Source organism: Peromyscus maniculatus, chromosome 12 (genome assembly GCF_049852395.1).
Source record: "Peromyscus maniculatus bairdii isolate BWxNUB_F1_BW_parent chromosome 12, HU_Pman_BW_mat_3.1, whole genome shotgun sequence".
In the NCBI taxonomy this organism is placed as follows: Eukaryota; Metazoa; Chordata; class Mammalia; order Rodentia; family Cricetidae; genus Peromyscus; species Peromyscus maniculatus.
Genome location: NC_134863.1, coordinates 3,126,167 through 3,198,255, shown reverse-complemented (window position 1 = coordinate 3,198,255; position 72,089 = coordinate 3,126,167). Strand labels below are relative to the sequence as shown.

The 72,089-nt window shown below is 41.4% G+C and overlaps 2 protein-coding genes and 1 pseudogene across 2 annotated transcripts; all 3 read right to left on the bottom strand.

The window, feature by feature from the left end:
- Positions 1-5,895: 5,895 nt before the first annotated feature.
- LOC102915827 (olfactory receptor 7A40) lies at positions 5,896-6,837 on the bottom strand. Its single transcript, XM_006993028.2, has one exon. It carries the CDS (start codon positions 6,835-6,837, stop codon positions 5,908-5,910), a length of 930 nt encoding a protein of 309 aa, XP_006993090.1. The 3' UTR covers positions 5,896-5,907.
- Positions 6,838-30,524: 23,687 nt separating this feature from the next.
- On the bottom strand, positions 30,525-51,575 carry LOC121821806 (calnexin pseudogene; annotated as a pseudogene).
- Positions 51,576-53,484: 1,909 nt separating this feature from the next.
- LOC102915517 (mitotic-spindle organizing protein 2-like) lies at positions 53,485-68,706 on the bottom strand. Its single transcript, XM_006993027.4, has 3 exons — positions 68,011-68,706; positions 67,706-67,845; positions 53,485-53,777 (listed from the first exon to the last, which is right to left on the bottom strand). The coding sequence occupies exons 1-3, from the start codon at positions 68,175-68,177 to the stop codon at positions 53,620-53,622; spliced, it is 465 nt and encodes a 154-aa protein (XP_006993089.1). The 5' UTR covers positions 68,178-68,706; the 3' UTR covers positions 53,485-53,619.
- Between the last annotated feature and the right edge of the window lie 3,383 nt (positions 68,707-72,089).

Sequence of the window (72,089 nt, the reverse complement as noted above, 5' to 3'; positions counted from 1 at the left end):
ATGGCAAAGGACCCGGTTAATAAGACAAAATGACAACCTACAGAATGAGAAAAGATTTTTACCAACCCCACATCTGACAGAGGGCTGATATCCAGAATATATAAAGAACTCAAGAAATTAGACATCAAAATACCCAACAGCCCAATTAAGAAATGGGCTACAGAGCTAAACAGAGAATTCTCAACAGAAGAATCTCAAATGGCTGAAAGACATCTAAGAAATTGATCAGCATTCTTAATCATCAGGGAAATGCAAATCAAAACGACTCTGAGATACCATCTTACACCTGTCAGAATGGCTAAGATCAAAAACACTGAAGACACCTTATGCTGGAGAGGATGTGGAACAAGGAGAACACTTCTACACTGTTGGTGTGAATGCAAACTTGCACAGACACTTTGCAAATCAATATGGTGTTTTCTTAGAAAATTGGAAATCAACCTCCCTCAAGACCCAGCTATACCACTCTTGGGCATACACCCAAGGAATGCTCAATCATACCACAAGAGCACATGCTCAACTATGTACACATCAGCACTATTTGTAATTGCCAGAACCTGGAAACAGCCTAGATGCCCTTCAACTGAAGAATGGATAAATAAAATGTGGTACATATACACAATGGAGTACTACTCAGCAGAGAAAAACAATGACATCATGAGGTTTGCAGTCAATGGATGGAACTAGAAAAAATCATCCTGAGTTTGGTAACCCAGACTCAGAAAGATAAACATGGAGGATACTAGATATAAAGCAAACAATAGGAGGATACTAGATATAAAGCAAACAATGACCAGACTTCAGCTTACAACTCCAGGGAGGCTACCAAGTAAAGAAGACCCTGAGAAAGACACAGGGATAGCCCAATGACAGAGAAATGGATGAGATCTACCTGAGCAAACTGCCAGTGTGTGTGTGTGTGTGGGGGGGGTAATGGAGGGTAAGGGTCGGGGGAAAGAGAACTAAAGGGAGCAGGAGGTCCCAGCTGGATCAGGAGCAGAGTGGGAGAATGGGAGGGAGATACCATGATAAATGAAGACCCCAGGGGAATAGGAAGAACCAGAGTGCTAGAGAGGTCCCCAAAAATCCACAAAGATACCTCCACTGTAGACTACTGGCAGTGGTCGAGAGAGTGCCTGAGCTGACCTGCTCTGGTGATTGGATGGCCAAACACCCTGGCTGTCATGATAGAACTCTCATCCAGTGTCTGATGGAAGCAGATGCAGAGATCCACAGTTGAGCCCCAGGTAGAGCTCCGGGAGTCCAGTCAGTGAGAGAGAGAAGGGATTATATGAGCAAGAAATATTGAGACAATGATTGAAAAAAGCACAGGGACAAATAGCAAAACTAGTGGAAACACATGAACTATGAACCAATGGCTGAGGAGCTCCCATGGAACTTGATCGGGCCCTCTGGATAAGTGGGACAGTTGATTAGCTTGAACTGTTTGGGAGGCCCCCAGGCAGTGGAGCTGGGACCTGTCCTTGGTGCATGGGCTGGTTTTTTGGAGCCTGGGGCCTATGCTGAGACACTTTGCTCATCCTTGGTGCAGGGAGGAGGGGACTGGACCTGCCTGGGCTGAGTCTACTAGGCTGGGCTGACTCCCCAGGGGAGACCTTGCCTTGGAGGAGATGGGAATGGGTGGTGGGTTGGGGGGGAGGGCTGAGAGGTGGGAGGAGGGAGGGCGGGGGAATCTGTGCCTGATATGTGAAATTAAGCTAATTATAAAATAAAAATATATATTAAAAATAAAATAAAAAATAAAAAAGACTTGAAGACAGAAGAGGGTGAAAGTTAAGCTGGGAGAGAATGAACCTGTGAGGGGACCCATGCCTACACAATAGTGAAACTACGGTTTTATGCTTAGAGACCTTGCTTCTCACAGATTCTCATTATCCCGAGAATTCCTGCAAATAAAATCCATCCTTCCCCTCCTACTTCTCTCCATCACATGTTGACTCTCCTGGGTCATTAGGGTAGGATTAGTGACAAAGTGCATTGTATACAGGTATGAAAATGTCATAATAAAATCATCCTTTTTATGTAATTGATATGCATTAATACAGATGGAGTAAAAATGAGATTAGTGACTAAATTTCAATGGCTTTGCTAGTTAATATGTGAGAAGTGTCTGGGGCCCCAGTGCTTAGCATGCCATAAAAACTTGATGCGCATTGGCACTGGAGACCATTTCCTAAATAAAACACCGACAGCACAGACCCTGAGCACAACCATTAATAAATGGGACCTCTCAAAACTGAGAAGCTTTTGCAGGGCAAAAGACACAGTCAATAAGACAAAAAGACAGCCAACAGATTGGGAAAAGATCTTCACCAACCCCACATCTGACAGAGGATTGATCTCCACAATATATAAAGAACTCAAGAAACTAGACATCAAAGCACTGAACAGTCCAATTAAAAAATGGGCTAAAGAGCTAAACAGAGAATTCACAAAACAAGAACTACAAATGGCTGAAAGACATTTAAAGAAATGCTCAACATCCTTAATCATCAGAGAAATGCAAATCAAAACGACTCTGAGATACCACCTTACACCTGTTAGAATGGCTAAGATCAAAAACACCAATGACAACCAATGTTGGAGAGGATGTGGAGCAAAGGGAACACTCCTCCACTGTTGGTGGGAATGTAAACTTGTACAACCACTATGGAAATCAGTATGGCGGTTTCTCAGAAAATTAGGAATCAAACTACCTCAAGACCCAGCCATCCCACTCTTGGGCATATACCCAAAGAATGCTGATTCATACCATAAAGATACATGCTCAGCTATGTTCATAGCAGCACTATTTGTAATAGCCAGAACCTGGAAACAACCTAGATGCCCATCAACGGAAGAATGGATTAAAAAAATGTGGTACATATACACAATGGAGTACTACTCAGCAGAGAAAAACAATGAAAGCATGAAATTTGCAGGCAAATGGATGGAACTAGAAAAAATCATCCTGAGTGAGGTAACCCAAACCCAGAAAGACAGTTATGGTATGTACTCACTCATTGGTGGATTCTAGATATAAAATGAACAATCAGACCACAACCCATAGAACCATAGAGGCTATATATATAGCATGGAGGTCCCTAGGACGACTGTGGCATATAATAAATCCCAGTTTTACTCAATTATTGAAAAAAAATAACCAAATGAATGGAAACACATGAACTATGAACCAAAGACTGAGGGGCTCCCAGCTGGATCAGGCCCTCTGAATAGGTGAGACAGTTGATTGGCTTGATCAGTTTGGGAGGCATCTAGGCAGTGGGACCAAGTCCTGTGGTCATTCCATGAGTTGGCTGTTTGAAACCAGGAACTTATGCAGGGACACTTGGCTCAGTCTGGGAGGAAGGGACTGGACCTCCCTGGACTGAGTCTACCAAGTCGATCACAGTCCTCGGGGGAGGACTTGTCCTGGAGGAGGTGGGAATGGAGGGTGGGCTGGGGGTAAGGGGAGGGCGTGGGAGGGGGGAGAATAGGGGAACCCATGGCTGATATGTAGAACTGAATGGTATTGTAAAATAAAAAATATATATCACAAAAAAAAAAAAACTTGATGCTTTTCCAAAGAACACCGAGCTAGAATTGAGTAGAAAGGGAATGTTTGGATCTTCACGTGACTTTCTGCAGTGCAGATTCTTTAGCATTCCACTAAACACAGAGTTTGAATATCACTATATTATCCAAGAATTAATTCAGTCACTGCAGGGGAAGGGGAAGGGAATAATTCCTCAAAATTTAGCCCAAAACATCCCAGTAAGAAGTTCTGAATTTAAAATGAGCCATGGCTAAAGATGTCCTCAATCCATGTACATTTACTCATCCTTGGTCTTTCAAATATGTGTTAACAGTAATGATGTGATTCAAGGGACCTCTGTGTGGATCTACTGTTCTCTGTTGTAATGTGGGCTGTACCGGCAGGCTATCTGCTATAGGATAAAACTATGACCCAACCTAGACCACCCTCAGCCAGCCTAGTTCCAGGAAAACCCTCAATTCTGAATGATTTCAAACCCAGCTGACTATAGTCAAGTCAAAACCAGAAAAGACAAGAAGACTTCCCAACAGGCGTATCTGTGTAATACAATAGAAACACATTATTGTGAGCCGTTTATTTGGAGATGACTCAATACAATAATGACAAATCAAACAGCGATGAAAACTTCAGAATAACTTGTTGTATTTGACACTTGTTCTGATATTTGAAGGCTGTATTAATAATTATAAAATTATTCACATTTATTTCAAGTAACTATTTTTTTGTTTTTGTTTGTTTGTTTTTGTTTTTTGAGACAGGATTTCTGTGTGTAGCTCTGGCTGTCCTAGAACTCACTCTGTAAACCAGGCTGGCCTCAAACTCACCGAGATCTGCCTGTCTGCCTCCCAAGTGCTGGGATTAAAGGCATGTGCCCCTACAACTGACTTTCAGTTAATTATTTTTCAGTTGACCGTTGTTTGATTTCTATTCTAGCTATACTGGAGAAGTGAAAAGGACGGATTGTCTATGCATGGATGTCTTTTGTCCCACCTCATTCTTAGAGGTGAATATACTTAAGACTACAGTTCTTATACAAGCCATTCTTTGCCTGTGTACATTGAAGAGATTTCAGAACATAAGAGACAATATGAAAATAATATTTAAGTATGTTTTTACTCACAGCACATTAATGTTAATGAGGAGATATTTAAAATGTAATATTATTGGTTTAGGACAAGGAAAGAAATTTGTGGGAAGTTCTGGATTGTTTTTAAAGATTTGCATGTTTTTATTTTATGTGTAGGGGTGCCTTCCTGCTTCTATGTATATGCACCATGTGAGCATACTGCCCATGTAGACCAGAACAGGGTGTCACAGCTCCAAAAACTGGAGTTATAGTTGGTTATTAGCCACTGTTTGTGGGCTGGGAATTAAACCAGACCCTCTGGAAGAATGGCCAGTGCTCTTAATCACTGAAGCCCAGCATTTGAAATTTTGAAGAAGAAAAACAAATGAGGCTGTTTCACATGTATCTGATATTTCAGGCCATTTAGTAAATGCTTTATGTTTGGACACTGAGGTTTAACATTTGAACAAACAGACATACATCATAAATTGGACATTTCATGGAAAGTATGTTACTGGGATTTTAATGTATGTTTAAATATTTACATATAAAAGATCTTATCTGAATGGAAACCACATTAAGACAATGTTTGCAAATCTATTTTCCTGTACAAAAGGTTTTAGGAACAATGACACTACCTGACAATAAGAGTAAAGGGTGCCAGCAGAGGGACGTTTACTCATCAGCAGGCTGGGAAGTACATCAACATGTCCTTAGAACAGGTTTCGTGGCAGACGAACGGTACCAGTATACACCAACGTATATTTTATATTAATATTTCACTAACATTCTGTACCAAGGAGCAGAATAAGCTTTTGAACATGAAATTGAATACAGAGATAGTGTCCTGATCAGGATTATGAACTTGCACAAATATGAAAGTACTAACGTTGAAGTCTACTGTTAGAAGTTAAAGCAGCAATATAGAAAGGTGAACAGAACGTTGGTAAAATTCAGTCACAGAATTTCTTCTATATTAAAACCTCATTAAGTGCAGTTTATCCCATAGTACCAGCACAAAGTCACAGCTATGTAAAATAAATGAGAATCTACAGATTGCCTCTGACATGATACTTGGAAGAATACTGGAAAACTGGAAAACATCATATATCAGAGAAGAAAAGGCTTACTAACAATGCTACAGAGAATCAGTAAAGCCACTGAAAGACTTCAAAACCCTAGGAGATAAATGGAAAGAGGAAATTCTCTTGAATCATTTGATTAAAAAGTTGCAGTGCCTGGATTTGCTGCCCAGACCACAGGCACTTCTTGATGGATGTCTCTCTCATGGCTTCTTTCTGAAGAGTCTTCTGAGAGCTCCCATCAGGTCCTTATTCCTTAGACTGTAGATGAATGGGTTCAACATGGGGGTGACCACACTGTACATCACAGATGCTCGTGCAGTTGAGTGTGAGTTTTGGGTAACAGAAGAACTAAGGTACACACCCAAGAGTGTAGAATAGAATAATGAGACAACTGAGAGATGAGATGCACAGGTGGAGAATGCTTTGTACTTCCCCTGTGATGATGAGATTGCACGTATGGAGGAAACTATCTTAGAATAAGAGTAAAGGATGCCAGCAAGAGGACCACCACCCAGCAGTACAGCTGCAAAGTACATCACCATGTCATTAGGAAAGGTGTCATTACAGGCAAGTAGTACCAGTTGATTAAGCTCACAAACAAAGTGAGGAATTTTCAAGTCAGTACAGAAGGACAGCCGCAATGCCATTGAACTCTGTAGCAAGGAATTCAATGCTGTTGTGACCCAGGACCCAAGAACCAGCAACCCACAGAGGTGGCGGTTCATGATGACCGTATAGTGCAGAGGGTGACAGATTGCCACATATCGGTCATAGGCCATCACAGCTAGAAGAAAGTTGTCCAAAACTCCAAATAGTATGAAAAAGTACACTTGGGCAATACAGCCTTCATATGTTATCTCCTTGTTCTGTGTCTGTATATTCACTAGCATCTTTGGGATGCTAGCAGAGGTAAAACAGATGTCAGCAAAGGACAGGTTGGAAAGGAAGAAGTACATGGGTGTGTGAAGATGGGAATCTGTAATTGTGGCAATGATAATGAGCAGGTTCCCAAGCAAAGTGACCAGGTACATGAACAAAAACAGTCCAAAAAGAAAGGGTTGCCATCGAGGATCCTCTGAAATTCCCAGGAGAATAAATTTTGAAATTTGTGTGTCATTTTTCATCTCCATATAGCTAATGTAACAAAAAAGGAAAAAGTAACCTGACACAATTACATTACTATATACAACAATATGTAACATTGGCCAGACAGAAAAGCTATATTTTATATTATACTGTCAAGACATTAATCCCTATTTTGTGTATGAGTGCATCATTTTTTAGAGAATTCTCTTGTATGACTCACTTGGGACTACTACTTGAAGCTTTACCCAAGAAGAGTCGAAGACAAATGTTTTTAATGAATTCTTTGTTATAGTTGGGAAATACAATATTGGTCATGTTCCATATATACTCCTGAGATTATATTTCATCATGATCATTTTCTACCCAGTGATTAAATACATATAATGCATTAGTTCCATAATCAAAGATAGACACATAGTTTATTTTTTTTTAAAAAGTCTCCAGGGATAATATTGTCTAATTAGCTCAAGTGGTCCCTGAGAGCCTGAAAGGAACAAAAACTTCCTTGATTCTGACTGCACTTCAAACCCAGTCAATCCCTTGAGGGGTCACAAAAACAATACAACATCAAAGCAAACTACTCAGAAGACAAAATATTTTATCAATTTGGTGTTCACATACTTATAGGTTGAGCTTCCGTTTGGTGAAAAAATAAAAGGAGAATAGAAGAACACATACAAAATCTAAGATTCATTATCCTGCACCATTGAAGATTAATTTGAATTTTAACTTACACATAATAATTGAATATATTATAGTATGTAATAAATTCAGATTGTATGTACATGTATATATGACCTAATAACCAAGTCTAGATAATTCACATATTTACCACCAGGAATCCCGGTGGTTCAAGCATTCAAAAGATTCCCCTCTAGATACTGTGAAGTTTATGGCACATTAGCTGCAGTCACCTCAGTGTGCAAAGCAGGGATCCATCTTCTTCATGTCTTGTTGTGACTCCCTGTCCTGCTACTCAAGCCTCCCTATCCCTCAATTTCCACTCCTTAGCCTTGGAAAGTACTAATCCACTCAATTTCTGTAATAGAAATGTGTTAGGTTCCACAGTGAAACATTAATGTGTCTAGTTCTGTGGCATGTGCCCGATACAGAAAGGCAAATACCAATAATTTATCATGTGGACAATGGCAGATTGGACCTCCATTTTCCCATTGAGTATATTTTCTGTCTTACTCTGGGCTTTCAGAATTTATCTCTTTGGATGAATAGCACTGGGTCACTATAATTGTGCCTGATATCTTCAAACTCTACAAACAGATGTTATATTATATTATAAAGTCCTGTACCCACCAGGACAGTTATACCTTCTACACTAAATAAAGTGCTGGATGTGCCTGATCCCTGAGGGCATATGAACATGTATTACAGCATATTTTATATTGAAATTGTAGTTGAAGATCCAAATGAGAAGTATTGTTTTATTCTCATTTCTATTTTCACAGTTGGGCAAATATATTTGCATTATTTGGAATAAGGTTTTTAAAAGGAGATATTATGTAACAAAAATGGTGGCAGAGGAATGAGGTCAGATTTAACTAATTCACCCTAAAACGTGGATTAAACAAATTAAGTAGAACATCAACTAATGTTTCCAAGAGGAATTTATAAGTGAATTGGAAGTGACCTACAAACAAATGAATACCATAATGTTTCTGAAACATTGTGGTACAAAGTAGATGCTCAGTAACTATTTATTAAATTAATTGGGAATTGAGTCTCAGTGTATTTAGAATTGTAACACATACTAATGTGTTATTTAAATCAGCTATATAGTCTATCTTTTTAATTTTTAAAAATTATAATTATATAACTTTTTCCCTTCTTTTTACTCCTTCTTACCCTCCCCCATGTCCTCCCCTCCTCATTCCTTCCAAGATTCATGGCCTCTTTCTTTGTTATTATTACACACACACACACACACACACACACACACACACACACACACGTAATAGATATCCATATATACTTGAATATATAAATACAGCCTGATGAGGCTATTTAGTGTTGCTTGTATGTATATGATTTCAGTAGGGACTGCTTGTTATAAAAACTTAAATATTTAAATAAAAACTTGAAAATATGGCTATCAATCTAGAGTAAGATGATACCAGTGCTCTAGCTAGCATATTACAAAATGTCAAAGTAAAAAAATGGTGTGAAATCAAGCCATACATTTTGAAAGAACATTTTTTTAAAACCCTATATATATAGATATCATGAACAAAATTATCTGCAATGCTGCAAAAACTCAGTAGTAAGAAGAGATATATATTTAACAAAACAGAAAAAGCCTAAAGTAAAAACTATGTGTAAAGACTCATAGCATAGGTTAAGTATAAGATAATCAAGCTATTGTCTCACCTCAGAAATAGGGAACAGCTTCACTTCACTGCATGTTCCTCCACAGTTAATGGAATGTCTCACTATACTAACAAATTAATTACAAAGACCCTTAGATAGAGCTTCCACTTGGACAAAACTCACTTCTCTTTAGATGACTGTATCAATGCATTAATCAGAGAAGTATGTAGGTGGCTGCTGACAATTGTAGCCTCCTGGCCAGGTGACCTTACATACGTGTTTTTGTTTTTGATCTCTCAGGCTCCTTTCTGTCACACCTGCTGAGCCTTCAGACTCACCTGGATAGGGCTTCTGGATGAAAAGACCCAGATTAGAAATCTAATTTTCTCCCTAGATGGTTGAAAATAAGGACTGAAGATAGTTTTAAGACAGTAGGAATGGGTCATGCATCAGCTTCTAAGGTTGGTGAACATGCTAAAGAAAACAGATAAGTCCTGTGCATAGCAAGGTTGCAATGCAGAGGCAAAGGCAGGGAGGTATTTAAAGCTCCACAGACCTGCATATTGTGTACGTTATTCCCTCCTGTCATCTCCAGCCCTGATTACACAATTTTCCTATGGGACTTGGATCTTCATAGAAAAGAGCTTTTCTTGTGGTGTCTGTTCCCAAGACACCTGATTAAATGTCAGGTGAATCAGACTTGATTTATTCATCTCTATATACTTGTCTACCTTCCAAAAATATAACCTACTAAGACCATTACATCACTCTGGCCTAATGCTTGCTTCACATTTGTTTTGTATCTTTTCTAATGAGTAGGTCCTGTAATGAATATGCCTCATGAGTCCTCCAAAGCCTTACTTCATTTGAGTATACAACTATAAATATCTTGAGGAATGCTATTGTTCCTGTCTAAAACAAGGGGGTGACTTGTGGGTTTTTTTTTTTTTTGACCAAATCATGATCAATCCTTGGCTTCATTATCCCTTTGCAAAATAATTATAATATTATAATAGCGTAAAGAGGAAACACTCAGAACTTTTCATTATAGTCACAAATCCAAAACAGGTGAAGAGTGTGGCATGGAAATTAGTAGGATAGAAAGTATTATCTTGCAAATCAATGAAGACATTCATGATATTCAGAAACACAAGAAATTTGTCACCCTTAAATCACTACTACTGAAAATAAAGAAACCTTACACAACTATGAGGACTAACATCAGATTCATGGAACTAAATGAAACCACATTATGTCAAAGGCCTACTGATTCAATTTACCATTTCAAAGAACCAGATTTTAGATTTGTTGATTCTTTGCATTATCTTTGTGTTTCCTTATTTTTTCCTATTATTTTTGCATTTTCTTCATACCTACTATATTTTGATTGGGTTTGTCTTTCTTTTTCCAAATTCTTATGTTGCATCAGTAAGTTATTTATTTGTGCCCTTATCATTTTTTAATAAGGATTCATAATGTTATGCTTCCTTCTCAGGTCTTTATTTGTGCCCCAGAGGTTTTTTTGTGATGTCTTCATTTTAGTTTCATTACAGGAATTTTTATGACTCATTCATCATTGTTATTGAGTCTCCATGAGTTGGTTTAATTATTAGATATCCCTTTGTTATTGATGTAAGTTTATTGTAATGCAGTCAGAAAAGACACACAGAATCACTTCAATTTTTCTGTATTTGTTAGCATTTAGAATCATATTTAACTACAATAGAATTACAACACTTTCCCTTTTCCCATTTCTCCACCAGCTTCTCCCAGGGACCTTCCCTTCAATATCTGCCATACCTCTCATTCTCAATTTGATAGCCTATTTTTCCTGATACTGTCGTTGTTCTAGTTTTGTTTATATAGCCATTTCTAGAAAGACTATTTCACAGCAGACTTCCTGGTATTCTGGCTATTAGAACCTTTCCACACACTCTTCCATGATGTTCCCTCAGCCAGAGATGTAGGAACTATCCATTGGGACTGGAATTTCCACAATCCATTGATGTCTACATTGTGTGGAGTTGTGGTTCTCTGTGATAGTCTCCATTTGCTGTAAACAGAAGCTACTTTGGTGAGGGGTGATAGATACACTTATCTAGGGGTCAAAGGATAAGATTTAGAATTGTGCTGGTCTAGCAAAATGGCACTAGTAGATTATTTTCTAAGATCGATGACCTCGCTTGCTCTGGAAGCATGGCTAGGTATCTAGTACCAGGCACAATTTGCCTCCTGCTGAGTGGTCCTTACATTTAAGGACCACTTAGACAGTTGGTTGCCACCAACATGTGAGTGTCACTAATTGCATTTTATGAATATTTAGCCATGTTGTTCATTGTTGTCATTCATAGGATTCAGAGCTGGTTAGGATTATCAGTTGACTTCCTGACACAGAGACACATACTAGTTTCACTCATTTTAAATATAGTGTAGGAAACACTAGCCAGAGCAATTAGACGCCCCCCCCCCAAAAAAGGAAATTAGAAGCATACAGATAGGAGTCAAATAAGAAGTCAAATTATCCCAATTTGCAGATGATATAATATTATACATAAGAGACAACAGAAATTCTACCAGAAAAAAAATAGAGAAAATCAACAATTTCAACAAAATAGCAGCATAAAATATCAACTTGCAAAAATAAATAGATTTTCTATACACCACCAATAAATACTGAGAAAGAGATCATAGACACACTCTTATTTAGAATAGCATCAAAGACAATGCAATATTTTGAAATAGACCTAACAAATGATGTGAAAGACTTCCATAACGATAACTTCAAATCTATAAAGAAAGAGATTGAGAAAGACACTAAAAAGGGGAAAGACATCCAATGTTTATTGTGGAAGCCCAAATTACTCAGTTTCAGAGAATCTGAGCTTGCTTTACCTAGCAGAGCTGCATAAGGAGATGATTTGACCATGGGTATGGTTACCAGCTATTTGGAAGGGTCTACACTTGGCTGTGCAGTGTGCTTTGATCTTTTAAGGTCTTTTGCCCTGCCTCTTGGCATTGTTATAAAAAAAAAACCCTTTTAAATAAACCAAAAAGGCCTTTGGATAATAATCCAGGCCCTCCTGAAGCTATCCTGTGTTTCTGTATTTCTTTTCATTGACTAGGTCTCTCTTTCTACCTAATATTTCTTATTCTTCTCTCCTCTTCCTAAGAACCCTAGAAAAGGTGGGAAAGGTGGGAGCTGGACTCTCAAGGCCTCCCACAGATGGTGCCAGAACATGGGACTTAGATACAAAGGATAAGAGATGGGGGGTACTGCACAAAGCAGGGGCAGGGCATGCCCGGTCATGAATTAATAAATTAAGTTGAGATGGTGGTATTCTATTCTCAAGGAGTAAAATTTGAAATATAAAGCAGAGTAGTTCAAGTTAAGTTGCAGCAAGTAGTTAATGTTAGGCTGCACAACAAGTCTCTCTCTCTCTCTCTCTCTCTCTCTCTCTCTCTCTCTCTGTCTCTCTTTCTCTATTAAAGTAAGTCATAAATTTAATTTGAGAAATGTAGGCTTATGTATATTATGGTAGAATGGACTTTAGGTCTAAGAATATGGTGAAGGTTTAATATAAAATAATTTAGGGTAGCATAGTCCTCCCATCCCCTGAGCATGGACAGGAGGATCTGGGACACAGAAAGTGGCATCCAGGACTGAGCAGACATTGCAAACCAGGCAGTCCAAGAACAAAAAGCCACTTCAGAGACTGCCAGCTTCAGAAGCCCCCACTGAAAACAGCAGCAGCTGAATATCAGTGGCTGAGACCTGTGGGAGAGGTGAACTGCCCCCACTTGGAGTGAAGCAGAGACTTCAGATACCAATGGCCGGAGCAGGTCTGTTGCCTGAAGCCAGAGTTCCTGGAAGCCAGAGCCCAGCAGAGGCACTGTGGGAGAGGCTGACAGCATGCCACTGTGAGCAGTAGAAGCGCTGTGGAGAGACTGATGCCCCAGACAGAGAAGTGGCATCAGCAGCACAAGCAGAAGCAGCCAGATGAGCAGTTGAGACACCCTGGAGCCCAGGGAACTGCTGAGGTGAGGCAGAGCAGAGCTCCAGGATGAATGGTAGAGGCATGCTGGAACCGAGGAGAGCCCAAGCTCCCAGCAGCAGGCTTGTGGCAGGTCAGGGAACAGGCACTGAGTCTGAGTGTGTTCCAGAGACACTGGAGGTCCTAAGGCAGTGTTTGTTTGTGCAAATGAGGCAGTGCACAGGGGACACAAAGACGACCAGCAGAGCAGGTAGTGGAGCCAGGGATGCAGTGGCTGTGCCTGGCTGTGCCTGGCTGTGCCTGGCTGTGCCTGGGTTTCCTCCTGGAGCCAGCGTTGCTGTTAGAAAGCAGGGGCTCCTAGTTGCAGGAGGAACCTTGAGCTCCTGAGGTGAGAGGCAGTTGAGCGCCCTTGGCCCCAGGAAGAGACCATAAAGAAAAACCAGACTGGGACAAAGGCTTTGCTGCTATTTGGTATCCAATGACTAGGACCGTGGAAGTCAGCAGCCAGTGCCATGAAGTTTCTGTTTGCTGGCTATAAGAAGGTCTCTTTTGAAGAGGATTCTGCACCAGCCACCTTTTGAGTTGCTAAATGTGGAGCTAATAGATCTTTCCCTGAACAAAATTGCCTAAGGGAAGACTATGGATTGCAAAGTGCAGCTGAAGCTGAGAGTGAAAGTTCAGACTCTGGTTTGAACTGAATTATTAAATTCAGGGGAACTGCAAAAAGTTTTGGTTATGGGACTCCTCATATTTGGAGCTGTTTGCTTCAGAGTCATTATGACTGACAGCTATACAAAGACTTTAGGGCAGCTGATGAGCCAGGCCCTAATTTTGAGCACTCAGAGGAACTTTAAGACTTGTATCAGAACTGTCTTTTTGAACTTTTCAGGCTTAAGAAATGAGATGGACAGGAGTGGTTCAATGGTAATGGAATTGTTTTGTGTGTGCATATTTGTTTTGTTGACTGTGGTGACTCACAAACTTTGTGTAGAAATAGAGAAGTTTGGGATTTTTCTTTTTTTTCTTTTCTTTTCTTTCTTTCTTTTTTTTTCTTTTCTTTTTTTTTTTTTTTTTTTTTTTTTTTTTTTTTTTTTTTTTTTTTTTGGTTTTTTCGAGACAGGGTTTCTCTGTGTAGCTTTGCGCCTTTTCCTGGTACTCACTTGGTAGCCCAGGCTGGCCTCGAACTCACAGAGATCCGCCAGGCTCTGCCTCCCGAGTGCTGGGATTAAAGGAGTGCGCCACTACCGCCTGGCTGGGATTTTTCTAACCAGGCTCAAGATGTAGCTTAGAAAATTATAAAGAAAAAAGGAAGTTAGTACTCCTCAGTCTCTTTAATTAAAAAAAGTTTTCTTGTCCCTTGAGTGAATTAATGTTAACTTGTGTTGATGTGTTCTATGTTTTGATAGTTCTAATAAGAGATTGCTTTTGGATGTTTGCTAAAGTTTATGAAATGTAGAGTTTGCTTTTGGATATAAGTTTGTAAGAATTGTAATTGTGTATAGTAATATTTATGTTAGAATTATGATGTTAACCTTTTAATGTTAATGGTGATGTCAAGGAGTTCTTAGGTGTGATGTGGTTGCTCCAGCAGTTAACTGATTTATTTGATGAGGTTGCATCAGGAGTTTATTGATTAAAAAAAGGGCTTGGTGCAGCTAAGACTACTATGGACATCTTAGAACCATTCAAAAAGGTCATTTATCTTGGTCATCCTCTACTCCTTTACTAGGAGGTATGGCAGCCGTAGGGAACAGGAATATTACTATGATTATTCTAGCTACTTGAAAGCACTTAGCAGAAAGCTGATTCAGAGCTGCATGGAGTTAAGCTCTCTACCCTCATTTGAGATTTATATTATTAAGAAGGGGGAATTTGTGGAGGTCCATATTACTCAGGGTCAAAGAATGTGAGCTTGCTTTACCCAGCAGGGCCTGCGTTCAATTCCCAGGAACCACATGGTGGCTCACAGCTTCTTGTAATGAAATCTGGTGCCCTCTTCTGGCCTACAGGGAAACATGCAGGTGGAATACTGTATACATAATAAATAAATACATCTTTAAAAAATAAAATTAAAAAATTTAAAAAAGGTATCATCCATATAATGGTAAATTATAGATTGAGAAAACTGTACATGAATTATTTCCAATGGCTGTTATATAAAATATTGGCACAGACTGGGACTGTTTAGCATCCCTTGTGGGAAAATTTTCCATTGATATCTTTAACAGGCTGAGAATTATTATAAGCAGGCACTGTAAAAGCAAATTTTTCTTTATTCTTTTCTTGTAGAGGTATAGTGAAGAAACAGTCTTTTAAATCAATAACTATAATAGGCCATCCTTTAGGTAACAGAGAGGGCAAGGGAATTCCACACTTTAAAGAGTGAATTGACTGAATTACTTTAATTATGGATCTCAAATCTATCAGAATTCTCCTTTTTACAATTTCTTTTTAATAAAAAATACAGGAGAATTCCAAGAGCTAGTTGATTCTTCAATATGTTGAGTATTTAGCTGCTCTTGTACCAGCTGTTCTAAGGCCTGTAATTTTTCTCATGTCAAAGGCCATTGTTCTACCCAGACAGGTTTGTCTTTTTAAAGGTAGGGCTGTTGGTACTTCTGAAAGATCAACAGCTGTTGTGCCCTGTTCTTGTATAATCTGAATGGTTGGTGAGTGTTATTTATAGTACCTTTTAATACTTTTGCCAGAAACATATGTTGCTTTATGATTTGTTTCTGAGAATGGAAGAAGGTTAATCTGGGTATTCCATTTCTGTAACAAGTCATGACCCCATAAATTCATTGTTATTTTAGCTACATGTGGCTTCAATTTTCCTCTCTGCCCTTCTGGCCCTATGCATTCAACCCATCTTGCGATTTGTTTTTAATTGAGATAAGGTTCCAATCTCTAATAACTGAAGATCTACCACCTGAAGAGGCCAATTTAGATATCATGACTCTGGTGGAATTACCTGCCACTGATGTGGGATGGTCTGTATGTCAAATTGCTCTGAGTACCCTTTGGGTTACATCCTGCTGGTAATGGCGTTTGATTGTTGAAGGAACAAGTAGGGCATTTCTTTACTATTTCTTTGGCTTGTTGGCAGGTTATGGAAAAATCCTTTTTTAAACTTTACTGTTGACATGATGTTTTTTATGAAATTCTGACACCTCCAGTACATTTCCTATCAATAATTCATCAATCTCATCATTGCCTTGTGCTAGAGGGCCTGGCAGACCATTATGGGATCGAATGCGAGTTATATATAAAGGATGACTCCTTTTCCTGATTGTATCTTGTAACTGAATAAATAGTGAAGTTAATTCTGAACTATCAGGGATAAATTCTGCAGTCTCATGAGGAAGGTAGAGGCTTATATAGAGGAAAAGACAAACAAAAAAATGGGAAGAATGCTATAAAAAACTAGAGGAAAGGACAAATAAAGTAGAAGAAAACAATAAAACCCTGGAAGAAAACACAGGCAATAGATAATGCCACAGCAGTAAACCCCAAAGAAGAGAAGTACACACACACTACCACCAAAAAAATAACAGGAATGAACAATCACTGGTCATTAATATCCCATAATATCAATGGACTTAATTCACCTATAAAAAGACACAGGCTTACAGAAGGATACGAAAGCAGGACCCATCTTTCTGCTACATACAAGAAACAAACTTCAAATTCAAAGATAGGACACTACCTAAGAATAAAAGGCTGGGCAAGACTTTCCAATCAAACGGTCTAAAGAAACAAGTGGGTGTAGGCATCCTGATATCCAGCAAAATAGACTTTAAACTAAAATCAATCAAAAGAGATCAAGAAGGGCATTCAATACTCATCAAAGGAAAGATCCACCAAGATGAAGTTTCAATTCTGAACATTTATGCCCCAAACACAAGGGCACCAACATATGTAAAAGGAACATTACTAAAGCTTAAACCACATATAAAACCCCACATATTAATAGTGGGAGATCTCAACACCCCACTTTCACCACTGGACAGATCTCCCAAATAGAAATTTAACAGAGAAATAAAGGACTTAACTGATGTTATGACTCAAATGTACTTAATCGATATCTACAGAACATTGCATCCTAACAAAAATAATATACCGTCTTCGCAGCACCCCATGGAACCTTCTCTAAAATCGACCACATACTTGGCCACAAAGCAAATATCAACAGATACAAAACAATTGGAGTAACCTTTAAACCACCATGGTTTAAAGGTAGATTTCAACAACAACAAAAACTACAGAAAATTTACAATCTCATGGAAACTGAATAATGCTCAACTGAATCACCAATAGGTTAAGGAAGAACTAAGAAAGCAATTAAAGACTTCCTAGAGATCAACGAAAATGAAGACACCACATACCCAAAGGTATGGGACACTATGAAAGCAGTGCTAAGAGGGAAATTCATAGCACTAAATGTCCACATAAAGAAGCTGGAGAAATCTCACACTTACAGCATACCTGAAAGCTCTAGAACAAGAAGAAGCAATGTCTCCCAGGAAGAATAGATGCCAGGAAATTATCAAATTGAGAGCTGAAATCAATAAGATAGAAACAAAGAGAACAATACAAAAAATTAATGAAACAAAGAGTTGGTTCTTTGAGAAAATCAACAAGATAGACAAGTCCTTATCCAAACTAATCAAAAGGCAAAGAGAGAGCATCTAAATTAACAAAATCAGAAATGAAAAGGGGGAACATAACAACAGATATTGAGGAAATCCAGAGAATCATCAGGTCATACTTCAAAAACCTCTACTCCACAAAAATTGAAAGTCTAAAAAAAATGGATAATTTTCTGGATAGGTTCCACATACCTAAGTTAAATCAAGACCATATAAACTATTTAAACAGTTCAATAACCCCTAAGGAAATAGAAACAGTCATTGAAAGTCTCCCAACCAAAAAAAGCCCAAGACCAGATGGTTTCAGCGCAGAATTCTACCAGATCTTCAAAGAAGAGTTAATACCAATACTCTTTAAATTGTTCCACACAATAGAAACAGAAGGAACATTACCAAATTCCTTCTATGAGGCTACAATTACCCTGATTCCTAAACCAAACAAGGATACAACAAAGAAAGAGAACTACAGACTGATCTCCCTCATGAAGACTAAGGCAAAAATACTCAATAAAATACTGGCAAACAGACTCCAAGAACACATCAAAACAATTATCCACCATGATCAACTAGGCTTCATCCCAGGGATGCAAGGGTAGTTCAACATATGAAAGTCTGTCAATGTAATACATCATATAAACAAACTGAGAGGAAAAAAACACATGATCATCTTACTAGATGCAGAAAAGGCATTTGACAAAATCCAACACCTATTCATGAGAAAGGTCTTGGAGAGATCAGGAATATAGGGAACATACCTAAACATACTAAAGGCAATTTACAGCAAGCCAACAGCCAACATCAAATTATATGGAGAGAAACTCAAAGCAATTCCACTAAAATCAGGAACAAAGCAAGGCTGTCTGCTCTCCCCATACTTATTCCATATAGTACTTGTATAGTACTTGAGGTTTTAGCCAGAGCGATAAGAAAACATAAGGAGATTAAGGGGATACAATTTGGAAAGGAAGAAGTCAAGCTTTCCCTATTTGCAGATGACATGATAGTATACTTGAGTGACCCCAAAGATTCCACCAAGGAACTGATAAAGCTTATAAACACCTTCAGCAACATAGCAGGATACAAGATCAACTAAAAAAAATCAATAGCCCTCCTATATACAATTGACAAAAAGGTTGAGAAAGAAATCAGAAATATATCACCCTTTACAATAGCCACAAATGATATAAAATACCTTTGGGTAACACTAACCAAGCAAGTGAAGGACCTGTATGACAGGAACTTTAAGTCCCTGAAAAAAAGAAATTGAAGAAGATGTCAGAAAATGGAAAGATCTCCCATGCTCATGAATAGGCAGGATTAACACATAGCAAAAATGGCAGTCTTACCAAAAGAAATTTACAAATTCAATGCAATCCCCACCAAAATACCAACACAATTCTTCACAGACCTGGAAGGAATAATACTCAACTTCATATGGAAAAACAAAAACCCCAGGATAGCCAAAAGAATCCTGTACAATAAAACAACCTCTGGAGGCATCAGGATCCCTGACCTAGAGCTCTACTATAGAGCTACAGTAATAAAAACAGCTTGGTACTGCCATAAAAACCGACATGTGGACCAATGGAATCGAATTGAAGACCCTGACATTAATCCACACACCTATGAACATATGATTTTCAACAAAGAAGCCAAAACTGTACAATGGAAAAAAGAAAGCATCAACAAATGGTGCTGGCATAACTGGATATCAACATGTAGAAGGCTACAAATAGATCCATATCTGTCACAGTGCACAAAACAAGTCCAAGTGGATCAAGGACCTCAACATAAATCCAGCTACTCTGAACCTGCTAGAAGAGAAAGTAGGAAGTAGTCTTGAATGCATTGGCACCGAGATCACTTCCTATATATAACACCAGTAGCTCAGACACTGAGAGAAACAATCAATCAATGAGACCTCTTGAAACTGAGAAGCTTTTATGGAGCAAAGAATACGGTCAACAAGGCAAAGCAACAGCCTACAGAATGGGAAAAGGTCTTCACCAATCCCACATCTGACAGAGGGCTGATATCCAGAATATATAAGGAACTCAAGAAATTAAACATCAAAATGCCCAACAGTCCAATTAAGAAATGGGCTATAGAATTAAACAGAGAATTCTCAACAGAGGAAACTCAAATGGCTGAAAGACATCTAAGGAATGGCTCAACATCCCTAATCATCAGGGAAATGCAAATCAAAACAACTCTGAGATACCACCTTATGCCTGTCAGAGTGGCTAAGATAACAAACACGGAAGACACTTTATGCTGGAGAGGATGTGGAACTAGAGACACTCTCCTCCACTGCTGGTGGGAATGCAAACTTGTACAACCACTTTGGAAATCAATATGGCACTTTCTTAGGAAATTGGGAATCAATCTCCCCCAAGACCCAGCTATACCACTCTTGGGTATATACCCAAGGAATGCTCAATCATACCACAAGGGCACTTGCTCAGCTATGTTCATGTCAGCATTGTTTGTAATAGCCAGAACCTGTAAACAACCTAGATGCCCTTCAACTAAAGAATGGATAAATAAAATGTGGTACATATACACAATGGAATACTACTCAGCAGAGAAAAACAATGACATCATGAGGTTTGCAAGCAAATGGATGGATCTAGAAAAAAAATCATCCTGAGTGAGGTAACCCAGACTCAAAAAGACAAACATGGTATGTAGTCACTCATAGGAGGATACTAGATGTGGAACAAGGATGACTGGACTGCTACTCACATCACCAGGGAGGCTACCTAGAAAACGGAACCCCAAGAAAGACACAAGGGTTGCCCAATGACAGAGAAATGGATGAGATCTACATGAACAGCCTGGATGTGAGTGGGGGTAATGACGGGTGAGGGTCGAAGGAAAGAGAGCTTGGGGGAGTGGGAGATCCCAGCTGGATCAAGAAGAGAGAGGGAGAACAAGAAATAAGAAACTATGGTAAACGAAGACCACATGATAATAGGAAGAAACAAAGTGCTAGAGAGGTCCACAGAAATCCACAAGATACCTCCATAATAGACTACTGGCAATGGTTGAGAGACAGCCTGAACTGACCTACTTTGGTCAGACACTCTAATTGTTGTGCTAAAAACCCCATACAATGACTGAGGGAATCAGATGCAGAGATCCATGGCCAGGACCCAGGTGGAGCTCCGGGAGCCCAATTGGTGAGAAAGAGGAGGGTTTGAATGAGCGAGAATTGTTGAGACCAAGGTAGGATAAAGCACAGGGACAAATAGCTAAACTAATGGAAACACATGAACTATGAACCAATAGCTGAGCAGCCCCCAACTGGATCAGGCCCTCTGAATAAGTGAGACAGTTGATTGGCTTGATCTGTTTGGGAGGCATCCAGGCAGTGGGACCGCATTCTGTCCTCAGTGCATGAGCTGGCTGTTTGAAACCTGGGGCTTATGCAGGGATGCTTGGCTCAGCCTGGGAAGAGGGGACTGGACCTGCCTGGTCTGAGTCTACCAGGTTGATCTCAATTCTCGGGGGAGTCTTTGCCCTGGTGGAGATGGGAATGGGGTGTGAGCTGGAGAGACAGGGAGGGGGCGGGAGGGGGGAGAACAAGGGAATCCGTGCCTGATATGTAGAAGTAGAATTAAATTATATTGTAAAATAAAACAAAATGTAGATGTAACCAACCATCTTATTAAATAAGAAACACAGAACCAATGTAAAAGAGAAAGCCAAGAGGTCAGAGCTCAGAGCTAAAACCTTACCCTTCTTCCTGCGGTGGTCCTACCTCTCCGAAAGAGACCTACTTCCTGTGTGTTTGTCTTTATATAGTCTTTCTGTTCTGCCTTCTCATTGGTTGTAAACCCAAACACATGACTGCCTCGTCACTGCCTGTATGTACAGCCCTTAAGGTCTTAAAGGCGTGTGTCTCCAATGCTGGCTGTATTTCTGAACACACAGAGACTTACCTATCTCTGCCTACCAAGTGCTGGGATTATAAGTATAGGCCACCACTGCCCTGCTTTCCTGTGGCTTGATAATAGCTCTGACCCCCAGGCAACTTTATTTATTAACATACAATTAAAATCACATTTCAGTACAAATAAAATACCACCATATTTCCCCTTTTCTATTTTAATAAAAAGAAAAAAGTAAAAGGTTATAACTAACAAAGAAAAACTATTTACAAAGTACAATAAGTATATACAATATATACAAGTAATAAATACCTAAACAATGTCTAGTCCATTTGTATTTGACAAATTCAGAGAAAATAATTTCATTATCTATCATATTTTGGTAAGTCCAAAATGTATCTAATGCACTTTCTACCCTAATTAATCTTCAACTATAACTAACTAAACTTCAACTCCTTCAGAGACCCAAGAAGGAAATAATATTAGCTAACAAAAATAAAAACAGGAAGTGCATGCAAGCAACTTGCAAAAAATTTGAGAGTTGACAGAAACAGCCAGCTGCTTGGACAGTCACCTGAGGTTTCTCCACAGTGCTGGGACATCATCTTCAGCCTATAGGCTTAGCTATCTGACAGACTCATTTATGAAGTAGAATGTACACAAGGTCAACAGTTCAACCTCACGTTGGGTGAGAGCAGTCCATGTACCAGAAACACCTGAATTCCACTAGTGCCATGTCATGATTCAGGATTTTAAATTCTGGAAATTGTTGACAGTTTTTGAATTCAGCTGTCCATTCTTCTTGGCTGTGTATATATGGCTTCATCTCAGCATCCTGTTCTTCTCCACATCCCTCTATCAAATGCCAGTCTACTATTGAGAGGCATGAGCTTAGTTACTCTTCAAGAATAACTGTTTCAGCTGCTGTTCCATTGCACATCAGAATCCATCGGCCCACTGCCTGTTCAGCTGCCCTCAAAGAAAATGGCACTGTACCTTTTCCGGACTGTGAAGGCCACTTTAGGGATGGGGCCATATTGACCTGGCCTCAGAAGATGACTCTTGATAAAGCCATAACCACACTTGTTTTGGCAAGAATCAGTAGTCCTTTGTTTCGTGTTCTGTCTGTCCATTTTGTCCTGTTGATTCGAGGATACTTTTTTGTCCAGTGGTTAACCTTTGCCACAATGAAAGTTAACTCCATATGCAGTTTCTTCAATGCCCATATTTTCTCTGAAGTAGATTGGTACTGCCAGGAGCCAACATGTCTCAAAAAAGAAAAATTTTCTAAGTTATTAAAACATTTTAAATGCCATATTCTGTAGATCTCTGAAGGGTTTGAAGATGACCTGTCTAAAACATCTCTGCTCAATTTTTAAAACATATCTAATATGACTACAAGTTCTATTGTAATGTCTAACTACTAACTTTCATTTCTTTATATCCTAATAGTTGGTAATAACAACATTCAAGGATCAGAAAATTGCATTACATTGTTAAATGAACAGTATAAGTACAATTAGAAATATACACATAGCATTTTCTAACAATATCAATTTCATATTTGTATACGATATAAAACAATTCAATCCAATGTAAAGTATTTAAAACTAGTAATTGTCTTTTCTTTTCTTTCTTTCTTTTCTTTTTTTTAAAGCAAGAACCTTAAATCTAATCTCCTTTGCTTAGCCTTTTTCCTAACCCTTGACAACAACTTGTAACAAACCCCCTTGAACAATGAAAATTATCTCAGACCCAAAACCCATTAAAAAGACCAAAAACCACCTGCCCCACACCACCTCTTTGGGAATGTGGGCATCGTATTCTTAAAATCGCAGGGTATGGGCGAAGTTATCTTTATCCTGAAAGAGAAATTTTAGGTTAATTGTCAAATTATAGGAAAGGTAACTATATCCTTCATTATCCAGTCTGTGTATAATGCCAAAGTTCAGGGTTTATGTCAAGTCCTTATTCAAGTAGTCTTTGAGACTGGATCATCTCAGCTAGTCATCTCAAAATTGCTCTGAGCGCCTTGTAGTTCAAAGCTGATCTGTAGATGATGTTTGTGAGCTTAATGATATTATTGTCCATGTGGAATTGTTGTTGTTATGGGGCCCCATATTCTTCCTGGAGAGACTTCAGTTGATGTTAGGCCTGGCCGTGATTTCCTGCAGAAAATTGATAAGAGACTCGAACACAAAGACATATATATGCAGCTAATTGAAGCTTTTTCCCCTAGAATTAGTTAGTACTCTATATGACCATTCATATCTTAACAAAGTTTAAAATGTATATGTATATCTATATCTATATATCAATATATATTAATCTTGTAAATTTTGATATAAAATTCATATTTTAAGAAAAGTTTAAAGAATCAGAATAGAATCAAAGAGTTGAGATTAGTAATAGAATAGTCCCTTAATTAATTTGGCTTTTGTCCTGTCCCATAGCAGAAGATGGCTCTTTTATTCTGGCATGATACAGGGAGTTTGCATTTTTTTTTAACAACATGCTTGAGTTTAAAGAAGGAGAGAGCCATTCTCCAACTCCAAAGTCAGCTTTAAATTTTAATTGAACTGGGACTATTAGAAGATCAATAGTGTTAAATCTTTAGAGAAAAGCAGAAACAAACATTTAGGAAGACATAAAATTTTTAGATAATATATACCCATACTGAGTTTCACTCTATTTCCTGGGATAGATGATTTGTCCCTTTTCTTCAGTTGTCTCATTTGTCCAGTGTTCTTCAGATTCCTTAATCTTCGTTCTCCTAAAAGACAAAAACAAAAATCTTTCCCCAAGACTAATTTTGGGGATGTTCCTTTTTGGCAAGTTATTATCTGATTAAATGAAAAGGCATGTGTTACTGGTATAAGTTAATTTAAATTGGATGTTCATGCTGGTTGATGAACTATTACGTCCTCTAATTAAGAGGTTTCTCTTGTTCAAATTGAACCTTTATCAATTTTGATGGTACCCACAGCTTATCTTCTCCTGTAGAAACAAAAGCAAAACCTCGTCCCTGACATAACACATACCCTGGTTTCCATTCTGAGGTCAGTACAACCTTAAAGTATATAGGCTGATTTAATTCTGTAGTTTTTTCTATTATCCAATGTCTCTCTGTAGCTGTTGTTCCTTTCTCATTGGCATTCAGAAAATTCAAAGTTAATAGAGCATTATGCAGTCTATTTTTTGGGGTTTTTGTTACCCTTTCTGTTTATTTAGCATATCCTTTAGAGTTCTGTTTGATCTTTCTATAACTGCTTGATCTTTCTATAACTGTTTGATCTTTCTATAACCTGTAGGATTATGTGGTATACCTGTAATATGCTTTATATTATAATAAGCAAAAAACTGTTTCATTTTAACAGAGACATATGATGGAGCATTGTCAGTTTTGATTTGTGCAGGTATACCCATGATGGCCATAACTTCTAGCAAATGAGTGATTACAGAATCAGCTTTTCCAGAACTCAAAACAGTTGCCCATTGAAATCCTGAATAAGTATCAATGGTATGGTGTATATATTTCAATTTTTTAAATTCTACAAAGTGAAACATGTCCATCTGCCAGATTTCATTCCTCTGAGTACCCTTTGGGTTACATCCTGCTGGTAATGGCATTTGATTGCAGAAGGAACAAGTAGGACATTTCTTTCCTATTTCTTTGGCTTGTTGTCAGGTTATGGAAAAATCCTTTTTTTAAACCTTTACTATTGACATGATGTTTTTTATGAAATTCTGAAGCCTCCAGCACATTTCCTATCAATAATTTATCAATCTCATCATTGCCTTGTGCTAGAGGGCCTGGCAGATCATTATGGGATCGAATGTGAGTTATATATAAAGGATGACTCCCTTTCCTGATTGTATCTTGTAATTGAATAAATAGTGAAGTTAATTCTGAACCATCAGGGATAAATTCTGCAGTCTCAATATCTAATACTGCTCTTTCAGCATACTGAGAGTCAGTTACTATGTTGAGAGGTTCTGAAAAATCCATTAATACCAACAGAATAGCATACAATTCTGATTTTTCAACTGAATTATAAGGACTTTGAACCACTTTACTTAAATTTTCTGGTTTGTAACCTGCCTTTCCATGTTTGTTGGCATCTGTATAAAATGTACAAACTCCAGATATGGGTTTTTGCCGTACAATTCAAGGCAAGATCCAATCAGCTTTCTTTATAAGATCAATTCTATCGCTTTTGGGATATTTGCTGTTAATTTCTCCCAAAAAATTACTGCAAGCTCTTTGCCAAGGTTCACTTTCTGTCCATAATTTTTCAATGTCCTCCTTAGTTAAAGGTACAACAATTTCTGCTGGGTCTATTCCTGCTAATTGACGAAGTCTCAATTTTCCTTTCCAAATCAGGTCAGAGACTTTTTCCACATAAGTTTTCAATTTTTTATTTGGTTTATTTGGTAAAAAATATCCATTTCAATATAATATCTTCCCTCTGCATTAATATTTCTGTAGGAAAATGCCTAGAAGGTAAAATAACCAAAATGCAATCCAGCTTTGGATCAATACGATCCACGTGCCCTTCATGTACATTCTTTTCTACCAAGGCCAATTCTTTCTCAGCTTCAGGTGATAAATCTCTTGGACTATTTAAGTCCTTGTCACCTTCTAAGGTTTTTGAACAAATTATTCAGTTCATCATTTTTTACCCCAACAATAGTTCGTAGATGAGAAATATCTCCAAATAATCTTTGAAAGTCATTAAGAGTCTGTAGTCTATCTCTCCTAATTTGCACCTTTTGGGGTCTAATTTTTTGTAGCTCTATTTTATATCCTAAATAATTAATAGAATCTTTTCTTTGTATCTTTTCAGGAGCAATCTGTAATCCCCAGCAAGGCAAAATTTTCTTTACTTCTTCAACATTCTTTCTAAAGTATCTGCATTTGAGTCAGCTAGTAAAATATCATCCATATAATGATAAATTATAGATTTAGGATTTTTTTTTTTTGGTTTTTCGAGACAGGGTTTCTCTGTGTAGCTTTGCGCCTTTCCTGGGACTCACTTGGTAGCCCAGGCTGGCCTCGAACTCACAGAGATCCTCCTGGCTCTGCCTCCCGAGTGCTGGGATTAAAGGCGTGTGCCACCACCGCCAGGCTGTAGATTTAGGATTTTTTTATGTATCCCTTCCAATGGCTGTTGTACAAAATATTGGCACAGAGTTGGCCTATTCAACATTCCCTGTGGGAGGACCCTCTATTGAAATCTTTTAACCGGTTGAGAATTATTATAAGTAAGCACTGTGAAAGCAAATCTTTCTCTGTCTTTTTCTTGTAAGGGTATTGAAAAGAAACAGTCTTTTAAATCAATAACTATCAGAGGCCATCCTTTTGGTAACAGAGTAGGCAAAGGCATGCCAGATTGTAGAGAGCCCATTGGCTGAATTACTTTGTTAATTGCTCTAAGGTTTGTTACCATTCTCCATTTACTAGATTTCTTTTTAATAACAAATACAGGAGAATTCCGAGGGCTGGTTGATTCTTCAATATGCTGAGCATTCTTCTACCAGCTCTTCTAAAGCCTGGAGTTTCTCTGTTGTTAAGAGCCATTGCTCAACCCATACAGGCTCATCTGTTAACCATTTTAAAGGTAGAGCTGTTGGTGTCTTTGGAAGATCATCAGTTGTTGTGCCCTATTCTTGTATAATATGGATGGCTGGTGACCACTCATTAGAACAATATCTTCTAATATTTCTCTCAGAAACATGTGCTAGTTTATGATTTGTTTCTGAGATTGGAGGGATGTTAATCTGAGTATTCCATTGTTGCAACAAGTCTCGACCCCACAGGTTCATAGCTATGTTAGCCACATATAGTTTTAATTTTCCTCTCTGTCCTTCTGGACCTATACATTCAAGCCATCTTGCACTGTTTCACCTGAGATAATGTCCCAATTCCTAACAGTTGAATGTTTACTGCCTGAAGAGACCAAGTTGGATGCCAAAATTTTGGTGCAATTATGGTAACATCCACACCTGCGTCTACCAGACCAGACAACAAATCATTTATTTTTATCGTTAATTTTGGTCTTTGTTCATTAATAGAAGTTTGCCAAAAGTTTTTCTTTATGTTTTCTCCTGGATTTTCTATTCTCTCTGTTTCATCATCTTGACCAACATGATTTATTCCAATAGGCATTTGGTTATTTAATTGCTCTGAGTAGGGGTTTCCTCTACAACTTCAGGAAAGGTTTGAACTGGATTTGCTGTGGGGGACTGCATGAGGCCCCTCTGGGATTTTCCCAAAGACCAAGGCAAAGGATTACCTTGCTTGTCCCTTGTTGATCTACATTCGCTGGTCCAGTGTTTTCCCTTACCACACTTTCTGCATACTCCAGAAAGAAGGGTCATTCTGTTGCCATTGTTCCTTGAAGAAACATTGTTTCTAGGAATGACCTGTTTACAGTCCCTTTTCAAATGTCCTTGCTTTCCACATCCAAAACATCTAACATTCCTCAAACCTTTTGAAATTGCTTCTCATCATGCTCATGAGCCTCAACATTAACCGTGTTCCTAGTCCAATCTTCCAAAGGTGCAGATCTTGCCTTTAATGGCCTGATTATTCTTTTGCATGCTGCATTCACATTCTCAAAGGCCAAAGATTCAATTATTATCTTACTAGCTTCTGAATCCGGGACCATTCTATTTACTGCTGAAGCCAGTCTTTGTAAAAAAATCTGTGAAAGATTCTTTTGGGCCTTGCATAACCTTTGTAAATGACTCAGGTTTTTTTCCTGGTTCCTCAACTCTGTCCCATGCATTCAAGGCTGCCATTTGACATAAAATTAGGGTCTGGACATCATATAAACATTGTGTTTGTACTGAAGTATATTGGCCTTCTCCAATAAGCTGATCCTGGCAGACTTGTATTCCTTTATCCCTCCATTGTTTTTCTATGTTTTTAGCCTCATCCTTGAACTAAGTCAGTCACTGAAGCCTTTGACTGGGTTCAAGAACAGCTTGTGCAAGGTCCCGCCAGTCCTGTGGTACAATCCTATTATATGTTGACCAAGAGTTTAACATTTGCTTTACATATGGGGAATGCATGCCATAAGATACTATTGCCTCCTTAAACCTTTGTAAATCTAACATTTCAATTGGAGCCCAAATATTTTGTGTAGTCATTTGATTAGGCAACTGCTGTATGGTTACAGGATAAATTAAGAGTGACTGTGTGAAAACAGGCTTTCTTTCTGTAACCTTATGATCCAAGCTTGAAACAACTTCACTGTTAATTTCTTCTGTCTGAATTTTTACAGGTTTAACAAGTTTTTCTAAAGCTGTCATCCTGGCACTTAAATTGACTATCTTTTTAAATAGTAAAATAGTAAAATAAGCATAGTAATAAACTGCATAATTCGATCAATATTAATCTTCTCATATAGTTGTTCCATTGTCAGACTGCCTAAAATTTCTAACAAAACCGAATTTTCTTCCAATGTACACATAAAACCCATTTTTTTTTAATGAGGAAAAAATTCTCTTTTAAATAGTTTCCTTTAAAATATCTGATATGTTGTGACTTACCAAATCTGCGTAGAACAGTAGAAAGCCAAGGGAATTTCAAAACAGCCACCTAGTGTCCGAGGTGTGAATCTAGAGTGAGAGTGAGAGAGAGAGAGAGAGAGAGAGAGAGAGAGAACACAAGAAAGCATAGCCAGCTAAAGCTTAATCCAGCCACATGTTCCCTCTTGAGCCGAGTCAAGGCTTAGCTTTGGCTTCCTTAAGCTCTGACCATGTGCATTGGCTTTACAGGCAGGGGCCCTGTTTGGCAGGGCAGGCCTGAGTTGTTTGCAGCACCAGCTTTAAGCAAGTAGCTCACAGTTAGTCCGGCCTGAGGCCAAGTTAACCTGGGCCCGGGCTAGGGAGCCAGTTGCCCTTGCGGGAACCCGGACCTGCCGCCAAGCCAAGCAGTTTTTAATGGATTGTTGTCACGTTAGGCACCAAATGTAGATGTAACCTACCGTCTTATTAAATAAGAAACACAGAACCAATGTAAAAGAGAAAGCCAAGAGGTCAGAGCTCAGAGCTAAAACCTTACCCTTCCTCCTGCGGTGGTCCTACCTCTCCGAAAGAGACCTACTTCCTGTGTGTTTGTCTTTATATAGTCTTTCTGTTCTGCCTTCTCATTGGTTGTAAACCCAAACACATGACTGCCTCGTCACTGCCTGTATGTACAGCCCTCAAGGTCTTAAAGGCGTGTGTCTCCAATGCTGGCTGTATTTCTGAACACACAGAGACTTACTTATCTCTGCCTACCAAGTGCTGGGATTATAAGTATAGGCCACCACTGCCCTGCTTTCCTGTGGCTTGATAATAGCTCTGACCCCCAGGCAACTTTATTTATTAACATACAATTAAAATCACATTTCAGTACAAATAAAATACCACCATAATAAAATAATAATTAAAACCACAAAAAAAAGAAGTTTGCCAAAAGTTTTTCTTTATGTTTTCTCCTGGATTTTCTATTCTCTCTGTTTCATCATTCTGACCAGCATGAATTATTCCAATAGGCATTTGGTTATTTAATTGCTCTGAGTAGGGGTTTCCTCTACAACTTCAGGAAAGGTTTGAACTGGATTTGCTGTGGGGGACTGCATGAGGCCCCTCTGGGATTTTCCCAAAGACCAAGGCAAAGGATTACCTTGCTTGTCCCTTGTTGATCTACATTCGCTGGTCCAGTGTTTTCCCTTACCACACCTTCTGCATACTCCAGAAGGAAGGGTCATTCTGTTGCCATTGTTCCTTGAAGAAACATTGTTTCTAGGAATGACCTGTTTACAGTCCCTTTTCAAATGTCCTTGCTTTCCACATCCAAAACATCTAACATTCCTCAAACCTTTTAAAATTGCTTCTCCTACCCACATATCATCATGCTCATGAGCCTCAACATTAACCGTGTCTCTAATCCAATCTTCCAAAGGCGCAGATCTTGCCTCAGCGTGTTTTTCTTCATATACACCTTGGGGTTTTTGTGGCAAAAGATGAAGTGCAGTTTGTAGTGCTCTCCACATTTATCTAGACCAAACATAATAGTATATGGGGTCTTGTCGTGGAACTGATCCAAGTTGAGTTCTGAGGTCTTGGAAAGCAGCTTCACGTAGGCTCCACCACATTCTATTCCATTCTGAAAATTAACCTCATACTGAACAATGAGAGGCTTGGTGTCAAATGTGAAAGGCTTGTTCAGTTTAGCAGAGATGTCAAGATTCTTGGCCCGAGACATCAGTATGTTTTTTTATCACCTGGAAGCTTTGTGTCCTTCATTTCATCTACCTCCCACTTTCCATCATATTTGGCAATTTCATCATCAGTGTCATCTTTTTTGGCTTTAGATAAAATCCACACTGACAGAGATCCTCTGTCAAAGGAGTTGGCAAAATAAACTTCCCCTGTTGGAACTGGAGCAATGAAGATGATCTTTGCAGATGAGGGAGTGCTGGTATCTGATTTCGATTTTGAATCTTCTACCTCTCCAATAACATCATCAAGATCATCTTCAATATCAATTATGTCATCATCATGTCCTTCATGAGCCTGAACAGCTGCAGTACCAAGGACCAGTAGCCAACACAGTAACCACTTCCCTTCCGTGATCTACCTTGAGCCTCCTGGGAACCACTGGTGGCTCCTGCACCTTCTCCCACCAGCACACCCAGCCCCACGCTGCATTGGAGACAGCGGTGGAGGTGGCCTGACCACCATGTGCCACAGAACAGAGACTATGGATTTGTTCCAGATTAAGATATATCAGGTTTGACCAGCCAAGACACCCTGAAAAGTCTCTGATGATACCAAGGCCCAGATGATCCAACATCCAGAACTGTTTCAAGACAACTGGCTCATACGATACACCCTCATGGACTACTCCATAATCCTTAAATTTTCTTTGTGTCTCCATAAGATACAGTGTCCCCTCCAGCAAGAAGTAGTAAGAGAAGCTACGCCCAAATTCCCAAATATACCAAGCTGGCTTTGGAGATGTGTAAAAGTTAAAACCTTCCTCTTTAAAAAAAAAAAAAAAGAAAAAAGAAAAGGGGAAGTGCTGTGGCATGGTCTGTATGTAAAATTGCTCTGATTGGTCAATAAATAAAACACTGATTGTCCAGTGGACAGGCAGGACGTATAGGTGAGACTAACAGAGAGGATAATAGAGACAACAGGAAGGCGGAGGGAGTCACTGCCAGCCGCCGCATGACAAGCAGCATGTGAAGATGCCAGTAAGCCACGAGCCATGTGGCAAGGTATAAATTTATAGAAATGGGTTAATTTAAGATGTAAGGACTAGATAGCTAGAAGCCTGAGCCATTAGGCCAAACAGTTTAAACAATATAAGCGTCTGTGTGTTTATTATAAGTGGGCTGTCAGACTGCCAGGGCTTGGTGGGACTCGGAGAGAGAACTCCAGCTGCATGCCACTGTCTGTGTGTTTATTATAAGTGGGCTGTCGGACTGCTGGGGCTTGGTGGGACTCAGAGAGAAAACCCCAGCTGCATGCCACTGTGTTCAGAAGACCTTCAATTACAACATCGTTTATTTGTACCCCTAGCCTTGGTCTTTGGTCATTTATTGAAGTTTGCTAAAATATCAATTTTATGGTTTCTCCTAGAACTTGTGTTACATCTTCTAAAGCTATTGTATTGTCCAGAGCAGTATGGTTTTTTGCTATACGTACTAGGTCCTTTCATTGCTCTGGGGAGGAGTTCCCCCAATGGTGACAGAGAATGACTGAATCATGTTCAACATTGGAGCCTGTTTGAGACCCTCCAAGGCATTTCCCAATGGTATAGGGTTGCCTCCCTTGTCCCTTGTTGATCTGCATTCATTGGTCCAGTGTCAGCTTTTGCCACATCTTCTGCCTAATCCAGAAGGTTGGGGCCTCCTGTTTGAGTTACCCCTAGAAGGAACATGGTTTCTAGGAATTTCCTACCTGAAATTTCTTCTGAGATGACCTTGTATACCACAACGAAAACATTTGACATTTTGATTTTTTCCTTATGCCTTTGGAAATTACCTCTCCTACCCAAGCATCATCATAGTTAAAAGACTAAATATTTACTGTGTTTTAGAGCCAATCTTCTATGTGTGTTGATCTGACCTTTAATAGCCCAATTATCCTTTTGCATTGTAAATTAGCATAGTAAATTTTCAAAAGCCAAAGACTGAATCAGTAATCATCTAGACTCTGGTTCTATGGTACCATTCTGTTTATAGCTGAAGTCAAATCTTTGCAAAAATTCAATGAAGGATTCTTTTGGACCCTTTATAACTTTAGTATATGGCTCAGTCCTCTTTCTGGATTATTGAATCTTGTCCCAAGCATTTAAGGCTGCTGTACAGCATAGGGATAAGGTATATTCATCATATGTAGCCTATTTATATCAGCATAGCTGCCCTCACCAAGTATTTGATCTTAGGAAATCTCAAAACCTCTAGCCTTACCTTGTTCAAAGGCCTTAACTTCTTCTGTCAACCAGCTGCTCCATTCAAGCTGAGGACCATGTTCCAGTACCACTGTGACTAATTGTTTCCAGTCCATTGAAGTCATTTTGTTTTGAGGGCACCAGATAAAGCAAGACAAAATTCTAGGGCCAAATCAGGTTTATTGATGTGTGAAATCAATAAGGTACACTCACAACACAGAACAAAAGTGAGACACCACCACTGATTCAGCTGCTGCTGTCCTACCATACTGCCTGAGGGTGGTGGGAACCAAACTGCAAGCCACACTTCTGCTACTTGCTGCCTGCTCCAACCAGCCCAAGAGAGGGTATCCCTTCCCCCACAGTTTCTAAGGGGTCACATATCTTCAGAGAGGACCACACCCATTAGGCCAAATTGCTCCATTTAATTCATCTTTGGATTAGAATTCTGCCAAATTCCCACAACAGCACATACTGGTCACTTTGCATGTATTTATCTTTTTATCTTTATAGACTTTTAAAATACACACACAAAGTTCAGAAACATAGCTGTACACATTTGTAATTTATAGATACATTAATTAATTGCATGTACAAAAATCACTTTAAAATAGTTGTGAGTTAGTCTTTAAAGATTTTAATGAGCATATACTAAAATAAACATTCATTTTGTTAACATCCCATTCTCTAAGTAGTTAAAAGCCTGACCAAAAATATATTCACCAGAATATATAAGCAAATATCTAAATAAAAGTAAAATACTGGTAATTACTTAATGTGCTTACACTCCAAATTTGTCACTAAAATACACAATCCTGAAACATTTAGAATGGATGTATTGTCTATCAGCAGTTTTCTAACCACAAAATAAGCTCACCTCAAAAATCTTAAAAATATAAAGATATTATAAATGTAGAAGTCATATTTAGATCCAGAATAAACTCTCTCTTAGTTCCCTTCCAAGTGAGAGCTGTGAGCTTGCATCACCACAAAGAAGTTTTCCAAGCCTCTAGTGGATAAAATAGTGACTAGCTTGTGAGCCTCTCCAGCATACAGACAACCATTGTTGGACCACCCAGCTCATGTTATGTTAGACAATCTAACACATTCCCTTGGTAATATATGTTCACTGTTAGATTCTGTTCCTCTGGATAAGCTTGACTAATAAACACTAAAGTAATGGGAGTAGTTCTAGAGAAAGAGAGTTACAGGAGTAAAATCTTTTGTGGGCTTAGTCCAATTTGTGATAATTTTAAAGAGAATGACCCCCATATTCTCATATATTTGAATACTTGTTCCCTACTTGGAGGAACTGTTTGGGAAGGATTGGGAGGTAAGGCTTTCTTGAAGAAGATGTGTCAATGGGGCAAGCTTTGAGGTTTCAGAAGACTCTGCCATTCATTCATTCATTTGTTCATTCATTTTCTCTTTCTGCCTCCTACTTAATGGATCAAGATGTAAGCTCTCTGGCACCTTAGCTTTGTTTCACCATCACACCATCATGGACTCTCTCTCTCTCTCTCTCTCTCTCTCTCTCTCTCTCTCTCTCTCTCTCTCTCTCTCTCTCTGAAGCTGTAAGCTGAATTTAAATATTTTCTTTTATTAAAAAAGTAGCAAAGGAATTAAAGCCTCAAAATTTGTCAAGGAATCTTTTTCATACTATTAGTAAAAGAAACAGTTTGATCACAAGCCTTTTTTATTTTTAGAATGTGTCAATATAATTGGTTCACATTCTTATTGTCATTGTGGATCCAAACAACAATGATTTGGGTCCTGTGATGGCTATTTTTTGTTGTCAACTTGACTACATCTAGAGGTAACTAAAATCTAAATGCCTGGGCACACCTTTGAGGAATATTTTTCTTAACTGAATCACTTGAGGTCAGAAGACACTTTCAATCCAGACCTTTGAGGTGGGAAGATACACCTTTAATCTTGGCCACACATTTTGCTGGAAGCCTATATAAAGGACTCCAAAGAAGGTAACTTGTTCTCTCTTTGCCAGTTTGTTCTTGCTCTCTGGAAAGTTTATTCCTTTACTGGCATTAGAACCTACTTCTTCAGGACTTTGGCATATACTGAAGACCTGCTGAGACATCCAGCCTCATGAATAGCTACTGAATTATTGGACCTTCTGTTGGTGTACAACATTGTTGAACTGCCTGGGACACAGCCTATAAGTTATTTTAATGAGTCACACACACACACACACACACACACACACACACACACACACACACACTCATTCTATAAGTTCTGTTACAGTGAGAACAATGACTAATACAGATTTTGGTACCAGAAATGGTTCTAGAGCAACAAAAGTATAAGTATGAATAAAATATAAGAATATTTTAAGATTTTGAATAGGTTTTCCAATGTGTTGACACCTACAGTTACCACTCTCCTGTTACTGAAGCCTCTCCTGGGAGCTCAGAGAGTACTGAAAGCCACAGTGTGAACTATTTTATAAACTCAGTGAGACAAATACATTTGATTATCCTGATTCACCAATTGTAAGAGGCAACATATTTGGTAACTCTATATGAAAAACTTTTGACAGTTTGTGAAAAATAAGGAAAATGATGATGCTGGCTGGTTGTTCCTAGTATCTCTGGATAAGTTGGTCAAGGAAAAGAATGAACTCTGTGATAAAATTAACCAACTTCTGGCACCTCAGACAACAATGAAAAACAACAATGAACTCAGTAATAAAATTGACCAGCTCAAGATATGCATAAATAGTCTAAAGGTTTCTAAGAGTGCCCTGGAATAGAATCTTTTCTCTAGCAGCCTCAGAACTCAAGTTGCAGAAAATCATACCAAAGCCCTCATTATAAGGTTGTCTGAATTACATCCAAAATTAAAGTCCTAGCCTCAGAGGGTGTTAGTGGGTAAAGTAAGGACATTGATGGTAAAAAAAAAAAAAAAAAAAAAAAAAAAGTGGGGTATGGTGGTATTTTATTTGTACTGAAATGTGATTTTAATTGTATGTTAATAAATAAAGTTGCCCGGGGGTCAGAGCTATTAGAGCCATAGCAAGAGCATGGCGGTGGTGGTGCACGCCTTTAATCCCAGCACTTGGTAGAAGAGCTAGGTAGATCTCTGTGTGTTCAGGGATACAGCCAGCATTGGAGACACATGCCTTTAAGACCTGGAGGGCTGTACATACAGGCAGTGATGAGGCAGTCACGTGTTTGGGTTTACAACCAATGAGAAGACAGAACAGAAAGACTATGTAAAGACATACACACAGGAAGTAGGTCTCTTTCGGAGAGCTAGGACCACCACAGGAGGAAGGGTAAGATTTTAGCTCTGAGCTCTGACCTCTTGGCTTTCTCTTTTACATTGGTTCTGTGTTTCTTATTTAATAAGATGGTTGGTTACATCTACAGTGGGGGGATATAATTTAAGTGGAGTGTTGCATGAACCCTAATTGGTCTTATAATAAAAACCTGGAGCCAGATATCTGGATAAAGGCTGAAAGATCAGAGAAACAGAGCAACAAGCCACTACAGAAACTTCTCCTGAATCCTCAGGCTGAAAAGGGAATATCCTGTCTATACAAATCCTCAGACTGAATGCCTCTGAGTCCTCTGCTGAAAAGGAAGGAAAGGCAGGGCTGAATTCCTGTATCCTCTCTGCCCAGCCATATCATTTCCTGTCTCAATCTTCCTAGTGCTGGGATTAAAGGTGAGTGATCCCAAGTGCTGGAATTAAAAATGTGTGACATCACTGCCTGGCTCTGTTTCTTTTTTAGACTGGATTGATCTCACGTATCCCAGGGTGGCCTTGAACTCACAGAAATCCAGATGGTTCTTAGCCTCTGCCTCCCAAGTGCTAGGATTAAAGGGGTGTGCCACTACTGCCTGATTTCTATGGCTACTCTGTGGCTGGCTCTGTCCTCTGATCTTCAGGCAAGCTTTATTTTTAGATTACAAACAATATATCATTGCAGTGGGCATCTGTGAGATGATCCTATTGAAGCTGAGAAATTGAACACTTAGGGTTCAGTCTCAAGGTTTTAATCTCACCCAAGGAAGTAGTCTCTCCACTCTCAGCAGATGTATTCACACTCTCAGCCCCTGAAATATTGCCTTTTGCACCTTTAACTGAGGAAATAAATCCTTCAGTGTCTGCTACTTCAGCAGTGATTTTCTATGAAGGAGATGCCAGGCAAGACAATATTGATGTCTCTCAGGGCCCACCTACAGTTTCCTCTAGACCATAACCAGACTAAAAGCTAAACAGGCTCTTAGAGGGGAGATAGAAAGTTCAATGTAAAAGGAGATGCACTACACTACTAAAGAGTTTAATGAGATTGATAATTCATTCAAATAGGAGTCTGGGGAATATGTGTGGGAATAAATTTTAAGGGTATGGATAATGGTGGAAAGAACATAAAGCTGGATCAAGATGAGTCTACTGGCATGGGCACACTGTGTAGAGATTTTAAGTTTAACATGGAAACTCATACAGTTTTTAAAAATGTCAAAAGACTGTTTGAATGACTGGCTGAAACATTTGTCAAATGGAGTGTGAGATTCCTGATATCCCTTGTCTTGGTGTTGATGAAGGGATTTGGGGGCTCAGGGAAGTTGCAATGCTAGAGTGTAGAGTGGATATGCTGTGTAAAGCCTATCCTCCACAATGGCCCAGAAGACATGCCTATAGTCGGAAGGTTTTCTGTGTCCCTGCCTGCCAGTGGCCGGGACTAATCTCTCCCACTCATGCCCCCCCCCAAGTAAACACACAGAGGCTTATATTAATTATAACTGCATGGTCATGGCTCAAGCCTTTTGCTAGATAGCTCTTATATCTTAAATTAGCCCATAATTATTAATCTATGTGTTGCCACATGTTCTGTGGCTTTACCTGCATCCCATTACATGTTGCTCCTTGGGCAGCTCACTGGCATCTCTCTCTGCCTTCTTCCTGTCTCTCTCTTTGAATTTCCCACCTGCCTCTAAGCTGCCTTGCTATAGGCCAAATGGCTTTATTTATCAACTAATCAGAGCAACACATATTTGCAACGTACAGAAAGACATTCCTCATCACTTTCCCTTTTTTGTGTAAACAAAAGGAAGGTTTTAACTTTAACCTATTAAAATTACATATAACAAAATCAAGCAAGAATTACAGTTACAATATCTAGTCTATTTGTATTTTGAAAAATTAAAGAAAATATTCTATCCATCCTATATTTGTGAGTCTAAAGTTTCATATCTAATTTATCTTTTATCATAACCAAAGAAAATTATAATTGTAACTATCTAGTCTTCAACTAGATCAAAGACACCAGAAGGATATAATATTAGCTAAATAAACAGGAAATGCATTGTAAGCAACTTCCAAAATTCTGGAAATGACAGAGACTGCCTGCCTGGACAGTAATCCAAAGTTCCTCTGTGATGTTGGGGCATCCATCTTTAGCCCATAGGTCTAGTCTCTCAGTCATTTTTTCTCTGTGTCCTGTAGAATGTCTGGCAGTCTCCTCTGTGAAGCAGGAACCTGAAGGACCATCTTGCTTTGTAAAGTTCAGTGTCCAGTCCATACAACATTTTGTCAAGCCATCCAGGCAAGAACAGTTTCTTGCCCAAATGGCTATTTTTGCCAAGAAGAAGATAAACTCCATATGGAGTGTCCTCAATACCCATCCTTCTCTCTGAAGTAAATCGGTCCTGCCAGGAGCAGGTGTGTCTCACTGTCCAGGAAGTCTAAGTTTTTAAAACATTTTAAATGCCATATTCTGTAGGTCTTTGAAGTGTTTGGAGATTACCTACCTAATTTAATTATATCTATGTATATCTAGAAAACTCAACATGACTATAAGTTTGACTATCATAGAAGACTAATTATTATCTGTATTTCTTAATTATCTATTAAAATTTAGATGAGTTACATAAACATAATACCTTAAACAAGAATAGAAATATATATACAGTATAACATAATTAACTTTTAATTTGTATCATTAAACTAAAATCTATACCAATGTAAAACATTTTAAACAAGTTGCTCTTTAAAATAGGTTCAAAAATCTATCCTTTTATCCTATCATATCTACATCATATATTTCCATATCATATCCCCCTTTCTCCTTTTAGAAAGATACTGACTATGACTGAAAACAATTTGTAACCAACAACCTAAGCAAAGACAAACATCCATAATCCATTTTTTGGGAATGTGGGCATAGTGTTCTAATCTACTTCCTGCTGATAAAATAAAAGGTGCTATATTCTTGCTGATTCATACCACAAAGATACATGCTCAACTATGTTCATAGCAGCACTATTTGTAATAGCCAGAACCTGAAAACAACCTAGATGCTTGTCAACTGAAGAATGGATTAAGAAACTGTGGTACATATACACAATGGAGTACTACTCAGCAGAGAAAAACAATGAAAGCATGAAATTTGCAGGCAAATGGATGGAACTAGAAAAAATCATCCTGAGTGAGGTAACCCAAACCCAGAAAGACAGTCATGGTATGTACTCACTCATAAGTGGATTCTAGATATAAAATAAAGAACAATCAGACTACAACAATCAGAACCATGGAGGCTATATATATAGCATGGGGGACCCTAGGACGACTGTGGCTTATAATAAGTTTTGGTTTTACTCAATTTTTAAAAAGGTGCTATATTCTTGTGGGGATCCTGAGAAAATTAAGAATTATGGTCAAGTCTTGACTGATATAGTCTGTGAGGCTTCATTGTCTGAGCCAGTTGCCTTGAAACCATTCTGGATGTTGGATGATCTGGGCCATGGTGTCATCAGAGACCTTTCAGGGGGTCTTGGCTGGTCAAACCTTATTAGTCTGGAAGTAATCCACATGTTTTCATCTTCTGTAGAAAAAGCAGAACCTATTTTCCAAAGCAATGTATTCTTAGAAATAGATTTTGAAATCAAGATATCTTCAAAATATATTTATTGATTTAACTCAGCAGCTCTTACAATCAAATGTCTTTCTGCAGTTAAAAATCCCAAAGACAATACAATCCAGATTCTCTGTGTAATATCCATCTTTATGTGGCTTATTTTTTTATATTATCTTTACTGTCTCTTTAAAGACTTTATTTTTAAAAACATTTCTTTATATAACTGTCTATATTCACTTTCTTCTCTCTTTTAAGCCTACATACATTTTTACACTTGCTGTAAACCATTTAAAGTCTCATTCCATCTGAATCTGTATTGTGAATCTACTGTTTTAAACTGCAGTGGTCAGTACTGAAGCAGCAGCCTTGGTTGCTGACTCCACCTATCTCAGCTTTTCAGCATGGTGGAAATAATTCACCACCATCTCTGGGAGCCATGCTATCCACTGACTCAGGGAGGCAGTGGGTCTATGCTTCTATCAAAGCAGCATGTAGCCCAGAAACCTCTTTTTTTGTCTGTATTAGCAAAGGCTAAATCTACCACACAGCAAACTGTTCAGCTTGCAGATGCCTCTGTGTACCACTGCAGGAATCCACCATGCTGCAGGTGAAGCCTGTACACCACAAACCCACCATAGAATAGCTCAAGCCCGCAGGCTGCAGCTGGCCTGAGAGAGACAACTAGGAAGCTGTTTTTAGCTCCATTTTAGAATCTTTTTTTTTTAAAGCTTTCTTAGGTTTTAGGTGGAAACTCTTGCCCCACATTTTGGTGCCATTTGTAGTTGGAAGATTTCCTGTATCCCTGCCTGCCAGTGGTCAGGACAAATCTCTCCCACTCATGTCCCCCAAGTAAACACACAGAGGCTTATATTAATTATAACTGCATGGCCATGGCTCAAGCCTTTTGCTAGATAGCTCTTATATCTTAAATTAGTCCTTAATTGTTAATCTATGTGTTGCCGCATGTTCTATGGCTTTACCTGCATCCCATTACATGTTGCTCCTTGGGCATCTCACTGGTGTTTCCCACCTGCCTCTAAGCTGCCTTGCCATAGGCCAAATGGCTTTATTTATCAACCAATCAGAGCAACACATATTCTCAGCATACAGAAAGACATTCCCTCATGACATGCCCTTCACTAATCCTATAAGATGCTGTGATGGACAGTTTTATATCAACTTGACACAAGCTAATGTCATCTGAAAGGAAGGAACCTCAACTAAGAAAATGCTTCCATAAGATCAGGTTGTAGTCAAGCTTGTAGAGCATTTTTTAAAAATCAGTGATTGATGAATGAGGGCCCAGCCCATTGGGGGTGGTACCATCCCTGGGCTGGTGATCCTGGGTTCTATAAGAAAGCAGGCTGAGCAAGCCATGGGGAGCAAGACAGTAAGCAGCGCTCTCCATGGCCTCTGCTTCAGCGCCTGCCTCCAGTACCTGCCCCATTTGAGCTTCTTTCTTGGCTTCCTTTGATGATAAACAGTGATATGGAAGTGTAAGCCAAATAAACCCCTTTGTCCTCAACTTGACTTTTTGGTCATGGAGTTTCATTGCAGCAATAGTGACCTTAACTAAGACAGATACATAATGATGAGTGGGGCACCAACACATTTAAAAAGCTTTATTGTCACCCCTTTCCTTTCCCAGACCTTGGGGTTGGCAATGCTGCTCCTCAGTTGGATAAATTAAATATGATTGTTTTAGTTGGGCCCTTAAGTAGCAGGGGACAAGAGAAAGCACTGAATCACTAAGGGCTAGATCACTAGTTATCATAAAGTAGTCATCATAATGGGTAGCATAGACAAAGCAATATCCAGAATGGCCTGACCCATAATGGTCAGCACAGGGAAAGTAAATTTTATGATTTGCATGACTTGGATAGAACTTTGGTACTAGCTAATCAACCATGGTGGTTTCTAAGTGTTAAACAGATAAGAAACCCACTGCATCTTTGTTTGACTTGAATAAATTCTCAAACAAATGAAAGAAAGACTCCATTGGATCATGGCAAAAGGAATCTCAGTCCAGTAACTAATTTCCAGACTTTTAACCAGTGTGGTGAAATATTGTGTCTGCTAATAAAGCTTGCCTGAGGATCAGAGGACAGAGCCATCCACTAGATTAGACATAGAGGCCAGACAATGGTGGCATACACCCTTAAGTTCAAAGCCATACTGGAAACAGAGCCAGGCAGTGGTGGCACACACCTTCAATCCCAGTACTGGGAAGCACACATGCCTTTAACCCCAGAAAGTGATGGCAGGGTAGAGAAAGGTATATAAGGCATGAGCAAACAGGAAATAAAGCAGTTCAGCTGAGACCCTTTTGTGTGAGGACTCAGAGGATTTCAGTCAGAGGATATGTGGAGTTTGTGAGGTATGGGTGGTGGCTGTGGCTTGCTCTGCTTCTCTGATCTTTCAGCTTTTACCCCAATATCTGATACTGTTTTTTTTTATTACAAGACCATCTAAGATATGAAAAACATCTGGCATCCAACTTGTGGGGCACAAATTCACAAAAAAAAAGTCACTTGCCTGTGGCCTTGCAGGCCCTGGCTCAGGCCTGATCTGCTCAGACCCAGAGTCTCCAACCCACATGGGCCAGAGTCCCTAACCCACTGGCTAAGATTTTGTTGCAGCCTCTCTGCAGCAAACTCCACAGGTTTTGGAGGGGGCTCTAAAAACCATATGAGTTAGCCTCTTTCTTGCATTCTTTTGTTCAGATGGCTGTCTCTTTGGCTTCTTCTCTCCTGGTGAGTTGTAGGCTATCCCTAGATCCACATCTTGGGCTGCTACCACACTAGGTCGCTGCCTTGAAATCCACTCTGGCTTCTACTGTTCTCTGCAGAAGCAGTCAGCCTAACATCTGAATTGTCATTGTTGGTAGATTTGGTGAGACAAATGGGATTTCTAAAAAGGGAGAAATTAGTTAAAAAAGAATGTTTCCCCACATTAAAAAAATTGGGAAACATTTTTACAGTGGAGGGAATTTGGTCTCTGTTTAATAATACAATTAACTGTCTGAAAATGAAACAATTAAATGAGAGGATAATTAATGTTGATGGGATAGATGTAATGTCAATTATAAATATTATTTGTTTGATTGTTTTGGTTTTATTATTAAAAATTTTGTTTAAATTAGTGCCAAGATAAAAGTCTTAGAAAAACTTGTTAAAACAGATCATAGAGATATTCTGACCCAGACAGAAGAATTTAAAGGTGAACCTGTCTCAGCATTGCATTTTACATTTACAGAAAAACAGCCTAAGGCTTTCAAACAGCTAACCTTAATCTATCCAGTAACCTTACAGGAACTGCCAAATGCTCAAGGCTGTGTAAGAGCTGACTGGATTCCTGTGCAAATGTTAAATTTGAGGAGATTCAAAGAAGCTATAGTCTCATAGGATATGAATTCTCCATTTGTGAAACAGATGTTAAACTCATACTCAACTTGTAATAGAATTATCCCTCAAGACTGGAGAGATTTGGTTACAGCAGTCTTAGAGGATGGTCCCCAATTACAATAGAGGACCTGATGGAAAGCTGAGGTCCATCACTGAACAATGAATAAGGGCTAGATACATTGAAATTTGCCAAGATCAACTTCTTGGAGAAGGTGATTATGCTGATATACAAAGGCAATCTTTATATGATGACCACACCCTTGCTTTATGCCACATGGCATTCTTGAATGCTTGGGAATTGAAGAAATAGGAAAGAAAATTGAGTCATTTACTTAAGTTATACAGGGTCCAAAAGAAAGCTTCACTGATTGATTACGACTGACTTCAGCAGTAAATAGAATGATACCAAATTCAGAAGCTAGACAAATAATAATTGAATCTCTGGCTTTTGAAAATGTTAATGCACAAGGCAAAAGGATAATTAGTCCATTAAATGTAAGATAGCATCCTTGGAGGAATGGACCTGAGATACAATAAATTTTGAATCTCATGACCATGATGATACTTGGATAGGAGAGGTGATTTCCAGAAGTTTGGAGAAAAATAGTAATGTCATATGGTTCAATTGCAATAAACAAGGTCATCTGAAAAGGAACTGTAAACAGGGTGTTCCTAGAAACAATGTTTTTTCAAGGAATAATAGCAACAGAATGTCCCTCCCTTCTGGATTATGCAGAAGATGTGGTAAATGCATACATTGAACTTATGATAGGTCATCTTCAAACACATCAGAGATCTATAGAATATGGCATTTAAGATGTTTTAATAACATAGGTTATTTTTTATGACAATGAAACATGTCTGCTCCTGGCAGCACCAATCTACTTCAGAGAAGATGATGGGCATTGAAGAAACTCCTTATGGATTTTACTTTTTTTACAGCAAATGTTAGTCACTGAGCAAGAAAATGCCCTTGCCTCAACTGCTGACAGTATGCTCTCCAAAGTGGACAAGGAGGACACAGAAAAAAGGACTGCTGATCCTTGCCAAGATGAGGTAGGAAGGCTCTTCAGAAAACCCTGCTTCACAGAAAAGTGTCTCAGACATGCTAGGCCTGTAGGCTGAAGATGGATGCCCTAACATTGCAGAGGAACCTTGGGTGACTGTCCAGGTAGCCAGTTGTTTCTGTCATTTCTCACATTTTTTACAAGTCACTTGTTTGCACTTCTTTCTTACTCAGTTAATATCATTTCCTTCTTGGGTCTCTGAGGGAGTTGAAGATTATTAAATAGTTATAGTTGTAATTTTTCTTGTTAACAAATTCAGAAAAGAAATTCACTAAAGAGGTGTAAAATGTATAAGTTTGAAAGACATCAAAAGATAGTTTTCAGTTGGTAATACAAGTTAGGATAGAAAGTAAATTAGGTACAACACTTTGGATTTACCAAAATAGGATAAAAAATAGAGTACTTTCTCTGAATCTGCTAAATATTAATGGACTGGACATTGTTAATGTAATTCTTGACTGTATATATTGTATATACTTATTGTACATAGTTTTTCTTATATCAGTTATAACCTTCTTTTATTATTTTAGACAAAAAGGGGAAATGTGGTGATATATTGTGTACCCTAAAAAATTTGCCTGAAGATCAGAGAATAGAACAAGCTACTAGATTAAACATAGAGGCCAGGCAGTGGTGGCATACACCTTTAATCCTAGCACTCCAGAGGTTGAGATCATTCTGGATCTCTGTGAGTTCAAAGCTACCCCTGACTGCATGAAATTGACTCAGTCTAGGAGAGAAAACAGAGCCAGGCAGTGGTGGCACACACTTTTAATCCCAGAAAGCCATGGCTGGGCAGAGAACAAGGTATATAAGGCATGAGGAGACAGAAACTAAAGTTTTTTTTCTTTCTTTCTTTTCTTTTTTTTTCTTTTTTCTTTTTTTCACAAGTGTCCCTTTTAGCTAGAGGCTTTTTCAGCTGGAGCCTTTTGGGTGAGAACTCAGAGACATTCAGAGGATTCATGGAGTTGGCGAGGTGAGCTGTGGCTTGTTCCTTTGTTTCTCTGATCCTTCAGGATTTACCCCGATATCTGGCCCTAGGTTTTTATTATAAGACCATTTAGGAATTTGTGTTACAGGAACAGGAGAAGAGGATCTTGTGAGTTGGAATGTGGCCTGTGAGCAGAGTATGAAGGCCAGCATTACTCTTGATAAGCCATGGGGGCCCCTGTCCAAATGCCCAACCCTGGGAAAAGGACCATCCCAGGGGATCAGAAACTTCATTATAGAATATATATCTAATTTATCAAGTATCTTATTCATCAAACATATGCTTCCACTTATCTAAATTCTCTAGAAGCTTGGCATTGAACACTTGACAAAGACATGAGTACTTAGATGTAAATCTCTAAATCAGCTTTTGTTAATCTGAATAGGCCTTTATAACCTTAAATTTTTATCACCATATAGGGTATCTAAATCAAAGTTGAATCACAGATACAGTATGTTGTAACAAATCTAACCTTATATTTTTCTCATCATACAAAAGTCCATATCAATCCAAAATATTTGAGATTTTTGCTTTCTTAGTTTAAAAGGAGATACAATGGACAGATTGCTCATTAGGACTAAGAAATGTCATAGTTAGATGCACATATTTGCAGAATTGAATTCAAGTTACATGCACATACTCGCAGAGTAAAATCTAGCTTACATTCACACATACAGATTTAAATCCAAGTCTCTCTCTCTCTCTCTCTCTCTCTCTCTCTCTCTCTCTCTCTCACACACACACACACACACACACACACACACACACACACACACACATACACACACACACACACACACACACACCTTAAACAGGAGTTGAATAAATTAAAAGAAAGGGAGAAACAGTATGTGCTGAGCAAGATGAAGCTAGTCTCTCCATCACTGACCCCACATTTCAGCAAAGATAGATGGGGCATTTAGAGAGGGAGAGCAGACAGAAACAAGCAGGTCTTGGAGCAAAGGAAAAGTGGAGAATTCTTTCTCTGTTCCCCAACCACCTGGTCCAAGGTATACTGAGGCCAGATTTGATTTGAAAGGAGTGATTATTGGGTCTCCAAAAGACATCCCAATGGGAGATAGGGGGTGTATGACACAGTTCCCAAGGATGAGGCAGAGGAAAAGGATCCAAAGCCTGAATGTTCTGCATCCCCGGCATCCAGGGAGGATCAGATTGAGTGGGCACAAGCTGTCCAGTACATTGTCCTACAAGAACAGGGTCAAAGGCTCTGAGTCCTAGAGAGACACAGTCGCCTGGTACCAGGACTTTGAGAAAAGCCAGGAGGTGAGGAGAGGACTGGGCTTAAGATCTTACATCTCTTACATCTTACATGTCTTACATCCAGGGGAATGGTCAGAGGCAGGCAGCCCTGCAAGAGACCCACTTGTTGGTACTGAATGGAAGGCAAAGCCGCCGGCAAACAAGAAAGCAGATTTGCTTCAGGTGAAAGAGAGCAGATCTGTTGCTAGTGGAGCAGGAGGGAAGGGTCCCAGTGTGAAGAGATAATTTTCAGAGTCCCTGCCAAGGTATGCCACTCTGCAAACATGCCAAATGCAATGGAGTTAGTGGAAGAGATTTACTGGGGGAGAGTGGAAGAGTGAGAGAATGAAAGGCCGTGTGGCAGTGGGGACTTGAGAGAAGCAGACAGACGAGAGGAAGAAGAGAAGGGAAAGAGGAAAGAAGAGGCAAGAGAAGAAATTAGAGATGAAGAGGAGAAAAAGGCAAGGGAGATGAGAGACGAGAGAGGTAAAGAGACCTGTACCGGGCGGGCAGTTTTAAAGGGTGCACGTGTCTCACAGCTGACAGCGGAAAGGCACCTGGCGACAGGTGATGACGTAACTGCCTTGGCGGCAGAGGCTGCTGCTTCAATGTCAGAAACTAGCATTGGAATTCTTTAATGAAAGAAGCAGAGTCTGACACTTAGGACCCCAGTGTCTTTTCTATTTGAGAGAGTTCACTTAGTGAAAAGGGCACATGCGCCTTAGCAGGCTTCATGGCTAGCAGGAGCTGAGTAGGGGAACAGGAAGAACAGAGGGAGGGCTTGGAGTGAAGATATGCGAAAGCTTGGACATAGGGAACCTCCTTCCATCTACGCAATCGCTGGCAGAAGTTGCAAAGGTTCTGTATAATATTGGGATCTAGGATGCCAGTAAGTGGCCACTTGGACTGATTATTTAAGGAGTACTGGGGCCAGATTTGACTGTAAAGGTGGGTAAGTTAAGCCCTTAAGTCAAGTGCTGGATGTCTAAGGTTTTCCAAAAGGCATCCCAGAGGCGAGCTTGGAGGTATGGTGGAGTGATAGATTCACAACACGCCCCGAATGAGTGAGGTAGAGGAAGATCAAGGAGGATCAGATTGAGTGGTCACAAGCTGTCCAGCCAGTCATCACACACTGAACAGGTGCCAAGGGCTAAAGGCCGAGTGAGACTTGGTCACCTGGTATTAGAGCTTAAAAACGAGGCCAAAGGGGGAGAAACCACACTCAAGAGATTAAGCCCCACTCATGGGAAATGGAAAGACATAAGTCTTGGCAAAAAGGGTCAACCTCAGCCTTAAAGAGTGTGCTGGGGTTCCTCTGCCTCCAACAATACCAGAGGGGTACCAGATGTTCAATAGTCACTCCCATGGATCCAGGGAAACATTTAGGCCGACTGGAAGAAGGGAACTTAATAATCATGGCTGGTGTTGGGTGAGGTGCCCAGCAATCAGTTAGTTGGAAAATGAGCCTGTTATAGGTAGACTGGGTACAGGGTCCTGGTGTGCTTCAGACTGCTAGTGGGCAGGGGGAGCTACCAGGGGAACCTGCCAAGTCTCAGCATCAATGTAATAGTTTAGTGGTGGAAGGCAACCTTGTCGAGTTCGAGCCAAGGTGTAGATGTAACCAACCGTCTTATTAAATAAGAAACACAGAACCAATGCAAAGAAGAAAGCCAAAAGTTCAGAGCTAAGAGCCTTACCCACCTGCTGCAGCTAGCCTCTTAAGCCAAGAGACCTCTCCAAAAGAGAGCTACTTCCTGTCTGTTTGTCTTTGCATGGACTTTCTGTTCTGCCTTCTCATTGGTTGTAAAACCAACCACATGACTGCCTCTTTACTGTCTGTTGTACAGCCCTCCAGGTCTTCTATGGTATTGAGATTAAAGGTGTGTGTCTCCATTGCTGGCTGTATCCTTGAATACACAGAGATCTACCTAGCTCAGCCTACCAAGTGCTGGGATTAAAGGCGTGTGCCACCAATGCCCAGCTTTTGCTATAGCTCTAATAGCTCTGACCCCTGAGCAACTTTATTTATTAACATACAATCAAAATCACATTTCAGTACAAATAAAATACCACCATACCAAGGGGCGCCACAAAGTCACACCATACAACAGAGCTCACGTGGGAGGTTTGTTGTGGGGATGTGCAGAGGCAGCCTCTGAGTGAGGGCAGAAGGAAAGAGAGGGGGGGGAGAGAAGGGCTTGCATTTTATAGGGGATCTAGTGCAGGAGCGTAGGGAGAGTGCTCTACTTGATGGCTGTGGTAGCTACAGTGTCACATCTTGGCTGCTGCTGTGTCCTGCTAGGTCTCTGAGAGCAGGCCAGTGTAAATGCTTGAATGCTAACATTCTAGGATTGGGAAAGTTGCTAGGTGCTGATAGCTGGTCTTTGTTCAATGGGTATTTTGTTCCTTGTTCAATGGGTATTTTGTTCTTTGGTTTCCGTTTCCTCTCTGGTTCTTAGGAGTGTAGTGGCTGTGTGTTGCCAGTAGGAAAGTCTTCTGGGGTTTGATAGGTGTGGCCACTGGGAGTTCCAGGTGTAAGAATGATATGCAGCACTGGTTCCCAGTGCTGGAAGGTCACAGTCACAACAAAAACCAATATCAGTACCAGAGCTTTATTAGGAGGAATAGGGATGGGGGAACAAGAGAACCAGGCCTGGGAAGGAGCATGTACAAAGAGAGAGAGAAAAGGAAGAGAGAACAGAACAGAGAGAGGGTGGGGTCTGAGTCACGGCTCTGTAAGGCACAGGTGGGCTTGCAGAGCTACGCCATGCATGCGCAGATTGCATAACCATGCTGCTCATACGTAATCACCAGCACACACTGATGGTGTAAGATGCAAGACCCCTTGTCAAGCTCCTGAACTGCACATGTGCGATCATGCTGCTGGAGCGTAGCAGAATCCCAGGTAAAATATATTTCTGGGTATTGGGACCTGAGACTTAGGAATGGGAGTGGTCTGGGGCTTCCCGAGAGGGTGGAAAGCTGGGTGTCCCACCAGGATCTGCTTAGTTACTCCCCTGGGAATTCAGGCAGGGATCGAGGAGAGGGCACAGCAGAAGGTCTGCCCCGCAGCTGGGGATGAGCTTGGGAAATTTTATTAGCAGGAGCAGAGGGAAAGCTGAAGGTCTGCCGTTGGCCTACCTGCTTTCCTGGCCCGAGAGGCCTCAGGCTTTGAGGTTTCAAAAGCCTGTCCAGGCCCAGTTGCTCTTCCTGCTGCCTTTGCATCAGGATGTAGAACTCTCAGCTACCTCTCCTCACCATGTCTGCCTGTGTGCCATCATGGTCCCTGCCGTGATGACAATGGACTCTGAACTATAAGCAAGCCCCCAGTTAAGTGCTTTCTTTTATGAGGAGTTGTCTTAGTCATGGTGTATCTTCACAGCATTGTGAACATGACTTAGACAAGGATTTTTTTAAAATATTCTCTTTTTCTAATATTCTTCTATTTACTAAGGCACGTTGTGTGCCCTAATATGTAATTAACTTTAGAAAAAGTTCCATTGTATATTCTGCAGTATTTAAATGGAATGTTTCATAGATATGTTAAGCCCATTTGGTATATGATGTACTTCAATTCAGATATTTATGTTTATTTGTCCTGTTCATTTGTGAGTCACTACTATTGTATTGGGATTAATCTGTGTCTTTCCAAAGGTTAATCTAGTAGTATTTGTTTTATGAAATTGGGTGTACTTGTATACACTAGATACCATTTCATTCTATATGTATATGGGTATCAACTTGTATTTAAATGTCACATAGGCTATTTGATTCAAAATAAACTATAATGAATTTTATTTTCTTAAAATTACATCTTTTTTTGTGTCACTCTGGGAATTCTATACAAAATTGATTCTCACTTAATGCACATTGGAAACTTTTCTGTCACTTCTCAGCCTTTGCCAACAGTTGATGACCAAGTCCTGTTGCCTCTTTGTGTGTTACAAGTGTGGGCCCTGTGCTTCACTTTTTAGCCTGCCTGCCTTTTGTGGTTCAGCACTCATTGTTTCTGGTAATTTCACTGAAATAGGTTCTTTTTTTAGATAGGGTATTGGCTCTATAGCACAAATGCCCCTGAGCCCTCACAATCCTCTTGCATCAACCTAAGTCAGAGGTTCTCAGCTAGAGGGTCCCAACCCTTTGGATGGTCAAACGACCCCTTCACAAGGGTGGTATATCAGATATTAACATTACAATTCATAACAGTAGCAAGCTTACAGTTATGAAGTAGCAATAAAGTAATTTGATTGTTAGAAATCACATGAGCAGCTGTATGAAAGGATCACAGCATTAAGAAGGTTGAGAACCACCCAGCTAAGTGCTGGGATTACAGGACTTAGTGGCCATGGCCATCTTCCCACATTTTAGGTTTTTAAGGACAGGGTTCCATGTCAATCAGCCTGCTCTTGAGCTCTATGTAATTGGTGATGACCTTGAACTCCTGACCATTCTGCTTCTGTCTTCTGGGTATTGCAGGTGCGACTCTCTATGCCTGTTTTTGTTATATATTTCTTTGTGTTTGTTTGTTTTTAAGACTGGGTCTCACTGTGAAGCCCTGGCTTAGAAATTGTGGCTACCTCCAACCTCTACTTCCCACATGCCAGAATTACAGGTCTAGGCCACCATGCCTGGCTGGTTTTGCAATACATTCTTACCTAGCAATTTTTCTCTGGGATTATCTTCCTCTGGACACTGAGCCAGCTGCCTAATGTCACACAGATAAGGTTTAGTCTTGACACAACCACACCAACCATGTAGAGGTTGTGTGTGTTTCTTCAGGACAGTGTTAGTTGTGACAAAGCAGCTGCCAGGCTTGGGATTTTAGTACCTTACCCTCTGAATGTTTGCTAATCCCCGCTCCATTCGACCCTCTGTACTGCTGCTGACACCTCTGATGTCCTGATTCTCAAACTAACAGTGCGTACTCTCAACAGAGTAGATCGCCTCCTTGTGCCATGGTAGCCACAGCAGTCATGGCAGGGCTGTGGGGGTGGTGATGGAAATAATGCTTTCTCTAGAGTGTGGGCAGAAGGGGGCATGGGAGGGGATCTACAGTGTGTCTTCTTGAGGGAAAGTAGCCACTATCTCTGCACTTGAATCAAGCTTTGTGGGGTGCTTTCTTCCCTTCTCAGGCAGGTGAGTGGTAACCACTAGCCCCTTCCCAACCATGGTCTTGGGGAGACCAGGCCAGGTGCAGGAAGCTGCGTGAGTGCTCAACATCACAATCATGGCAGAGAATGGGTGCACTGGAGCATGTTTGATCACTTCCACACTGAGGAGGCATTCTAACTCAAGTAACAAAGGCTAGTCTTATATCTTAAAAGGACCAGCCTTAATATTATACATCCCAAGGGCTCAGGAGAGAGAACTACTAAGGGCGAGGACTATTTTCAGGAAAAAGAATCTCAGCACACTGAGCTCTATAGTCCACTTGCTTTAATTCCTCTGGCATAACATCTTTTATACACAGCTTCAGTTCTGTTCTCGTACCTAGCTCCTTTCTTGCCTGATTTCTTTCTATACTTATCTATTGCTCCCTCCAAGTTCTATCTCAATTCTCTCGTCTTTATTCTGCCTCATCTAGGTCCTTCTCATCTCGTTCTCACCCAGCTAGCACTTCCCCATCTGACTCTTCCTCACCTTCCATCTTGTTCCTCTAGTACTTTCTTCTAGCCCTTCAATCTAGTTCTTCCCCATCTCAGTTTGTTCCTGGCAAGTTCTTACCCGTCTAGTTCTTCCATACTCTTTTCTTTTCTCCATCCTTTATGTGCCCTGGAAGTCCCGGTATATCAAGGGAGGGTCTGAGCCAAATTGTGTAAAACTATTTACTTAACGTCCACCTCACCTAGGCGGTGTCTCCTTGTGGAATTTACCTAAGTCAGGAGACTTGCATGTGGGCTGCTATCATTGTTAGTCCTCGGAAGTTGGGCGCCCCCCTGGGCGGTGTCTCCTCTTAGTCCTTGAAAGTGGCTAAGGGAGATAATCTGATTCCAGAGAAAGCCTTTCCTGAGGCTGTTCTCCAAACACCTGGAATGTGTATGTCCAGAGAGTGATCAGTCCACACTGTTAGCCCTTCTAAGGGAAAAGTCAATTGGGAAAACTATGAAGGTACACATGATTTTCATTAACAGAAGACAGCTGGTATATAACAAGCCAAGTAACACCAAAAACTCCTTGGAATTTGGCTTCCTCTGGAGGAATTCCCTGATCCCTCCAGGTAGTGACTTTGCCATAACCAGCTGAGTTCTTATGATATATTCCTGCAGTCTGCAGCAGCCTAGCAATAAACGGTCCAGTCAGGCATGGTGGTGACTGGAGTGTATGTACATAGAGTTCAATCCCAGAACTCAGGAATCAGAGGCCATTGGATATTGAGTCATAGGCCAGCATGGGTTATATAGTGAGCACCTTTATCAACTTAAAATGGAGGATCTAAAACAGATATGTGTGGGGAATGTCCTCAAAATCCCAAAAGTTGGGCTAAAAGTGAAAGGGGAGGATTTGGTGGTAAAGTCATGTTACTGATCTTGATGGTGACATTCCATCCATACCTGGCTTGGGCTCACAGAGTGATCACACTGGCTACTAGCTCTGTGATGGGTCAGTTGTGTAGGAAACTTTTTACATTCTGGAAAGCATGCTGGCCTGTTTATAAAAAGACCCAGCAATATACATATTTTCTTAGTCCCCAAATAAAGATCCAAAAAACCAAAAATCACTGTATGCCTCCTGGTTAGTCTGGCTGTAGCAAAAACCAGAACTGCACACAGAATTCACTCTAAATCTCCGTGCTTTAATAGTGTCCAGAAGTGGCAGGGAGATGCTCAGCTTCTCAGGAGGATGAAGGAAGTGCAGAGTGGGCAGCATCTGCCTGGACTGTGATGCCAAGTGCAGCCTCTGTTCTGGACTATGTGCTGCTCCGGGAGTTACTTTTCCCAGGTCCTGCCACTTTGGGCAACCTAGTAGCACTGGGCTGGCGTGGCATCCTCTGGATGGGTCCTTCACGGCTTCCACGTTCTGCCACTATGGGTACACTGCCAAGAGTGGGGCCACCTCTGTTTCTTCCTGAAAAGACATAGAACCCAATAATTTAGATGAGGCAGACTCACCATTTGGTTTCTTGGGAAATGTGCTGTATTAACCTGTTTCAGCTGCAAATCTGTGATTGGTAATTTTGGTTGTCAATTTGAACACATCTAGAAAGAACTAAAACCTAAGATGCTGGCACATGAGTAAGGGATTTTCTTAACTGGATTAGTTGATGTGCGAAGACCAACACTAAATCTGGGCCCCACCTTCTGGTGGCAGCCCACAAGAAAGGACAGTAGGAAGGATGCTCGTGCCTTTTGCCTGCGTGTTCTCATTTTCCCCAGTACATCTGTCCCACTACCGAGACACTCCTCTGCTGGTGTCAGGATCTACCTCTTGGGGATTCCAACACAGACTGAAGACCAGGAGCGCTGTAGGAAGCCTTGGGGACTCCAGCGCCACATTGGAAATGCCGAGACGGCCAATCTGGTAAACTGAGCAAACTACTTGATTCTTGGACTTTCTGTTGAACTGTATCACTGACTTCAGCCTGTAAGCCACTTTAATAAATCAATTTTAAATATATTTTATACGTAATAAATTATTTTAACATATATTTTCATTTAATCAGTTTTGTTCCTTTAAAGAACCCTGACTAATAAAGACTGTGGCACCTGGAGTGGATCTAGAGAAATAGAATTTTAAGGATGAACTTTTCAAGTATCTGAAACAGGTTTTCCAATTCACCAATAGCTACAGTTACTGAAGGTTCTCTCAGTGCCATGGAGAACATTACAAATCCATGGTGTGAACTATTTGAGCAACTTATTAATGTCAATGCATCTGATTGCCCTGGTTCACCTGCTATAAGGAACTAGTGTAATTGGACACTAAGTTGTAGTGACTTTATACATAAAACTCTTGACAATTTGTGGAAAAGTCAGGAAAATATTGATGCTGGCTGGTTGCCTCTAGCATCTCTAGATAAACCGACAAAGTCTAAAGGTTTCTAAGTGTGCCCTGGAAGAGAATCTTCTCTCCAGCAGCCACAGAGCTCCAGCTGCAGAAAGTCAGACTGAAGCCTCATAAGGTTGGCTGGGTTACAAAGGAAATTCAAGCCCCAGCCTCAGAGGGCTTTGGCAGTTAAAGGACACTGACTGGTAGGGACTGGGAACTTGGAACTTGGGATGCAGGTGTGGGGGATCCTACTGAGGCTGAGGACTTTGGTCCCTCAGAATCTGAATGGTTTATCTCCTCACCTTTAGCAGAGGATTCATCCCCACCCTGACCCTGCAGTCCAGCCTTTGCCACCTTTATCTAAGGGAATTAAAGGAATCAGCAGTGACAATCTTCTCTGACGGAGATGCCAGGCAGCACAATACTGATGTCCCCTGGGCCCACCAATAGTCGTCTTATACTTAGAACCAGATTTAAAGCTAAGAAGGCTCCTAGAGAGGCCATGGAAAGTGTAATCAGTGAAGAAGAGGTGGGTTATACTACTAAAGAACTTAAAAGTTTGATGATTCATTCTAGCAGAAGTCTGGGGACTGTGTGTGGGGATGGACTTAAGGATGGGGAGAATGGTGGAAGGAACATAAAACTCAGTCCCGCTGAGTTTATTACATGGATGTTATTACTCCCAGCCACTTCTAGAGTCACATGACCGTTCATGTGCTGTCAGGAGTCAGGCAAAATGCTTAGTCACTCCAGGGCCTTAGTATAGTCACATAATAGTGTAGTGTAGTCACATAATCTGTACGGCACAGTCACATAATCTTCATAGAGCGTGGTCACGTCATCAATGCACATGCATGGCATAGCTATGTAAACCCATATTCATAAGCTTGAGGTGACCTATAAAAGCAGACTCCACCCACTCCCCTTCTCTCGCCACGTTTCCCCTCTGGTAGGCCTACTCAAGACTATACTTTCCCTTCCTTAATAAAAACTCTTATAGTAGGTTCTGTTGTACTTCATGTTCTCTCTTGCCCAGTGAACAACTCTTTCAAATAAATAACATTGGTGCCATAACCAAACAGGCCCTCCTGGTGCCCTGCACCTGGATCCTGAACCAAGGTTGGTTCATCCACAACTGCCCACTTTCCATTTGCCTGGCCGAGGAATTGCTTCACACAACACTGGCTACTTCATTCAGTGAGTTTTCCCTTTACCGGTCAGCTAAAACACTTCCCTGGACCCGTGGGAATGACTGTTGGTCATCCAGCATCCTTCTGGTGTCCTTGGGCATGGGAGTACCCCCATCCATGGTCTTTACTGGCTATGGTCAGCTCCCATCACTATCACCACTGACCATTCCCCACCACTGCGTTCTGAGGCCTCATTTCTCATCTCTTGGACACTTGTCCTTTGGATTCCTGCCCTGGCCCTTGCTCTTTACTTGATGGAACACTGAGCAACTTGTGCCATTAATTGATCCTCGTTTGATCTCTGAGACGCCCGAGATATTACAGCTATTGGATCTCGTTTACTTTTTTATTTTATTTTATTTTTCTCTCTGCTGCAGTCATGGGAAACAAGGCCTCCAATCTTATAAGCCCCACATCTCCTCTGGGATGCCTTTTAGAAACCCCAAAACCTCTTAGCTTAATGCCACACTTACAGACTTCTAAGCTTATCCACCTCTGCTCTAAAAAATGGCCTTAATATCCCTTAGATAACAATAAAAAATGGCCACCTAATGGCTCCTTGGACCCCGATATTTTATGGGAATTATCTAACTTCTGTCAATGAATGGGCAAATGGAAAGAGTTGCCTTATATCCAGGCTTTTTTCTATCTCAGCTCAAACCCTCTCTCCTTGACTCCTACTCACCTGCCCACGTGCTCCTAGCCATGTAACTTAAACAACAGGAACCTCTCACTACTACTCCAGACCCTGCTAATGGACCCCCGCCTTTCCAGCCTCCCGCTCCTTCCTCTCCTTCAGCGACTGCTCCTTCAGCTCCTCCTGTCACGAATCCTTGATCTGCTAAGGAACCCACCCCAGTAAAACCAACCCGGTGGCCATCCTCCCTTTGCGAGAGGTAGCGGGGTGGATGGACTGGTTAAAGTACATGTCCCTTTCTCACTGGCAGAACTCTCTCAGATAGAAAAGAAACTGTTCTTATACATCCAACTCTACCTCTTTATTAAAGAATTCCAATATATCATCCAATCCTATAGTCTCTCCTTTCATGATATATACATGATCCTAACTGACAACCTACTTCCCGAGGAGCACAGATGAGTTGGGAACAGGCTGGGATACGTGCAGATGAGGTCTCCAGACTAACTCAGCATGTCCCAAACAGTACCTGATTGGGACCTACGATGGGATTATAACACCCCGGGTGGCTCTCCAGGTAGGGATCAGTTTACGACCTGCATCCTAGCAGGTCTTCATAAGGCTGCCCTCAAACCAGTAAACTATGAAAAGCTTCAAGAGATAGTTCAGGACAGACAAGAGAATCCATCTCAATTTCTAGAACGACTTACAAAGTCCCTCTTACAGTATACAAATCTAGATCCTGAGAGCCCAGAGGGCAGACAGCTCCTCATGACCCATTTCTTTTTGCAGAGCTTCCCCGACATTAGGGCCAAACTTAAGCGTCTGGAGAGAGGGTCCCTGACCCCACAGGCAGGAGTCTCAGTGCTGGCTTTTACGGCGTGCCACAGGAATATCAAGTGCTGCCCAAGGCCATCCGACCGGCTGCCTGAGGTCCCCCAGGTCCTTGTTTTAAATGTGGTAGAGAAGGCCATTGGGCTCATACTTGGCCTGCCCCACATGGGCCACCGGGGCTATGTCCAAAGTGCCACCAAGAGGGACATTGGTCAGCTGACTGTCCCTGTGCACCTCGTGGCATGGGGACATCAAACCAAGACCACCCTCCAGCCAACCTTCTAGGCTTGACCGTGATGATTGAAGGTGCCCAGAGTCCAGCCTGACAACTGTCACCTCCCACAGGGAGCCTCGGGTAGCCATTACAGTATGGGGTGATCCATTTCCTTCCTCGTGGACATCGGGGCCATTTACTTGGTCCTGAGGGAGTTTTGGGGACCCACTTCTCCTTCTCATCTCCCTATTGTTGGGGTAGGGGGACAGCCTTACCTACCTCATCAGACCCCACCACTTAATTGTATTTTTAGGGGTATCCCTCTTATCCACTCATTTTTGGTCATGCCAACCTGCCCTGTGCCCCTAATGCGAAGAGATTTTTAGCCAAGGTAGGAGCTTCCATTTTGTTTGCTCCCCCTATTTGCCTGACCCCAGACTTGCCAGAAGCTCCTCTCCTCCTCCTAGCCACCCAGCCCACTAGCTTTAATATGTCATCTCCCTTACTAACATCTCAGGTGGACCCCCAAGTCTAGGATACCCACAACCCTTCCGTAGATTGGCACCATTCCCTTATTATTAACCATTTACAGGACCCTACCCAGCACATCAACCAAGCTCAGTATCCTATTTCACTCAAGAGCCTTAGGTCCCCATCCTTATAGACTTCTTTCCACTGTCCCTTCAGGAACCTCCCATGTCTCAGTTCTAGAACTCAAAGACACTTTCTTCTCTATTCCTCTCAGTCCTCAGTCTCAAAATATCTTCGCTTTCACCTGGACTGACCCTGACACTCCCCTGTCTATGCAGCTGACCTGGACTGTCCTGCCACAGGGATTCAGGGACAGCCCACACCTATATGGTCAGGCCCTGGCCTCTGACCTGCTCTCTGTCCCTCCCTGACTAACACACTATGTAGATGACATTCCACTCTGCAGCCTGTCATTACAAGTTAGCCAACTAACACCTCTGCTCTCCTAAATTTCTTCTCCAGCTGGGGTTATAGAGTCTCGCCTTCTAAGGTCCAGCTAGCTGTCCACTCCTCAGATCACCTATTTGGGTCTAACCATTACCCCAACCCACAAGGTCTATCTATTACTTTAGATAGAAAGCATCTAATCCAGTCTCTTGCAGTCCCCTCTACTAAACAGGAGATTCTATCATTCCTGGGAATAGCTGGCTTCTTAAGATCTTGGGTTCCATCTTTTTCTCTCCTTGCTTGCCCCGTATATGAGACAGCTCTTGGCTCCCTACATGAGCCCCTCCTTCACCCACTACTAAACCTTCCAGAAGATCCAGCAGGCTCTCTTCAGGCCCCAGCACTTCATCTCCCAGACCTAACACAGAGAGAGAGGGATACACCTTTGGAGCCCTAGGGCACCAGCTGGGACCCTCCTTTGCACCTGTAGCATATCTGTCAAAAAACTAGACCTCACCACTCAGGGATGGGCACCCTGCATACATGCTTTAGCAGCTGCTGAGCTCCTTACTCATGAATCAAAGAAACGAACCTTTGGGTCACCCACCACTATCTTCTCTCACCATAACCTGTCCCATCTCTTAACTTATAAAGGCTTACACGCTCTACCTCCCTCCCGGGTTCTTTCTCTCCAGGTGGCACTAGCAGAAGACGCCACACTCACTTTCCAGACTTGCCCACCCCTTAATATCTCAAGTCTCCTCCCTCAACCTAATACTGACGACTCCCCATCTCATTCCTGCACTGAAACCCTAGAGGAACTACTGCCCCATCCCTCACACATACAGGAGGGCACATTGCCTCAGGCCACTTATACTTGGTACACAGATGGCAGCTCCTTTTTACATGAGGGGACCCGTAAAGCGGGTTATGCCATAGTGTCAGATACTGAGGTAATAGAGGCACATGCATTACCCACACACACCACTAACCAACAGGCTGAACTAATGGCTCTCACCTGTGCCTTCCAATTGGCACAGGGACAATCCCTAAATGTTTACACAGACTCCAAATATGCTTTTCACATCCTCTTGTCCCATGCTGCTATCTGGAAAGGGTGTGGGCTTCTTATAGCAAAAGGAGAATCCATATCTAACTCAGGCCATATAATAGCTATGATAAAAACCCTCCCATCTCCCCAAAGCTATAGGAATTATTCAGTGCCTGTCTCCAATTCCTGAAGAATGAGGTTTCATCCCACAACCCATACTCAATCCCATGTGATTTTCTTCCTGATTCCCCCTCTGCATTCTGCTGTCTCTATGGACCACATTCTGCTTCATCAGTTTCCCTTCCTGTCCCTAACAACATATTCAAATTTCCAATTGACTACTCAGCTGACTGTTACAGGATCACCATCAGTCATAGAGCGGGAGGCTCAAGGACCATCAAATACACCCAGGTGGTAAGAAACAGTAACACTCCAGAGGTATTCACACCCCAGGCTCAAAAGGGTCTGGACTCGCAAAAACAGACTTTAATATAACAGTTTATTACTGTTAAATGCCCTTGGCAATCAATAACCTGTGTCTCCTGGATGCTGAAGTGATACCGAGATAATGAAAGGAAACAGATACCTTAAGGTTTGTCTCAGGTAAAGATAGGAAGCCTAATTGATAATAGGAAAAAGAAAGCATGTTGCAGATCTCTCTCTCTCTCTGTCTCTCTCTCTGTCTCTCGCTCCGTCTCTCTCTCTCTTTCTTGCTCACTCGCTATATGACTCTATAACTTTAACATTAATCAATAAGATTCTGATAGCAGAGGCAAGGTGAGTGTAGGTATCGTAATAGGCAGCACAGACAAAGCAACATTCATAATGGCCTGACCTGTAGGGGGCAGCATAGACAGCTATTTTTTAAAATTTATTTAAAAACATTTTTTTTCATTTTACCTACCAATCACAGTTCCTCCTCCCTCCCCCTCTCCCACCTCTCCCCACTTCCCTCCCCATCCACTCCTCAGAGGGGGTAAGGCCTCCCTTGGGGAGTCAACACAGCCTGGAATACCAAGTTGGGGCAGAAACAAGCCCCTCCCCCTGTGTCAAGGCTGAGCAAGGCATCCTACCACAGGGAACCCGCTCCAATGGTCAGTTCACATGCCTGATATAACTCCCGGTCCCACTGCCAGGGGCCCCACAAACAGCTCAAGCCACACAACTCAGTTATTTTTATGATAAGCAACTTCTAGGCACCTTTGGTACTGGCTAATCAATCATGGTGTTTCCAGGAATGAAATAGATATAAAGCCTGCTGCATTTTGTTTGATTTGTATAAGCAGAAAAATAACAAATGAAAGATAGGAGAGTCTCAGACCCTAAACCCGTTTCCAAATGAGCCAGTGTGCAGATCAAGAACTCTTTGAATGAAGGGAAGGCCATGTCCCTCTGAGGAAGGACTTGATAAAATACCTGAGAGTTTTACTGTTAGTCTTCCTCCCCTCTCTCCCCAGAAGGACCCAAGGCCTTTTGTAAGAGTGACCGTGGGAAAGGAAACAATCAGACTGACACTGATTTCCAGCCAGAGAAGTCTGAGAGCAGGCCTTTGGGACCCAGAAGTCATGTGCTCTTGTTAGGAGGGCCGTTGTCTTCACCCAAAGAACACAGAGCAGTGAAGTGACATTGGGCCAAGCAGCACCTCACCGCGGAAGGGCCAGTTCTGCCCACCCGCATGCCTTGGGGCAGGGACATTAGGAACAGAGAAGTGTGGGAGGATGGTGGCAAGGTCCCAAAGCAGCACCAAATTGGCAAAATGCCCTCGCTCGTTCTCTCCAGAAATCAGTTCTTCCCATCTCCCTGAAAGCCAGGGCAACTCCAGCACACTGTAACTTCTGAGAGCAGGAAACCTCCAAATGCAATGGCCAGTCATCCATCCCCGAGGTGGAGTCCCTGGAGCCAGAGGTTGGCTACGGTGGTTGAGACTCACCTTGTCATTTACATTAGAGTGGCCTCTGCAGCCCTGACTTCCTGTCCCCTGTGAATGCCACCAGCTTGTAAAGAACCCTGCTGCTCCTATTCCTTCCTGTGGGATCCTCCAAATAGGCCTTACTCCTTTTTTGGGGGGGGAGGGAGGTGACTTTACAAGGGCATGCCAGTGTTCTTTACATTAGGGGTACAAGGAGAGGTTAAAACTGCTCGGAGGATAAAACTGCACAGGCTTGATTTAGGAGTGCTGCAGGCAAAGACACATCAAGGCTCCGCCACCCTGACACCCCCATCCCATGCCTGCAAGCTGAGCGGGTGGGAGCCAGTTCAGTTCCCCTGAAGGGCTGTTCTCCAGGATGGTGGACAGGGTCTGGCAGTCACAGAGTGTGGGCACCTAGAGTAACCGCGGGTCTGTGCTGCCACGAGCAGCTACCCTCCGGGCCTCGTTGATGCTTCCAGAGCATTTACTAACCAAGGGACAAAGACGTACACAAGGATGGCCACGCACATATGTACTCTTAACTCATCCCACACTTCTTAGGAAAGTGTTCTTTCAAGTGTGCTAGTGACTCCTCTCTACAAATGCCTGTGTGTTCACGTGCACCCAGCCTTTCCTTAGCACGTATGTGTGGGTATATACATGTGAGTTCAGTACCTGTAGACGCTGATAGGATTTCATGACCATGCATGTGCTGGCAAGACCCTTAGTAATTTCCAGGAGCCTTAGGTCCTATGTAATCCCTGCACTGTATGGTCACATAATTTGTGCACAGCATGATCACGTAATCTATGCGCATGCATGGCCTAGCTACATAAGCCCATATGCGCATGTGTGGGGGAGTCCATAAAAGGTGGATCCCACGTACCCTCCACCTTACTCCTGCACAAGTCTTTCAGTAGGTCTAAGCACATTCTTTTCTCCCCTACCCCTCTCCTAATAAACTCTTACAGTGGGTTTTGTTGTGCCTCGTGACTTTTCTTACATGATAAACAGCACTGCATAGTAACTAACAGATGCCAGAAACATCAGATTCCCCTGAGGTAGATTTATAAGTAGAGTACACTGCTTGATGTGGATGCTGGGAAGTAAACTTGGGTTCTCTGCAAGAGGAGTACATATTCCTAACTGCTGAACGGTCTCTCCAAGCCCAATTTTCACTTTTCTAAAAGCTACGTTAGACAGAAAATATGACAGGAGTGGTAGCATTCACCTGTAATCACAGCATTTGGGAGACAGAGAATTAGGAATTGAAGGCCAACCTGGGATACATAGTTCTAGGTCAGCCTGGGCCACGTGAGACCCTGTCCAGAAAAAAAAAAAAAAGAAGAAGAGGAAGAGGAAAAGGAGGAGTAAAAGTAAAAGAAAGAAGAGATGACAGAGGAAGAAGAGGAGGAGAAGAAAGGAAATGAGAAATGAATCTAATATAATTTTAATTAGCTCAAATTATCCAGTCTAATTGGCCCTCTATATCCTCTATGGCTATGGGGTTTGCATCTACAGATTCAAAAGATTTTGGACTTAAAATGTTTTTGTAAAAAGCAGGGTACAGGGGTACATGTCTATAATGTCATTTCTTTGGGAGGCTGAGGTAGGAGGAGGACTTGGACCTAGGACTTCATGACTAGTCTGTGACTAGGCCTGGTAGCAGAGGGGTGTAATCTTAGCTACTTCTGGGATAGGGGGACTAAGGGAAGGGTCACATGGCCAAGGCCTGTGCCACTGTGAGTTCAAGGCTAATCTGGGTAAATCAGTGAGACCATCTCATGATAGAAACATTTTAAAAGGGGGGTGGGGAGCTGGTGGTAAAGTTCACTAGTTGTATACCTAGCATGTACAAAGCTTCGGGTTTGATTCCCAACAATGTATAAACCAGGCTGGTGGCACAGGACTGTAATCTTACCAAAAAAGACAAAAGACAGAGACAAGAGGTCACAAGTTGAAGGTCGTCCTCAGCTATATAAAGAGTTCAAGGTCAATCTTTTCTCAAAAGGGAACAGTTCCTCCTGGCCCACCTCCATGATGCAGACCAGAGTGCCCTCAGCTCTTCCTGGCAGCCCTGGAGGCCTTTTCTTCTAGCTCCTCTGGTCCTGTGACTCCCCAGCCCTGGAGGTCTTTTCTTCTAGCTCCTCTAGTCCTGTGACTCCCCAGCCCTGAAGAACCTCTCTCCAGCAGCTGACACACCAGGCTGAGACTTCGGAAGGGGACCTTCAACTTCCTTTCTATCCTCCATTCCTGCCTTCCTCTTAGCCCACAGGAGCTCCTCCTTCCAGCCTGACCCATCCCCTACAGACTCCACCTCTTGGTGAACACCAGGTCACCCTCTTTCCTCCCCACCACCCTCTTAGCCTTTCCTTCCAGCCCATCTCCATTCCTTTGTGACTCCCCATTGACCTGCAAAACAGCTTTCTGCCAGGGACCCCTTAACCAACCAGCTTGGCTGGGATCCAGAATCACTCTCTACCAGTGACACATAGTCATCACACTTAGCTGCGACTCAAGACCCCACATAGGTCGCACCTAGCTAGGACCTAGATTGGGCAACAGCAACCGAAGAATGGAACACTCACCCAATAAAGACAAGACCAGATATCTACACTGAGAAGCACCTCAAACATTGTAACTCCGGATGCCTTTGTCCTACTTCAAATACACAAACATGAACAACCAAGAAAATACGTCTCCTCCAGAAACCAGCAGCCCTGTGTGTTAGGCCCTGGGAAAAGCAACTCAGCATAAGACCAGAATTTAAATAATTTAAATGCAGCAATTGTGAATACATTCAAAAGACCCAAAGAGGATATGAATAAAGGCTCTAACAAAGACCATGAAAATCTGGGCAGTGGTGGCACATGCCTTTAATCCCAGCACTCAGGATGCAGAGGCAGGCAGATCTCTGTGAATTCTAGGTCAGCCTGGTCTACAAAGTGAGATCCAGGACAGGCAAGGCTACACAGAGAAACACTGTCTCAAATATCAAAAAACAATCAAACAGCAAAACAAAAACATGAAAACACAGTTGAATGAAATAATGAAAACAATTCATGACATAAAAGCAGAATTCAACAAAGAAACAGAATCCCTAAAGAAAACGCAAACTGAAATAAAACTGGAAACAAAAAACTCAGGATATCAAGCAAAAACCTCAACAGATTAAAAAACATGGAAAAGAGAATTTCGGGACTTGAAGACAAGGCAGAAGACAGTGGATAACTCAGTCAAAGAAAATGTTAAATCAAAACACAGTCAGGCTCAAAATACTCAAAAAATCCAGGACACTATGGAAAGACCAAACCTACAAACAATAGCTGTAAAGGAAGAAGAAATCCAGTTCAAAATCACAGAAAAAAATATGGCTTTTTTTTTTTTTTTTTTTTTTTTTGAGATAGGGTTTTTCTATAACAGCCCTAGCAGTCCTGGAACTTGCTCTGTAGACCAGATTGGCCTTGAACTCACAGAGACTGGCCTGCCTCTGCCTCCCCAGTGCTGGGATTAAAGGCATGTACACTGCTCACATAAAATATTTTTAACAAAACCATGAAAGAAAATTTCCCCAATCTAAAGAAAGAGATTCCCATTGAGGAACAAGAAACATACAGAACACCAAATACACAGGATCAGAAAAGAAATTCCCCACGACACATTATAGTCCCAAAACTAAAAGTACACAACAAAGGAAGTATACTAAAGCCTACAAGAGAAAAAAGACCCAACCACGTAAAGGCAGTCCCACCAGGTTAACATCCAACTTTTCAGTGGATAATCTGGAACCAGAAGGACCTATAAACTCTGTAAGACCACAGATGTCAGTCCAGACTCCTATACCAAGCAAAACTACCAACTATAATTGACAGAAAGAAAAATATTTCACGTTAAAAACAAACAATTTTAATCAAGCTCTACAAAAGGCACCAGAAAAAAAAATTGCCAGCCTAAAGAGAAGGTTAACTACACCTAAGAAGGTAGAAGGAATAAACAATCCTGGAACAGCTAAAAGGGAGGGGGAAACCCACAATACAACAAATGGGAAGTAGTAAACACTTTTCACTAATAATTGAATAGGTCTCAATTTCCTCAATAAAATATATGGAGACTAACAGATTGAGTTAGAAAACAGGATCTGTCTTTCTGCTGTACCCACAAATCACACCTCACTATCAAGGACAGAAATCACCTTACAGTAACAGGATGGAAAAGGTGTTACAAGCCAGTGGACCCAAGAAGCAAGTAGGTGTAGCTGTTTTTAATATCTGACAAAATAGACTTCAAGCTAAAAACAATTAGAAGAAATAGAGAAGGACATTACTTTCATGTCGTGTGTGTGTGTGTGTGTGTGTGTGTGTGTGTGTGTGTGTGCGCGCACGCTATACCTGTACTATCAATATTTATGAGACAGGTATCAGACAGGTCTTGGGATGTAGCTCAGTGGCATGGTTCATGCCTAGTATGTAGAAAACTAATGTGCCAGGGTTTCAGGGCAGAGCATAGTACAGAAGTCCTAGGTTCCCTCGCCAGCACAGAGAGATGAAAGGATGGAAGGAAGGAAGAAAGACGTAAGCATGCATACGGGTACATACTTTATACAAGGCACTTGAGCACATGTGGATTTTGCTGTTTGTGGCTGAGGGGTGGTCTTGGAATGAATCCCTACAGCTATCAAGAGACAGCTGTATTATCATCTCAACATGTCCACAAAAGCTGTTGTGTTAATTTCACACTGTTCTTCAATATCCAGCCTTGACAACAGCTGCCCCATTATGGCTCAAGGCACTTACTGGACAGTGCGGCTTATGTGAGATTTCTGGCTTCTACACACCAAATTTCACCTTGTACTTTCTGGAGGGACAGCTTTTCAAACGTATAGTTTCCCTAAAGCTAAATAGTGAGCACTAAACTGAACTTACTTCCCTCAGCAAGGCTGAAGAATCACTGTGACCAGTTTCTGTGGTATCGTTTCCCATTAAGGGCAACTTAGACAGCCAGGGTCCATCGATTCAGATGGCCCTGCTGTGCCTGCAGCATCTTACAGACTCTAGAAGCTGAACAGCACTCTAGCTCATGGCCTGGAGCAATACCAATCTAGTTCCTACAGGAAAGCTATGGCAAACCTCAATGGCCACAAACTTTGTCATTACAGGTTATCACATTCCAGCTTGATCACTCTGACCACTCCTGTTACTTTCCCCATTCCGTATTTGGTTATTGATAGGGTGACTGAAAGGTTTGCATGTATGGATACTAAGAAACACAAGTCAGAGATCTCTGTGTCTCACCGGTAGCCTGGAGCTACAGTACATTTAAGACCCAGCCCCACCTCTGCCGTAATCCGCCGTTCACATCTCCACATCAGCCAGTGTTCCTAAGCTTCCCATTGATACCACGTCCCTCAGGACCTTCTAGGATGAAGCCCTCCGGAGCTAACAATTCTGTGGTTCCTGTGCTCTCCAGAAATCCTTCATTTCATCCTGTGGCCCATCGCCAATCCTTCTCCTCAGCCCCCCAAACTAAAGGAACAGGTGGGCAACACTCAGTTACCCCTGGGAGCTCACACACCCTGATTCTGGGTGCCTGACCTTACCACACCTGCCAATCAATACCTGTTGTTAAGAGCGTTCCAGCAGCCAAAGAGAACAGATGCACCAGGTAGATGGGTAGGTGCAAGGACCTGAGCTCCCTCTGTCACACACTCGGGTCACCACCATCTGCTTATACACCATCCCAGTCATGACCACAAGAGCACATCCTTCACATTTGAGCCCGGGATAATCTTCCTGTCAGACCTCTACTCTGTGTTCCAAGGCAGGCAGTCAGATGGCTCCAGTCCTGTAACCCAACTAATCCCCAGACGGGAGGTGTGCAGGCCTGGCCTGAGATGAAGGGGAGCTAGACCAGGCCTGGGAAGGGTGGGTAAGGAGTTGTCTGCCCTGTTCTCTGAGTCCTTCCCTGAGGCTGTGATTGTCAGGTACATGGAGACCAAAGCCATGTTTATTCCAGTACTTGTGGAAGGAAGGCATGATGAAGAGGTGGGAAGGTGTCAGACAGAAGGACCCTAGCCTGCTTGGACCAGTCCTTGATCCAGCAGGACAATCCAAAAGGTGGAGCCAACTAAGGTCCCTGGAAGTTGAATTGGTCTGCAGACCCTGGGCGGAGACTCACAGACAGGCTGAGCCGATCTGAGCCAAGCCTGAGGTTCTCCGCCCCTCCCCCTCCCCGCCACCCTCGGGCCCACCTCTAACCTCGGCTCTCTGATGTGGACAGGGACATGGATACCGAGTCCTGGGGATCGCTCGCCAGCCGCTGCCCAGCACACATGGACTTCAGTATCTGGAAGACGGCCAGGGGGGCCACGTTCAGATTCAGCAAGTCCACCAGGATCCTGGGAAAACAAATGCGGTGCTTAGTGAAACATGGAAGCCTCGGGGCGGACCTGCTCCATGAGCCGGGGCAGTACAGAGACGAGGGAGTTTTCAGAGTCGCGGATGGGGCCAGAGGGGTCCTGGAGCAGGCCAATCTGCAGGGAGTACGACCCTCGCCTTCTCACTTGAACACATCGGGGTCGATGGTGGCGCCAGCAGCCTGCGCAAGCTCGTACAGCTCCATCTCCTCAGTTCCCAGCACCTTCTTCCGCCGAAGCGCCAGCTTCTGCAGCGTCGCCGCCTCCAGCCCTGTGGCGGTCCCGAGCCCAGCCCCACAACCGGCTGCCGCCATTCGTGCAGGAAAGGGGAGCGTTGGGCCCGGGCCGCCAAGAGGTTCCAGAGCGCCTCCTGCTGGCCGCCCGTTTCCATGCAGGGTCCCCGCAGGTCCCGGCCAGGCAGCTCCAGCGAGGAAGGCGGGGGTCGGGAGCAATCTTCACATGGTTGATGGCTTGACTTGTGCTGAGCTCCTAGTGTGCACAGGGCAGTGTGTTAGGCATGGGGACAGTGTGATGGAAAGCTGTCCGCTGCATGGAGACCAGACCCCGATAGACCACTCGCTTAGGCAGCAACACCCAGAACCATATTCTGGGTACTTGGTAAAAATGCCTATTGGATGACGGGTATTCATGATCGCACGCAATTATCTCTTCTGCCCTGGATCCCTAAACAGCTTTTGCTTTTATGGCGCACACACACTCCTTCCCCTCTAGAATGCACATATTTAGGAGTAAAAGGGCGCTGACGCTATCACCGCGCACGCGCTTTCCTGGCCCACCGCTACTGACTGTAGGCGCCACTCGTCTTTTGCTTTGCGCATGCTCCTTTCTCTGCTGGCGGAGGCGCTTTTCCCGCTAGGCAGGGGGCGTGGCTTGATGACGCACAGCTCGATAACGCTTTTCCGCTTAGTGTGTCTGGACAGTGGCGTCTGTTTCTGAAGATAGGTGGAGCCACACAGTGACCAGAGACGAACTCAGCAAGTCAGCTTGGCCTGTGTGATGAGAATGGCAAATGCCTGACCGGCCACCAGGAGACAGGTGTCACTGCCATCTGTGCAGAGTGACCCGAGGGGCCAGTCCAGGAGGCCCATGGAGGGGGAATGGGACGAGGAGGGGCATTTAAGATCTGTGCAGTGGCACTCTGGGAGGTGTTTTGTCTCATAATGCTCTGTTTGGATATATGTTTTTGTAAACCTTACTGGTCTTTTGCTTATATATTGTCTGTATGTGTGTTTCTTGTACTGTATCTTCACTTTTTCTCAGTTTTGTTTCATTTTGTTGTTTTTGGTTTTGTTTTTTTCAGTGTGTCTGTTTGCTAGTGAGAGAGGAAGAGCGCTACATTTCTGGGTGGGGGTCACTGAGTCAGGGTACTGGGAATTTATATTCCAGGGAATGGACTCAGAGAGAAATGGCCTGTGGGTACCAGGATGGATGTCTAGCATAAAATGGAAGTTCTTTAACTATCACAAGAGCAATAAAACAAGAAAAGGTATATAAAACAAATGCAAATAAAAAAGAAATCAAAGTAGGTTCGTTGCAGATAATATGATTGTACCCATAAGAGAATCTTCAGACTCCACACGAAAACTAGAACTGAGAAACACTTCCAACAAAGTGGAGGTAATAAAAACAAACATACAAAAATATGGCCTCCCTATGTAACAGTGAGAAACACAGATTAACCTTATGATAAGCTAACAAAGAAAATGAAAAGACTGCTATAATGAACACTTTTTTTTTTTTTTTTTTTTTGAGATAGGGTTTCTCTGTATAGCTTTGCACCTTTCCTGGATCTCGCTCTGTAGCCCAGGCTGGCCTCGAACTCACAAAGATCCGCCTGCCTCTGCCTTCCGAGTGCTGGGATTAAAGGTGTGTGCCACCACCACCCGGCAATTGACACTTTAAAACAATGAAGAAAGAATTTAAAAAAAAAAAAAAAAAAAAAAAACCTAGAAAGTAGAAAGACTTCCCATACTCAGAAAATGGAGGAATTAATATTGTAATTAAAAAAATAATCTAAAAAAGACAATCTATAGACTTAATGCGCTCAAAATTCCAGTATCATGCTTTAAAAAATGTTGTACAAAAGGTAATCTTAAATTCACATAGAAGCACAAAAAAAAAAAAAAACCAAAACCATATAGCTAAAGAAATCCTGAACCAAAAGAATACTGCTGGGAGTATTTGTATACTTGATTTTGTGTCACTATGGAGTCATAATAATAATAACAGCATGATCCTGGCACAAAAATAGATATGTTGGTCAATAGAGTAAAGTAGAGGGACCAGATATAGGACCACAATGAGAGCCATTGTTTTTGAAACATGCATTGTAGAAAAGATAGCTTCTTCAGCAAATGGAGTCGGGCAAACTGGCTATCTACCTGAGGAATAATGAAAGTAGATTGCCTTAGTTAGGGTTTCTATTGCTGTGAAGAGACAACATGACCACAGCAACTCATAAAGAAAACATTTAATTGGGTGGCTTATAGTTCAGAGGTTTAGTCCGCTATCATCATGGTGGGACATGGCAGCACCCAGGCAGACATGGTGCTGGAGAAAGCTGAGAATTCTACATCTTGACCTGAAGAACATAGGAAGTTAACTGTTTTTCTGGGTGTGGCTTGGGCATATATGGGACCTTAAAGTCCTCCTCCACAGTGACACATTTCTTTGAACAAGGCCCTATCTACTCTAACAAGGTCATACTTCCTCATAACGACACTCCCTATAAGATTATGGGGGCCAGTTACATTCAAACTACCCATTTCACTTCCTGGCCTCCATAAGCTTGTAACAACATCAGAATGCAAAATGCATTTAGTCCAACTTCAAAAGTCCCCATAGTCTATCACAGTATCAACAATGTTTTAAAATCCAAAGTTGACAGTCTCTTCTAAGTTTCATGCAATCTCTTAACTGTAATCCCCTGTAAAACCAAAATAAAAAACAGATCACACTGCATAGGATATACATTACCATTCCAAAACATAGGAAAGGGAGCATAGTGAAGAAATACTGAACCAGAGCAAGACTGAAAACCAGCTGGAAAACTCTAAACTCTGCATCTCCATGTCTGATGTCAAAAGATTCTCCAGATTTCCAACTCCTTTCACCTTTGTTGACTGCATCTCCAACGTCTTGGTTTTTCCAAGGCAATCTAGACTTCAACTGCACGGCTTCATAAAATGGCCTCTCAGGCCTCTATTCAGGGACACCTCTGACACATGCCTGGCCTCAGTGGCTTTTCTTGGATGCAAATGAAGATTACACAATCCCTTTCTTCCCTCCCTAACTCCAGAACCATGTGGCCAAAGATGCCAAGTTCTTCTGCTTACTGGGGCTGGAACATGGCCCCCTCATTCAATTATATCTTCACTGCTTTCTGTTTTCAATGGTCTGCTTCACTGCTGAAGCTTAGCTGTCCTGAAACTGGATTATAGACCAGGCTGGCCTCAAACTCAGAGATCTGCCTGCCTCTGCCTTCCAAGTACTAGGATTAAAGGCATGTACCACCATATCCTGTTTTAAGCTTTTCTTTAATTCCTTTTCACCAGTTGGAAACTTAGCTGTATGAGATCTTTCCCTGAGGTCACCACTCCCTTTATTACATTTCTAATCTGTTTATCTCTTTGAACACAGGCTTTAGCACCATTCCACTTCCTGGTGTTCTTTTTCTCCTCAAAGTTTACATTTGTATTTTTCTGTGCTCACTTTGCTCTTTTTCATTATAAATCTTCATTAGAGTTAACACTAATAACTATGACAGAGTCTAAACCAGGCTGTTTTGAGATTTCCTCTGCCATGAAATTAATCCAACAGTCACTTTAGCCTCAGGCAGACTCTTCAGACAAGGGCAAAAAGCAGCCACATTCTTCACCAAAATATCACATACTGACATTTTTTTTGCTGAAACTTCTTGATCCAGCCCCCCACAATTCATCAAATCACATTCAGCACCACTGCCTTCCATGCTCCTACTAGTATGGCCCATTAGGCAGCACTTAAAGCATTCAACTGCTTTTCTAATCCACAGTCCCAAGGTCCATATTCCTTGAAACAAAAACATAGTCAGGCCCATCACAACAACACACAAGTCCCTGGTACCAACTTCCATCTTAGGTAGGGTTTCTATTGTTGTGAAGAGATACCATGAACATGGCAACTCTTATGAAGGAAAAACATTTAATTGAGGTGGCAGCTTACAA

What these genes read in the sequence shown, in the direction of transcription:
- LOC102915827 (XM_006993028.2), bottom strand. Translation starts at nt 6,837, where the DNA reads ATGGAGATGAAAAATGACACACAAATTTCAAAATTTATTCTCCTGGGA.
- LOC102915517 (XM_006993027.4), bottom strand. Translation starts at nt 68,177, where the DNA reads ATGGCGGCAGCCGGTTGTGGGGCTGGGCTCGGGACCGCCACAGGGCTG. An exon ending in ATCGACCCCGATGTGTTCAA is followed by an intron (nt 67,846 to 68,010) that starts GTGAGAAGGCGA and finishes TTGTTTTCCCAG; the next exon opens with GATCCTGGTGGACTTGCTGA. An exon ending in GTCCACATCAGAGAGCCGAG is followed by an intron (nt 53,778 to 67,705) that starts GTTAGAGGTGGG and finishes ATGTCTTTTCAG; the next exon opens with GAAGAAACAGAGGTGGCCCC.